Raw genomic sequence first — 72,089 nt, 5'->3', positions numbered from 1 at the left:
GCAAGTTGAACTTAACAATGTAAGAAGATGAAAATAGTAAATAGTAATTAGATGCTCAGGAAGGCTAATAAGACCTGCTGGTACTCGGTGCTTTTCGCCTCGGCGACACTACGGACAGCAACACGAACCCAAGTCAGAGGCGAAACGTGAGACTTCACAATGGTGGAAGTTTCTACGCGAATTGCAGTGTACTTAAACACGCAGGATCCGGTTTCGACGAGGCCGTGCACCCTCTTGACCAGTGCCCTTCGATCCAGCAGTCCATACATGTCGCCAGCGGTCCCAACGCGTTGCCGCTCTGTGCGGACCTCGCTGCTGCTGCGTCCCCAACCGAACCCCACACTCACACCGACGGAAGAAGAACGAGGTCGCCCCAAAGTTAGGGCAGCAGAACTACATATCGATAGGCGCCGCTGCTGCCACTAGCGGACAGGCAACACTTACGAAACCGAGTGGCGCCAGTGAACATGATAAGAAGACAAGCAACGCAACCATGCAAACTAAACAATAGGGTGTGGCAGAAAGCTACTCGCGGCACCAACACGACCCACAGCAAGGCTCATTAACACCACAAGGCTTAGCTGGGGCTCATTAACATCGCTAGGCTTAGCTAGGGCTTCACCTCCAGTTTAAAATAGTTTCATTTAATTCAAGGATTAAAAGTTAACCCATTTCTTAACGAGATAAAGTTAATGAACTTCTTTGCAATTATTTCAGAAAATACGCAGGTGTTTGTACCATTCTTTCTTTCTGAGCAATTTGCTGGGACAAGAAATCATTCCATTCTGTACATTATCGCTGGGTTAGCTGCAGGTTACGTTACTTTGTCATTCATTGAAAGAGAGCTTGTTGTTGTTGTGGTCTTCAGCCCTGAGACTCGTTTGATGCAGCTCTCCATGCTACTCTATCCTGTGCAAGCTTCTTCATCTCCCAGTACCTACTGCAACCTACATCCTTTCCAATCTGCTTGGTGTATTCATCTCTTGGTCTCCCTCTACGATTTTTACCCTCCACACATTCCTCCAATACTAAATTGGTGATCCCTTGATGCCTCAGAACATGTCCTACCAACCGATCCCTTCTTCTAGTCAAGTTGTGCCACACACTTCTCTTCTCCCCAATCCTATTCAATACCTCCTCATTAGTTATGTGATCTACCCATCTAATCGTCAGCATTCTTCTGTAGCACCTCATTTCGAAAGCTTCTATTCTCTTCTTGCCTAAACTATTTATCGTCTATGTTTCACTTCCATACATGGCTACACTCCATACAAATACTTTCAGAAACGACTTCCTGACACTTAAATCTATATTCGATGTTAACAAGTTTCTCCTCTTCAGAAACGCTTTCCTTGCCATTGCCAGCCTACATTTTATATCCTCTCTACTTCGACCATCATCAGTTATTTTGCTCCCCAAATAGCAAAACTCCTTTACTACTTAAAGTGTCTCATTTCCTAATCTAATTCCCTCAGCATTACCCGACTTAATTCGACTACATTCCATTATCCTCGTTTTGCTTCTGTTGATGTTCATCTTATATCCTCCTTTTAAGACACTATCCATTCCATTCAACTGCTCTTCCAAGTCCTTTGCTGTCTCTGACAGAATTACAATGTTTTCGGCGAACCTCAAAGTTTTTTATTTCTTCTCCATGGATTTTAATACCTACTCCGAATTTTTCTTTTGATTCCTTCACTGCTTGCTAACAGTTCCATTAATAATGAATAACTTTTTGACTGCGTATTGAGACTAAGCTACGCTACGTATATTTAAGACGCATTTACTCGCGCTCAAAATATACGCGGTGTTCCCAAAAACAGTATTCAAAATTTAAACTGCTACGTTACATTATCATCGCTGTAGGTTGCGACTCATGCCTGCGCGCGTTCTTCAAACCGCACGTAGCAGTCTGCACTGAATTATACGAAATAACTAAATTAATTCAGCACAACAACAGTTACGCAGGAAGGAGGTAATGGTAAAGCACGAACCAGCGCCTGCTGCGGTGGTCCATACGCAGCAATGTTCGGTGATTGGTCGTTTGGGAGACAGTGTTAGTAGTCCCATGGGTCACACGTCTATTCGCCCATACATATCTCCACCGCCATCGATCACACCTGTCATCTATGGCCCGTGGTTCATCACGGTTGCTTCTGTGTCGGTTTTAAACAGCGCCATTTTGCCATGTGCAGTATACTTCAACCACGGCTGCACGCGGACAGTTTCATACTTAGCAGTTTCGGAAATTCTTCCAGCCCTTGCCCAAAAGTCTATAGTCTTGCCCGTCTGGACGTCAGATAAATCGATTCTTTTCCGCATTACGACAACGGCTGCTCTGTTTTCCGCCTCCCCACGACACGCCTTTACACCCTTCACGGCTAGTGGATCAAACGGCTCGGAGCACTATGCGACTTAACTTTTGAGGTAATCAGTCGCCTAGAACTTAGAACTAAGTAAACCTAACTAACCTAAGGACATCACACACATCCATGCCCGAGGCAGAATTCGAACCTGCGACCGTAGCGGGCGCGCGGTTCCAGACTGTAGCGCCTAGAGCCGCACGGCCACTCCGGCCGGCTCACGGCTAATGCCTGCGCCTGCCGTGTGCGAGTGGTTTTGATGTCGACGTCGAATATAGGGGATGGTCGGATTAATGTGACTGCAACCGTGTAGAAACAAGACTTTAAAAAAAAATCAAAACAATTACATAAATATTTTCGGTCTGAAAAAAGTGTTCAACAATGTAAGAGGTGCAAAATGACCCAAATTCTGAGAAAATAGGATTAATTTAGGGGAAATTTTGATACGTACAAGAAACAAAAGGGAGGTAAAAGAATGAGAGACCATCAAAGAAGAGCACTGATTAAATAGGGTGTAACACAGGCCTTCCGTCTTTCTCCCCTGCTGTTCAAACTGTTCCTCGAAAAACGAATGAAAAAAAGGCGTGTTCCGGACTAGGAGTAAAATTCAGGCAGGAAGGATATAAATAATAACGTTTGCTGACGAGAATACTATTCACAGTCTAAGCGAGGTAGAACGGTAGGAAGTGCTGAATGGAACAGACAGTACAATGAGCGGCGACAATTGACGGAGAGTAAACACAAGAATGACGAAGTTAAATTAAAAGGAAGGTCAGCGTTGGCCGTAATATTGATGGTTTATTGATAGCAAAATCGATTTTCAATCACATAGTGATCATCTTCAGTGCTGTCGTGTACAAATTAAACTCGTAGGCACTGGTATCAAGTTATTATCAGTAACCAAAACTGAGAAACGGTCACAAAAACTCAATTGAAAATCGATTGTGTTATCAATAAACCATCAATATTACGGCCAACGCTGACGTTCCTTTTAATTTTACATATATGGTCGTTGTGCACACAGCACTCAATGGAGTCACCAGTCAATAGAACGACGAAGGATATGAGGAGCAGCAGAAATGAGGTTAGCGATAAACCTAACATAGAAACTGACGATGCAAAGTAGACAAAGTTACCAAGTTTTGCTAGCTTTGAAGCAAACTAAATCATGATCCGAAGGAAAGAGGACGTGAATGCGGACTAGCTAAGGCGAAGGATGTATTCCTGACCAAAAGAGGTCTACTAGCAACAGACATCGGTCAATTTCATGAAGAAATTAATGAGAATGTATATTTGCAGCATAGAATTGTATGATAGCTAGTCACAAACTGTGCAAAACCATAAAAAAAGAGCCTAAGCGTTTGAGATGGTGTGCTGTAGGAAGTGTAATGTGTGATGCACTAAAAATAATTTTGTCGTAGGTGGCGTGTTTAAGAGCAGACTAAATGATATAATATTTTCTTGCTCTATCTCACAACTTACAGCAGCGAGGCACGTCGCTTTAGCTGTAAAACACGAACTGATAAAGCGCGAAGTTTCAGGTTTGAGAAAGCGCCGAAAGAGAAAGAGCCGTAAACCGGTCGATTGACTACATCACCAGACAGACGTGAAACTACATCGTTATATTCCATCTCGCAATTAATGACTAAGTTGTTCGAAATAAACACCAAGTAACAAAGAACTGAATTAAAATAATTATTATCGTAAGGTATCTTTACCATCTACGTATCTAATGAATAACGACAGAGACAGCGATGTAAAGTGACCGACCCTGGTTGTACAGGGTGATTTCTTGACGATCTTATGAACTTGCAGGAATGATTTAGAACGGTAAGTGTATCAGTCTGAGGTAAGAGACCCTGGTCTGGAAACAGGGTCTGGTAACGACTGAGTCGACAGTTCTAAGCAAAAATCATTCTGTTCTCTCTGACTGTGGTGCTCTTAACTCCAAAACATTGGTTTCCATATTCTTGTAGGAGGTATCGATAGCACCGCAAGGCCGTCGCGAGGTTAGTAACCGAGTGACAGGTTTCCGTTTGATATCGACAGCGGTCGCGTGGGGGTCTGGTGGACCCAATGGTGCGCTTCCGCTGAGGTACAGCTCCGGTAGCAATATAGGGCGGCCAGCGGCAGCCACTCAGCCCCACTTTCACCTACGGTACGGCACCTTCGTCGTGCTTCATCCTTTTCGACATTGAGATGGCAGGACTCGGTTTCTTGCTTTGTTATTTGTAATGTCTTCGTACGCTTGGCGATATACAAGTAAACCATCTGTTTGTCGTGTTAACTTGTTCTCTAATCATTTCTGCTGCTGTTCTCCTACGAGGACAGTTGCCGCACCATTATGTAGCGCATTTCTCCTTGCCATTCAGTACGAGGTCGTACACAACAACTCCAGGCGACGAATACATCTTACCTACATGTGGCTGTCTTCTTCCCTTTGCTTTCTTCTTCTTCTGTCATCTTTTTCCTCTTCTGCTCATTATGTTCTACATTCCACAGTTGCAACTTTTGGATCCTCCTTTATTTGTTTTCTCTGTGCTATTTTTGCTTTTCACTGATTGCATTTTTGTGCATTGCTTATTAGTTAATGGCTACTCCGCATAATTACCAACTGCGCTGCCTGTAGTTGATCAAACTCATTTTATTCAGTTTCATAGTCAACAAATGGCGCAACTACTTGAAGTGACGAATCGTTTGATCATGGCGCAGATGGCTTCATACAATACACCAGACGCAACGACAGCGCTACCTCCTGCACAGCCTGCGTATGTGCCACAATTTCTAGAGTTTGCAAGGATAAGGAAGTCTTGACAGGGGACCTTGCACAGTTCAACGTGTACATCTTACCGCATCACATACAAGATACAAATATTGTTATTTCTTTGGCACAGCAGAGATGATTATTATCAGGCTTTGCACCAAACATTTGCCTAGATCCCGCCCTGATCTAGTACCATAGTAGGACCTTACATATGCAAGCTTACTACTTTCTTTTGTAATCTGGACTTTAATAAAAATGGCAAGGTAATGTCAATGAGAACAGAGGGAGAAGCTGTGATATAAATGACAAGAGATTTATTCATCCTTAACATCACAAGACAACAAAAATGACTAATGAAATGTCAAACAAACATTTTTATTTGACAAACGCTTTCACTAATATGGGGTCTATGGTGGACAAATTGATCAGCTGGGGATCGACACACGACACTAACCGGCACACTAATCGCTTTATCTGACTTCATACAGGTGAATCCGGGTTATGGCACAAAAAATAGGCTATCATCAAGCATCTATACTCTACTATTAAAAAAAAAGGAATAAAAATATGGTTCGAAGGGTGCTGAGAAACATATATTGGACCGAGCGAGGTGGCGCAGTGGTTAGACACTGGACTCGCATTCGGGAGGACGACGGTTCAATACCGCGTCCGGCCATCCTGATTTAGGTTTTCCGTGATTTCCATAAATCACTCCAGGCACATGCCGGGATGGTTCCTCTGAAAGGGCACGGCCGACTTCCTTCCCCATCCTTCCCTAATCCGATGAGACCGATGACCAGGCTGTCTGGTCTCCTTCCCCAAGCAACCAACCAACCAAACATATATTGGATCCCTAAGCTGTAGCAGCAAATACTTTACCCTCCTGCAGGTCAAGGCAGCACTCCACAATACGTTCGACGACTGAGGTCATGGACGTCCACCATCTATACTAATGGGTCGCGCCCGAATAATGTAAGTACGCGGTCTCGTGTTCGGTTAATTCGGAACACAGGTACTTCCCTATGAGCCTCTGAAACCCCGGTGGATTCCAGTGTGCAGGTGGATCCGTTTGCTGGTCTGCCAAACCAATTCGACTGCGTGCCATGACTACGCGTGACGGAATATGTCAAATGTTTAGGCGGCTGACTCAAGACAAATAAGTACACCCACGCATCACTCATTGCGTGCATGATGCTAGATGCAGTACCTCTGATGGTTCAGAAGTTGAGTGGCACACTGTGCGGCTTGTCCCGGCATAGTTTCGAGTCCTCCCTCGGGCATGGGTGTGTGTGTTTGTCCTTAGGATAATTTAGGTTAAGTAGTGTGTAAGCTTAGGGACTGATGACATTAGCAGTTAAGTCCCATAACATTTTCACACATATTTGAACATTTTTTTGAGTGGCACAGAATCTATGTGGCACACTAGTAGAGGGCACAAGTCTCACTGTTTAGGTAGAGACCCGCCGTTCTTTACTAGCGAAGCGCCAGTACAATAGAGAGTTCTTCTCTTTCTCGCAGCTTTCCTCGCCAGCTCGGTAGCATTGCCCATTTACATGCTTACAAGGGAACCTCCCCATCGCACCCCCCTCAGATTTAGTTATAAGTTGGCACAGTGGATAGGCCTTGATAAACTGAACACAGATCAATTGAGAAAACAGGAAGAAGTTGTGTGGAACTGTGAAAAAAGAAGCAAAATATACAAACTGAGTAGTCCACGGGACGCATAGGCAACATCATGGACAAAATGAGCTCAGGAGCGTCGTGGTCCCGTGGTAGCGTGAGCAGCTGCTGAACGAGAGGTCCTTGGTTCAAGTCTTCCCTCGAGTGAGAATTTTATTTTCTTTATTTTTGCATAGTTATTATCTGTCCGTTCGTTCATTGACGTCTTTGTTCACTGTAATAAGTTTAGTGTCTGTGTTTTGCGACCGTATCGCAAAACCGTGCGATTAGTAGACGAAAGGACGTGCCTCTCCAATGGGAACCGAAAACATTTGATCGCAAGGTCATAGGTCAACCGATTCCTCCACAGGAAAACACATCTGATATATTCTATACGACACTGGTGACGGCATGTGCGTCACATGACAGGAATATGTTGTCGACCCACCTAACTTGTACACTTGGCGAAGGGGTAAAAAGATTCTTCTACCTTGCCCGATTTAGGTTTTCTTGTGGATGCGATAATCACTCCCAAAAAAGTGATGAAAACATAAGAGTTTGTCACATAAACTGAAAATAAAAAATTAAAATTTTCACTCGACGGTAGACTTGAACGTAGGACCTTTCGTTCCGCAGCTGCTCACGTTACCACGAGACCACGGCGCTCCCGCGTTCTTAATCTCCTTGACTTTGCATATGTTCCCGTGAACTACTGAGTTTGTATATTTTGTTTATTTTTTCACAGTTCCACACAACCTCTTCCTGTTTTCTCAATTGATCTGTTTTCAGTTTTTCAAGGTCTATCCACTGTGCCAACTTATAACTAAATCTGAGGGGGGGGGGGTGCGATGGGGAGGTTCCCTTGTTAGACTACTCCCACTTTAGCACAAGTCAATCATGAACTGGAGTGCGACATTCAAAGCTGGGAGACCGCCCCCTGCTCTGCATACCAAGATCTGTCTTTGCTAAGCGCATGACCTGGATGGAACCACAGTCCTCCATAAGAGGATCGTCATCTCCCCTGTTGCGTCCATTTCGAACTTCCCAAATAACAGCCATAAACTCGCTAAAAGCCTCATGCCTTTACAAATATATTTTGTAGCACAGTCTGGACGTCTGGGCGCCAGTGACCTGTCCCACGGAAATTCGCAGAACACTCACAGTTGTCTTGTCGGCTTCCTACCTAACAAGTGCCCATCCTCTGCTTTACTGCCGGTCTACAATGCGTTGGCCATTGCAGCGGTGACTTCTCGGTGCTAGTCAGTCTACCTGGACGCGGCTTCCTACCGACCGGCGCCAACCAACGTGTCTGTACAATGAGACCGCGGAACTCGGCCGTCCAGAAATGTTTCCACCCAGGTTCTGCAGAAGAAACGCGCTACCCCCGGCCCACTATCGCCGTGCTTCTACTGCAGTCGTTTAAATCAGCTCCCTATTTCTTTGAACGCAGGTAAGGCTTACTGTTATTCCTTCCCTGGAGCACACAAGCAAGATCATTAACTGCTGACCAAATTGCAATAAACATCATATTCCCTAAGAACATGAAGTGGCATAACACCGAATCAGAAGTGAGAGTGTCCTGCAATCTCTCACATAATACAAAGTATTATGAGGACAGGGTACATGTGGCGGTCGCCCGTTACCAGTTTCTGTGGTTGCCTAAACAAATGAGAGTGAGTGACCGAATTGCAGGGCCTTACTAGACAGTTTAGATTCAGATGCGACTGTGCCAAATATTACAGTCACACAGTGATTCGTGGTGCCATCACACACATTGTAGCTGGCTCTCGAATTCGGGAAGAGATTCTTAAGTGTTTGGACCTTTTCTTGTAACAGGTCCTACGGATTCTAAACTGTCGAGATTCCAGCGAAAGTGCAGAAGACAGTTTTTTGGTAGCGCCTGTTTGTTCTGTAGATAGCACCAACAAACAGGCCTTGCAACCGGCTCGCAGACAGCGGCCCATCCGACCACATCTCCAGCGCTCACGCCAACACACGAGATGGCCAGTAGAACGTGTGAAGTCTTGCCATCGGTGTAATACGGCACACGCTCGCCGATCTTGCCCCTCGCGTGAAACGACTTTTTCTTTGCGGTAAACGGAGCCTTGTACAGTCTGTGTGCTTACCGAAACATAAAGCACCCCTTCTGCTACAAATCACCCCTACTGCTACTCCTTCGCGCAAGTCTAAGTCACAAACATGGCGTAGTGTGTTTTGGGGCCACTCAGTGACGTTAGTGCAAAACAACAGTGCAACAGCCGTTCAGGCTCCCAACTCATCTGCAGTGCTACGGGAGGAAACAAAGTTTTTGTGTCTCCTGCTATTGCTGGACAATCAATCTCTTCGCAACTTGACACTGCAAATTCAGTTACTTTGTTCAGCTGTAACACATACGAAATGCTTGTGCAAATCACGGTATATGCTGATGGCGTATAACGGGCAAGATATTCCATTCATAGATACCTGTAGCCTTTCTGCAACTTTGCAAAATTCCACGGAGACACTGACATTTACAGTGCTTTCCTCCCGAGGTAGTGATAATACACAGACCATAAAAGTTTTGTATTATCCCGGTTCCCAGACCTCCTGAAAATAGATGTTCACTGTTGACATTGTATCACAGACACACTCGCTTCGACTGTTCAGAGATGTCACTAAAACCGCCCAAAGATGTAAACAACCATGCATGAGCAGCGCCTATTAGACGGAGGGGTCCGACAGCCGATCAGTTCTAGTTCAAATGGTTCAAATGGCTCTGAGCACTATGGGACTCAACTGCTGTGGTTATCAGTCCCCTAGAACTTAGAACTACTTAAACCTAACTAACCTAAGAACATCACACACATCCATGCCCGAGGCAGGATTCGAACCTGCGACCGTAGCAGTCCCACGGTTCCGGACTGCGCGCCTAGAACCGCGAGACCACCGCGGCCGGCAGTTCTAGTCATTCCACCAGCAAGGAAGTACACGGCTCATGTTGGCTGTAGTTCAGTCATGCCTAGATGGTCAATACCGAGGTTTGATCGCGCCCGCATTGTTATTTTGTGTCAGGAATGGCTCTCAACAAGGGAAGTGTGCAGCCATCTCGGAGAACCAAAGTGATTTTGTTCGGACATGGAGGAGATACAGACAGACAGTAACTGTCAATGACATGCCTCGCTCAGGCCACCCAAGGCTACTACTGCAGTGGATGACTGCTACCTAGGGATTATGGCTCGGATGGACCCTGACAGCAACGCCACCGTGTTGAATAATCCTTTTTGTGCAGCCACAGGACGTCGTGCTGTGTCTCAAACTGTACGCAATAGGCTGCATGATGCGTAACTTCACTCCGGACGTCCATGGCGACGTCCATCTTTGGAACCACGACACCATGCAGCGCGGTACAGATGGGCCCAGTAACATGCCGAATGGTCCGCACAGGATTGGCATCACGTTCTCTTCACTTATGAGTGTTGCATATGCCTTCAACCAGACAATCATCGGAGACGTGTTTGGAGGCCACACGTTCAAGCTGAACGCCTTAGACACACTGTCCAGCGAGTACAGCACGGTGAAGGTTCCCTGCTGTTTTCGGGTGGCATTATATGAGGCCGCGTATGGCGCTGCAGGTCGCGGAAGGCAGTAACGGCTGTACGATACGTGAATGCCATCCTCCGATCGATAGTGTAGCCATATTGGCAGCATATTGGCGAGGCATTCGTCTTCATGGACGAAAATTCGCGCCCCCATCGTGCACGTCTTGTGAACGACTTCCTTCAGGATAATGACATCGCTCGACTAGAGTGGTCAGCATGTTCTCCAGACATGAACCCTATCGAACATGCCTTGGATAGATTGAAAAGGGCTGTTTATAGACGACGTGACCCGCCAACCACTCTGAGGTTCAAATGGCTCTGAGCACTATGGGACTTAACATCTATGGTCATCAGTCCCCTAGAACTTAGAACTACTTAAACCTAACTAACCTAAGGACACCACACACATCCATGCCCGAGGCAGGATTCGAACCTGCGACCGTAGCAGTCGCGCGGTTCCGGACTGAGCGCCTAGAACCGCGAGACCACCGAGGCCGGCCACTCTGAGGGATCTACTCCGAATCGCCGTTGAGGAGTGGGACAATCTGGACCAACAGCGCCTTGATGAACTTGAGGATAGTACGCCAGAACGAATACAGGGATGCAGCAGTACAAGAGGACGTGCTACTGGGTGTTAGAGGTACCGGTGTGTACAGCACTCTGGACCACCACCCCGAACAGTTGTTCATAATATCTGTAAACGTATACGTGGGCGTAATGTATACGTGGGCGTGTGTAAAGATGAATCTCGCACACGGCTCTAGAGAGGGTTCAAGATGAGAGCAGCTACGCAGTTCACTCTTTGTTGTAAGAGCTTAAGTATTCGATGATTAGTACCCACCGAGCAGGCGCAGAGGGTATCACAATGACTCACATTACGAAGAAACGGGATACCGACCACCACCTGGCCACACAGATTTAAGTTTTCTGTTTAACTTTCCTATACAGCTGAAGGCAAGTTCCACGACGGTTTCTTTCAAAAGTGAGCGGCTGATTTCCTTCCACAAACGAGCTTGAACTCCCCTCTAATGACCTCCTCCTCAACGGGACGTTAAAGCCTAATCTTCATTCCTTCTTTAGAAGACCAGTAATACTAGACGCTCGCTGTATGCTGGTACAACATGCCATGTGTGCTTTCATGAGCAATGAAAAGAGCGGAAATTATGTTTATCTTGATCTCTATTCAGTTTTTCTGTACAGGTTCTGGAACTTTCGGAACCGACGTGTTGCAAAACTTTTTTTGATGTATTTATTTTTGGTCTACATTCTTTTGAATTGTTTGGGTAAAGCATTCAGGACCATTTACTTTCTGTTTCTTCCTTTGATCGTTGGGACAGTGGTCCTAAGATATGTGCAAAATTTCAGGATTTGTTTTCTGACGTTTTTAGGCAAAGACAATAATTTTGTTGCGATATCAAAATGAAGACCAATGCATAGCTACTTTGTTAGAGAACGTACTGTTCTTCGCGCTTTTTGAGAACAGGTGTCTTAGAAACTTACTGCTTTGGAAGACAGTGGGGTCGTAGCACCCATTACTGTCAGTTAGTAGGTATCCCGTCTTGCTGTTCTAAAGAAGCCATTTGGAAGACACTGGTTCAGCGGTGATTCTTTTTTTTAAAAAAAGCTTAATCCTCAAACAGACATTGACAGTTATCCTTCGTCGCACCCGGTAAAACTGGTAGATAACTAGGATACCGGTCGTTATTTTCGAGAATGGATTTGTGCGATTGTACTGGCAAATCCCTCTGGATGAACAGTCGCAGGCTATCTTAGTTGTTAACACTCATCTGGCTCTCTTCAAGCTTTTGAGATTGCTATTTGGCAATGCTTCCGCATCCGCCACATTTCAGCGCTTTCTGGAGCATCTGACTGAAATAGTTCCGTTTTGCTCGAATTATTTATATGACATTATTCTCTCAGTCCCCACTCCTGTATAACACATTAGCAACCTTCCCATTCTGTTTCAAGTGTTGTCAGAAGCTGGTGTGAAACTTATGGTGAGAAATGTGTGTTGTTTGAAACTGTTAGGAGAGAATCACATGATGCGGCTCTCCATTCCCAACAACCATTGCGTGCACCATTTGGTACACCATAATACCATGGATTCCGTTGCAGATCGTCTTCTCATGTAAAATGTGTGTTGTTTCCGGAAAGAACTCGGATCTGTTTGTTCCTTGGTAGTCTTAGATAACGGGTTTGGAGGCAACCCGGTAACGTGGGACGTCTCCAACACTGTGCCCGACATATGTAACATGGTGGTGGTGGAGTGGTGCTCCGGGGTGGCTTTGCATGGGACCACCGTAGACCTCTTATGGTTGCTGAGGGGAATCTCGCTTTCTACAGTAGACGGTCGAGATTTTGTAAGCAAATATGGGACCGTATGACCAATATTTTTTAGACAATTTCGTCTCGATGGATGGTAACTCGCGTACTCATTGTGCTGATCACATGAAGATGTTCCTTCTGCATGCTGGGGTCACGAGAATGGAGTATCCTGCCTGTTCCCCGGACTTCAAACCAACTGAACACGTGTGTGATTCGTTGAAAGGAGCTGTTTTCGGATGCCGACAACGACGATGAACTCTGCATGACTTACACAAAAACAGCCGTTGAAGAGTGGCACAGTGTGGACCTTGGCTGCTTCATGATCTCAACTATGGTATGCCAGGAATTATTCAAGCCCGCATCCGAACAACGGGACGTCCCACCACGTATTGACGTTGCTCAGATGTACTGTGAGAAAAGAACGGTAAAGACAAAATTGCACTGCAAACCTCACACATAATACCTAAAGAACTTGCCATGAATTAGAAGAGTTGGAAATTTGCATACACACTGTAATAAAAGTGGTTATGGTCAGATAAATGTACTAACCGAAATTCGATGATATGAAATGACCAGTTCCCAAGATGAAGACGCAAAACTCAGAAATCCACTACCACACAGCTATAAACGTACAAACGTTAACATATATAAATATTTAACGCAATTACGATGATGATTTAGGACTTCTTAAAAAGATAACCAATGATAAACAATTATTTCTACAAAATTTTTGAAACATATTTAAAAGATGATTTCGCATAAATAGATCGATATATGATAGTATTTTGTTTGCTACATGTTGTTAGAGGTAAATCTTTGTCTTTGAGCAGTTCGTAGTACGAGTTTGAAGCGCAAGGATGGAGTACAAGTTATATGTTGTGGGGCGGCGGGTTAAATTTTACGATTGTTTGTTGTATATAGTTCGCCATCTTTCTCACGTTAGACTGGCAACTAATTTTGTGGTCAGCCAGAAAGCGAAGGAAAACATACTCACCTTAGTTTTCAGTCTGCACGTCCAGCCCACTGAAAGAAATGTTTCTATTCTCCTTCTACTTAGCGGGATCAGAACTATGATTTTAAATGAAAGTGTAAAGTTCTAGTTCATATATACACTCCTGGAAATGGAAAAAAGAACACATTGACACCGGTGTGTCAGACCCACCATACTTGCTCCGGACACTGCGAGAGGGCTGTACAAGCAATGATCACACGCACGGCACAGCGGACACACCAGGAACCGCGGTGTTGGCCGTCGAATGGCGCTAGCTGCGCAGCATTTGTGCACCGCCGCCGTCAGTGTCAGCCAGTTTGCCGTGGCATACGGAGCTCCATCGCAGTCTTTAACACTGGTAGCATGCCGCGACAGCGTGGACGTGAACCGTATGTGCAGTTAACGGACTTTGAGCGAGGGCGTATAGTGGGAATGCGGGAGGCCGGGTGGACGTACCGCCGAATTGCTCAACACGTGGGGCGTGAGGTCTCCACAGTACATCGATGTTGTCGCCAGTGGTCGGCGGAAGGTGCACGTGCCCGTCGACCTGGGACCGGACCGCAGCGACGCACGGATGCACGCCAAGACCGTAGGATCCTACGGAGTGCCGTAGGGGACCGCACCGCCACTTCCCAGCAAATTAGGGACACTGTTGCTCCTGGGGTATCGGCGAGGACCATTCGCAACCGTCTCCATGAAGCTGGGCTACGTTCCCGCACACCGTTAGGCCGTCTTCCGCTCACGCCCCAACATCGTGCAGCCCGCCTCCAGTGGTGTCGCGACAGGCGTGAATGGAGGGACGAATGGAGACGTGTCGTCTTCAGCGATGAGAGTCGCTTCTGCCTTGGTGCCAATGATGGTCGTATGCGTGTTTGGCGCCGTGCAGGTGAGCGCCACAATCAGGACTGCATACGACCGAGGCACACAGGGCCAACACCCGGCATCATGGTGTGGGGAGCGATCTCCTACACTGGCCGTACACCACTGGTGATCGTCGAGGGGACACTGAATAGTGCACGGTACATCCAAACCGTCATCGAACCCATCGTTCTACCATTCCTAGACCGGCAAGGGAACTTCCAACAGGACAATGCACGTCCGCATGTATCCCGTGCCACCCAACGTGCTCTGGAAGGTGTAAGTCAACTACCCTGGCCAGCAAGATCTCCGGATCTGTCCCCCATTGAGCATGTTTGGGACTGGATGAAGCGTCGTCTCACGCGGTCTGCACGTCCAGCACGAACGCTGGTCCAACTGAGGCGCCAGGTGGAAATGGCATGGCAAGCCGTTCCACAGGACTACATCCAGCATCTCTACGATCGTCTCCATGGGAGAATAGCAGCCTGCATTGCTGCGAAAGGTGGATATACACTGTACTAGTGCCGACATTGTGCATGCTCTGTTGCCTGTGTCTATGTGCCTGTGGTTCTGTCAGTGTGATCATGTGATGTATCTGACCCCAGGAATGTGTCAATAAAGTTTCCCCTTCCTGGGACAATGAATTCACGGTGTTCTTATTTCAATTTCCAGGAGTGTATATTGAGTAAAGTCTCTCACATGCAACACTTTGAAATTAACTATAATAACTTTCTATAATAAATGGCACAACTAGCAGTTCAGAGGCGACCTCTGCAATACGTTCCTACCAGATTGTCTTACGCCCTGACTAATAATACTCAAAAGAATGTTTGCAATATATGCTCTCCACAAAATTGGAAATAATAGTCATCACTTGTCGGGCGGATTTCAAATTGTCACGGACGGCACACTAACAGTTACTTTAGCAAATTCTAAGCGCTCCAGGACGTTGTACAGTCCTCGCGAGTTCACTATTCGTTTTTACCACAAATACGCGATTTGTCACAGTCATCCGAGACAGAGCGCGATCCGACGTTTAACAGACGTGGATCTTACAGTGGCTGAGTTCGAAGTGAACCTGCCTCTAGGGCTGTATTTATATAGGTGCCGCAGCAGACGACCGAGGGAACGTCTACTGCCTTAATACACGGCAACAGCCTCAGAAAACAGCTTTCTCGGACAGATAATCTTTAATAACATAGTCATGAATTAATTCAGAATCTTCTTAATTTATACGTGTATTTAGGTAAGTTGTTTGAAAGCACAGAAAAAGTTTCAGCTTGCTTGAATAAAAACTTTGGCTTCTAGAATTTTTATAGTGGAGCTAACGGTAGATTTTTACCTCTGAACCATACCTTTGCTAAAACTTGTATTGGCTGTTATTAATACTACAACTCTAAAATTTTATATAGCTCTATTATTTAGTAGGTTTTATCACCTGGTTTAACCCAAATTTTCTGTCAATAAAATTAAAGGTACTTAATCAGTTGGGTTTATTTTAGTTACAAATTTGGTTTTCACTTCATTACTCAAAAACTATAAGAGGTATTTTAACGTGGTCTCTCATTTAGGCCGAACTGAAGCATAAAACAAATTTCTACGTTTCTGAGTCCAATTTTTAGCGCCTTCCATTTTTCCTAAAAACGTGGATTCCGGTCGTAACCATCGCTCTTTTTGCTTTGAAACTTGCGCCACTTATTTATGAGCTTCATAGGCACCTTCTGACCAAATTCTGGCTTTCTACTTTTATTATTTAGCGCCACTTATTTTTTTCTAAAAACAGCATTTTCACGGAAACTATCTAGGTACATAAAGACTTGATATTTGAGGCGTTATTACAGTAAAATATATGATAACAAAGATTTAAACGTAGATTTTGACTTTTAATTTTATACTTAATTGTGGTGCAATACTTGTACGCTACGAGCAGACGCGTTGAGGTGACGTGGCGCTACTATCACTGAACTTGGGTAAGTCCCGGCATACTCCCTCGCTTCTGTATCTCACACACGATACAACGCTTGTTTTGCTTCATCGTGTTGTGTTAGCATCGTGGTTAATGTTGATTCGTATAGTGAAGAGAAATCACTGAAAATATATCTATTGAACAACAGAAAGTCCACCAGTGTTCATATTATTTTCCCGCATTTAACATTTGACGATGCCACTAAGGCTGCAGTACATTAGGACTTTGTTTCTTATGAAACAGATCTGATGATGGTCATTAATGACCGAAACCGGTAATTTGTTAATAAAAAAAGTTTGTGACCATAGACGTAAATTAAAGGAGACTTAGTTCATATTATTATTTCAAAAAAGGAAACCGAGACTCTTCTCGACTACTGAAGAAAGGTTGCATTTCAGAATGGACTATGAGCCAACAACTAACAACAAAGAAGAATAATAAAAGAAGAATATTACGAAAACTGTTTATTCTAGTTCTACAGTTGCTACTACCTCTCCCTGCAGTGTGTCACGACCTCAACGTGCCAAGTGCTGTAAAAATATTACTAGCCGCTCATATTACTAACTTATTTCAAAATTAGTTGCTCGACTCCGGGTTACAAGAGGATGGTGACGGTCAGCACATAAAAAATTATCCGCCCAACATCTTAAACGATGAGACAGATTTCCTACCTAAATATTTGATTGACATTATGGAACATAACAAAGGATAAAAAATAAACAACGAAAGATTACACAAACAACTAAATTATCTGTAGCTCAAACAATACCGCTGACTAGCTACAACCACTTTGTAAACATACAACCTTACTGAGAGCTGTCGAAAAGCTGTAAAATTACTAAGTGCCTTTCCTTTACATCAAAACAGCGAAAATAGACACTGATGCAATATGTACGTCTCTCCCAGCTGGACGGTAGTATGCATGTAGAACTGACTCCATATGCAAATACCGCGAAAGCTAATGAAATTTACCAATGTAACATTCGAAGGTGTACTTGTCAATGGCAACACGGCCGAAATAAGCCTATTGTACGGATTATAACAAGTCTATTAACTGCTAAGATGGAAGATTCCATTTTTTCTTTTTGACTGGGTGATCTGTAAACGCAGCAAATGTATATGTACGAATGCCTCAGAGTCAGCTTTTGTTTTCTGTGCCGTGAATTCCCAAATAAAAGGGGTACAAGACTTTTGTTGATGTTTGTATTGAAGTACATAATAAACCTCTATTTGGCATATTCTTCAGCGTTGGTAAGAACATTCTTCATCGCCCCTAAGTCCAGGAGCTTTTCTTCTACCTCAACTCCATTGTTAACGTCTCTGAAAGAACGGCTAGCTGCACCGTAACTGAATCTTTACTAAGATTTAGAAGGTGGCTCTGAAAGTAGTCTGTCATACCTTGTATACAAGGCATTATTGTCATTTTCGACTAAGACACCATTCCCTATCTCAAGGTTCCTGCCATTATCAGTGTTAACACGAGGACGACTGACCATTGTTGCTGTTAGATGGCATCGCTGTCAGAAATGACCCCCCATATTCCACAGCCGGCGCTCCTCCCGTGCTGTCGCGGTTACAATGATGCTGTGCATTTCCCCTACCCCCCTGCCCCTCACTATCAGACAGCTGCGGGTCTCCTTGCGACTTGGAGCCTGACCAGGTACGATTTCTCAGGCTCCAAACCAGCGACTCCTTAAGTCCTGCCTTAGATGACAACTTTTACGATACTGAAATGGGAAGAAGAAATTTTTCCACCCAATTTCTGAACCCTGCGACGCAAGGAGGATTATTGTCCACGTATGAAGTGAGGCATCTATACCCTATGGCGAGAAAGTGATTCTAGTGAACATAGCTGCTTGCCCGCTGTTGTTGCTAGGGAAACGGGGAGTACGTATTTGTACTGTGACGAACCCTCCCACGTCATCAACGTGTTACTGACTGCGGCAGTTGACTCTGCGAGTTTATTCTGATATGCTAAAAATGGTTCTTAACATCTGTGCCTACTAATCATCGTTAATTTAGTGTCCCACACACCAGGCACATTGGATTTGTTGGCGATAAATTGCATTAACATCGAGTGTCGAAGAAAGATTGAAATGTGTCACTGTTAGGCCTTCAACGACTCCACAGATGTCATTGATTACAGCCCCATGTGACTGCTCGCATCAAGTTCTAAGATTTTTGAGCATGTAATGTACGCTAGAATTGACCACACCTGCTTAGTAATACATTGCTGGAAAAAATGCAAGACCGTCAAGGACAAGGCTATTTAATCGAGAATCGAGGTGACAGATAGTTCATCATTATAGTGGTGTATGATAAATTCAGGCTATGAAACACACATGCCAAAATAAAGGGTGCACAAACAGTCGCGTTAATGCAAGTTGTATACCCCTCTCGCGGCAACGCAGATGTGTAGTCTCGTATGCAAACGATAATAAAGACGCCGAATGACATCCTCCGATACATAGTCCCGCTTCATCAAGACCCCCCCCCCCACCTTAGAACGCCCGTCCAAAAATGGGTCAAATGGCTCTAAGCATTATGGGACTTAACATCTGTGGTCATAAGTCCCCTAGAACTTAGAACTACTTAAACCTAACTAGCCTAAGGACATCGCACACATCCATGCCCGAGGCAGGATTCAACTTGGAACCGTAGCAGCAGCGCAGTTCCGGACTGAGGCCCCTAGAACCGCTCGGCCACAGCGGCCGGCGGTACGCCCATCCAGCTTCCCGCCCGCGCACGGTGCTACAAAATTCAAACGGCTGATGCTGTTCAACAGAACTACGCACCCGTCGCTGGGCCTTTGTTACACCGTAAAATTAATGTTGGCAACACTGTTCACCTCCCAGCTATCACCGTTACTTTCTGCAGAGTCTACACAGAGAGCGCACGGACACGCCCCCTGACAGCCGATTTCCGTGACAAATGCACCACTATCAGTGCAACATCTTAGTATGCGTACATAATATTCTGATGCCTCTGAACGCACTCCTTGGCCAGTCATAGATTGGATTTCGAAGGGCGATTCAACTGAGACAGTTATTTATAAATTTTTACGTGATAAAATAACACCATTTGAGATCTTTTGCGATTTACGGAGGGCATTTGATAGTATCAGTCAGAGAAATTAAGTTTTCTTAGAATACCTAGTTCAGCATCTGCTTGTGTAGCACTTCGTTTCTGAAGCGAATGCGAGAGAGCAGCTGTCGTCCTTTTTTTTTTAATTATTGCTTTAATATCGAAATTAATTAGCAAATTTAATATATTAGTGGTACGTTGCCAGAGCATGCAGTCACTTCACCAAACTCACCCCTACTATCGTCGCATGAAGTCCGACCAAGACAGCACTTTTTAATATAGTTAACTACGTTATTGGCCTGGTGCTTCCTGTCAGAAGATTCAAGTGGCATCCTGGAGACATTTTCGCTGGTGGCTCCGAAGTCCGATGCGAGAGCCGACCTGGCGCCCACAATCGAGGCAAATATGAGTCGCTCCAGAGGCTGGGTTAAACTTAAGCCCATGTCCGCGTGAATCGTTTTGCAGCTAAGTTGTTAGACCATACTTGGTCGTGCATCTTGATTCCATCTGCACTCAGTTTCCTCCATTTACTGCGATCGTCAGCGAGTGGCACTCACTTGTCACTGTCAAAGTTAAATGCGCGCATATCACGCTTGATGCAATCCCTAAAGCGTAGTGAAGGTCTTCCACGAGGTCGCTTTGCTCCTACTATTTCACTGAGTAACGTTCGCCGTGGCACACGGGAGTGGTCCATCCGACGCAGATGTCCTAACCACCGCATGCGACGCTGCTTGAGCGTGGCATTCCCAAGATGCTCCGTAAGCACCGCAGGTGAAAGTCGTTGAGGTTTCTTCGTTCCTGTCTGGCACACGACGTCCAAGTCTCGGCTCCATACGGGAGAGTACTCAGCACACATGATTGATACACAAGTCTTTTTGTCGACAATGTAAGATCTTTGTCGTCCCATGCTCGTGTGCGGATCTTTCCGAAAGTGCCGGCAGCCTTTCCTATTCGTGCATTTATCTCGTCATCCCGGGAGAGATTTTCTGTCATTATTGAACCAAGATAGCAGAATTTATCGACTACCTTCAACAAGGAGGGGTCCAGTTTGATGATAGGCGGATCTTTGTATCCGTGTGCCATGACAGCCGTCTTCTTTACGTTTTTAGACATGGAGAAGAGCTTGTATGCAGTAGAGAATTTATCCATAAGCTCTTGTAGATCGTCTTGACTATGCGCTACAAATGCAGCAGTGTCAGCAAATAAAAACTATTTACAAGCAAGTCTTCTCGGAAGCGCCACGATCTGAGTAGTTAACTATAATATTTCAAATAAGGGCTGGAAATAAAGAACAGGAATACAGCAATAAGTCGCAATCCCATTGGTTTTTTATTACTCTTGCATATCCGGCTTTCAGCTATAAATAGGCATCTTTAGTGCTAAAACACAAGGAAATTACAGAGTCAGAATTGATTTACATAACGCAATAAGTAAAGCACCACGTTATCCAACAGAAGTGATCCATCTGAACTATAGTCCAACAACCTCCCAGCAGTATACATCACGATACGACTTTACTGGTGTACAGTCAGGAGTAAACAGAGGTTGTAGTTTACAAGAAGTACAGCAGCCTCGATTTGCGTCATGCCGTGTAAGTAACGCCTTCTATATTCCAACAACTAGCTAACCCAGTTCCTTTCAGATATAGTTGTTTCAAACGCCTTTTTATTAAATAAAATCAGCAAGTATATTTGCGAATTATCTTTAAAATAAATCAAGAAACGCCGATTTACAGTGTACTTATTCATATGTTAGCGGTGAAGCGATAGACCAAATGTTATGCAAAAGATCACAACCGTTCCCTACAGATTTGGTATATCACATTCGAAATAAAAATTAATAAAAAAATGAATATCCCGTTGATAAACTGTAGTTACACACCAGTTGTATTTCGTTAAAAGCTGATCTAGCCTAGTCGCTAGTATCGTATTGCTTAAAAGATCCACTAAAAATTAATTTAAAAGAAATACAGAAATTAATAATCCAATTACATACATTTTATTAATTATTTAGTGGATTGTTTAACCTCCACGATACTAGCGACTACGCTAGATTTTAGCTTTTGATCAACTGCACTTTATGTAACAACAACTTATCAAAACGACCTTCAAAAATTTTGAAATTTTTATTTCAAATGTGATGAACCAATTCTGTCGGGAACAGCTGTATGAACCAATTAATGATCTTTTGCATAAGATTTGGTGGATCACATCACCACTAAGATACGAATAATCAAATTGTAAATCATCGTTTCCTGATGTATTTAAAAGGCGATATGCAAATATTCTTGCTGATTTTATTCAATAAGAAATGGGTTTTGTGGTGTGCATACTGTAAGACCTTCGGTACACACACCATCAGATTATTTGACTTGTCGCTCTAACGAAACAGGCGAGTGTCAGCAATATGTCTTGTGGTCTTATCGTGGCGTGTTTATCGTCTGCCGTTAGGTCAGACGATAGAAATGCCACTTGCACGCTTAGAGTAGCAGATTGACGGTGACCAACTTTAAACAGAACTTGATTAATTTTCACACACATTTATTAAAATAAAAAAAAGGCATAGACATTACGTAACTTGATTCTGGATGATGTTTACGATTGACAATCTGAAGTTCCTTTGGTCTTGGTACGTTAATCTTATTCTCACATATCTCTGATATTTGACAAAGTGTCTATACATTTATCTTCATGGCTATGTACAGGAATATGATAATCTTATTAGGTGCAGACAGAAACTTGGCTACAGACTAATGCAGACTGGTACAGACTGGTGCAGAAAAACTGCAGACTGACTAATCGGAGGTCTGTACACTCGTTATAATACCTCACGCGTTCAAGTATCACTGTGCGAGTGTGATCCGCAAGGAGAAAAGGTTCTATGTTAGCAGCAATCTCATTGGCTGCGTTACACATTAATATGCGGATCGGCGGAAGCAGAATTTGGTCCGTCTCTAAGGCAGCATCATCATAGTGCAGAGACGGGGCGCGCTCTAGTGGGAAAGTTGTGTACGCGCTGACTACGCAGAACTATGTGCACAACATCCCTCCCTTCCGGAAAAAAAAAAAAACTTTTTAAGTTTGCTTGAAAATCCTTTTTTTTTTCCGTTGTGCGTATGTCTGTGGGTGCACACATGTTGCTCTCCGTCGCATTCGCCCGCGGTCCGCTAGGAAAACCCACTCAAAACCTATGGAACAGGGAACCGGAGAAGGAAAAATTTTGTTACATAATTGCATTTCAACATCGGTACATTGGTCATAGCTTAAATCTAATTCTTCTTCGACGTCCATCTTCTCTGGGGATGTCGGCTGTGGGCGGCTGGGGTAGTCGGCTGTCCCTGAAGGTGCTGCGTCGGCGTCGGCGGCGGTGTCTGCGTCGGCGAATAACTATGCTGCTTTGCGTTCTTATTCTATACATGACATTTCCAATGCATTCTACAATGATTCCTTGTGTCCAAGTACACTTTCCCCGACTGTAGACAGTTGCGAGGACTTTCTCGTTTACATTAAATCGTCGTCCTTTAGACGTTCGTTGATCATTTTCTGGATGCATTGTGGGTTTCAGGATAGACATCAAAGTCCTGTGTTGTCGCCCATGCAGTTTTTCTGCTGGTGACTGTGCCTCGTGCGGAGTAGCTCTGTATTGTGACAGAAAAATTAATAAGGAAGTCTCTTTGTTGTACTGTTGCACCAACGTGGTCATGTGTGCCTTGAACATTCGTACCCGTGGTCTAGGGGTAGCGTCTTTGATTCATAATCAAAACGTTTTCGGTCCCGGGTTCGATCCCAGGTGACCGACAAATATAAGGTGCTAGGTGTTCAGCTGCAGGCGTGCCCACTCAACATGGCCGCAGAAAACTGGCGGAACAACTTGAACACCACCAGAGGGCTCGTCAGGACACCCGCCAACAGAAACCTAACGTTGGATCAGAAAACGCAGCTGATCAACGAAACGATCCTGGCGAAGGCTTGGTACATGGCACAAGTCATAAACGTACCAATAGAAATAGGGAAGTCTATAAGAAGCGCTGTGTCCTACCTGCTGTGGAGGCGGGAAATTTTCAAAGTGTCGCAAGCCACCAGCACTCTCCCTAGAGAAGAAGGGGGGCTGTGCCTGATAGATGTCACGACAAAATGCGCGGCACTGTTGCTCCATCGAGCTCTACAAATGGAGGACAGAAGTGTAGACTGTACCACGTCGTCTCTACTGAAGGAACACAGACCCGATTCCGAGGAAGCACCGGTAGACGTCAGTAGAATACCCTTCAAGATGCGCTACTTGAAGCAGATAATAATGGACAGTAGCTACATCACATCCACCCTAGCAGTGAAGGAGGTGAGAACTGCAGCGAAAATCTATCGCGCACTGAGAGGGAAACAAGGCAGAAGCAGAACAGAGACGAATCTTCCAGGCCACGACTGACCACATGTCTGGAAGAATCTCTCCGAAAAAGCCATCCCTCCAGAAGCTAGAGACACGTGGTACAAAGTCGTACACAACAAGATACCCACGAACGAGCGTCTAGCGCGCATCGGCATGCGCGAGTCGCCGCACTGCGGAGCGTGCAACGAGACCGACACCGTTGAACACCGATTCACATGTCCGACAATTCAGGAGATATGGCAGACATGCAGAAAAATGGTGGCACTCATGAACAGGGCGGACCACCGAACTATAGAAGCTACAGCCCTCACGATCCCGGCTGCAAAATGTTTCCCACGACCCAAACGCGTCGCGACCATGTGGACGTTCGCGATGACAGCGCACTCCATAATCGCGAAAAAACAAACGGACGCAGTGCAATTCCTCACCGATCTGTGGGAGGAACACAAGCAAGCCAGGCAGAAAAACAACTACCGGCAGACGTTCCACACCTACCTACAGATAGCGCTGGACGCCGCCTTCAAGGACGCCCTCCGTCCCCACACGCCGCGACCGCCTTCGGCGTCTCCGCTGCCGCCGCCGCCGACGTCGACGACGACGACGCCGCCGCTGCCGCTGCCGCCACCACCACCACCACCACCACCACCACACCACGCCCCCGTTAGCCCTCCACACCCCCGTCGTCGCTCATGCGGAGACCCTCCAACGCCCCAAAAGTGTTTTGTGTCTTAAAAGTGAGTGCGGTGTGAAAATTTGTGCAGTGCAACCTGTAACGTTCCCTGGAATTTTCACGTTATTAAACAACAAGAGTGTATTTGTACCATATACGCCGCTCTGGGCAAGTTGTATATATCGTAATTATTGAACAAAAATATTACTGAATGTGGTATAAAATACATTAGTTATTCTCATTATATTTTTTGTTGTAATATTTCTCTGTATTTAGGATAGGAATTTTTCTGTATTTATTATGTGATTGTAAAATGTGTCAATATTTGCGGTATCAGAGATATGAAAATTTGCCAGAAGAGAATAATATCGTTGATTTACAAAGAAATGTTAATAATCAGTACTGCTATTTAAGCACAATGCATTATGTATTCTTTGCTCTTCTCTGTTCAGACGTTATCGAGGTAGGTCAGTGTGAAGAAGCTTTTAACGAATGTGTAGACTTCTTTTGTCTCTGTCTGGACTTAGCCGCCATTAGACGATGCGTTACGAATTAATGTGAGTTGAATTGTTGTTTGAGCTAAATATATCAGTATTTATCAGAAGTGTGAATTATTTATGTAAATTAGCTTGCCCACGTCATCTATAAAATTTCTTTAAGAATTTTTCAGCATTTTTTAGCGGTGTTGCTGGGCTGTGCCGCGACCAACAATCGCAGATCTGAAGAGGCGGCACATTTAAAAAATTATCAAACCCGTAAATCGGGAACAGATGCATAAAAATCAATAGTGAATTAAGAAATTGTTTTCCTTTTCAGTGATCCTGTGGCTGATAAAATTTGAATTAATTATACGTTTGTGCATTCGTAGGCGGATAGTTAATGTTAGTTAACATTGAAATTTAAACAGTTCGGTTCTTTAAAATAACTCAAATGCATAGTAAAGTAGGTTTGATCAGTGATAAAGATCGGCTTGGCAATAATTACAACATTTTCTGCTGATAGAGATAATCTTGTGTTCTATGGCTAGTGCCGGGATAAAATTCAGTAAAAATATTTAACAGAAAAACCCACTGCATCTGGAAAGTGTATGCCAAGGCCGAATGATTTAAAGGACTCAATTCTCAACTAAATATTCTTAACCAGTTCATATGAGTTCACGTAAATATTTTTTCTTTAAATGTACGTAATTCTTAAGAAAGTAAAATTTTTATTACCACACGAAAATAAGAGAGTTGTTCTACAACAAAGTTCGCACGAAAGAAAATTAACTTAAAAGCAAAAGATAAAATTTATTATTATTCTTTAACGAAAAATCAATCAATTCCATTCATATTCCGACGATTTCGTTAAATTGGCGCCCAACGTGGGGCCCGAATATGCAGTGGCCACTAAATACCCGTGAGATAACTAGGGAATTAATATAGTCGAACTTTGTTGCAGAACATTTAATAATTTTTCTATGTATTGTATGTATTTCATAACCAATATTGTGTGGTAATACCTGTGTATGATTTTTTGCATGAGAACACTATGTACCCAGAGGCAAGCTGAAGAAGAGAGCTCAATATTTCGAAAAATTAATTACCTACCACAATATCAGGGGGCAGCTGCACCCAAGATAGATCACCAAAAGGTAAAGCTACAGTGTAGTTGTCCTGTGGGTAGTAAAGTAGCCTCAGTGCAGTGTTCTCGGATCATTAGTGGTGTGCTTGTTGTTAGTACTTTGTTTTAAAATAACAGGACATTTAGGTAGTTAGTCATTGTAGTATATAGTAAGTGTGTATTAGTTAATGTCCATTTCTTGTGTGATTATGTCAGTGAAACCTGAGTGTTAGGATATTTAGTTCAGATTTTATTTCTTTTGTTTACTATGGTTAGATTGCGTAGTCAGAAAGATATCAACATGGATAATGAGCAACAGTCAGTAAGTAGTGATACCGAGTTGGAAAGTGGGACACAAAGTAATGTTAGTGACGTAGTTCAGGAAGTACAATGTGAGAATCTGGGGGTAGAAGGGCAAGAAATGTTGCCACTGCCACCCAGTGATTCAGTTGATAGCGGAAATTCTGTGCCACCCGCAAGCACTGGACACGGACCAGAGAGTGGTGAGGTGTCAGAAGTGCAATCATTAAGAGTTATGGTCGAGCGCATGCTCAATTTCCAGGTTGAATTCGTACGTATGCAAGCAGAGCGTGATAAAGAACGTGATGCCAAACAAGCAGAGCGCGATAGAGAACGTGATGCTAAACAAGCAGAGCGTGACCGACGCCTGCATGAGAGGGACTTACAGTTGATGCAAACTTTAGAAGTTATGCAAAGTGAGATTGTCAGTTTCAAACAAAAATATGAAACCATACCCAAAACGGTGCAAGAATTAAGCGAAAGGGTAGATAGTATTCAAGTGGCTAACGCCAATATCGTAGAGGAAATCAGTGTCCTGACTAATAGGGTCGAACAACTAGAACTGGACACAACTCAAGTAATTGAGGACAAAGTGATCGAACAAGTGCACAAAGTAGAATGTAAATTCACAAAGGAAATAAATCAGAAAGTGCACGCCGCAATTGAGGCCAGAGATGTAGACTCAAAAGCGGAAGTACAGAATCTTAAAAAGAATGTGCAAAGAGACATTCCGCTGTGGCAGCGGAGTGTGGACCGTCGTCTTGCCGAGATGGAGCTTAGCCTGCGGCAGGACGAGACACAGGCGTACGTCACGCCAGCCAGGTCCAACAATGATAGGCATATAAATACAGTAGTAAAAAATTGCGACTGCGAGACAGAACAGGCAACCACTGTAAGCGAAACAAATAAATGTCATTCCAAAGTAGTGATTGAAGAAAGCCTGATTAGGAACCGACAGTTTCAGATCTTTACAACGGAGAAGAAATCTGTTCACCCAGTAGTGTTTATCAAGGGATTTAGAAACATTTTGCCTAGCGTTTGGAGTCATACCCAGAAAATACAGTTCGTTATGTCTTACATACAAGGAGATGCTGCATTATGGGCAACCGAAGCAGCTGACAGTTGTGATACATATGAGCAATTCGAAAAGGCATTCTTGGCCAAATATTGGTCAACATGTATTCAAGAGAGATTACGGAAGGAGGTATATAATCCAGAGCCGTATTCTCCACGACTAGGCAATTTGCGAAAATATTTTGAGAAGTACATTAATAAGACCCGTTATTGGGACGAACAGATTTCATCTCGGGATTTGATCAGACTTTTGAAATCACACTTGCCGATACATGTAAAGGAAAAGCTTATACACGTGCCTGAAAATGATATGGAACATTTCTTGTCTGTTCTGGACTCAATTGACCTGATTCAGGAGGACGTTAAGGCAGCCTCTGAACAGGCTAGAAGTAACGGAAATGGTTATAGAAATGGTAGAAATAACACGCCTCCACCAAGTAATGGAAACGGCGGAGGTAATAATAGGAGACAAGAGTATGCACAAAACGGAAATAGAGGTAGAGACCGGAACGGCAATAGTCCGCCGGTGAATAATGACCGGAAGAGGAGGTTTGATGACCGGTATGAAACAGGCCCACCAAGCAATCATAGATGGAAAAATGCCAGGGGGCCGTACAACACTAATACTTATAATGATGCAAACCGAACTTGGCCACAGAACCAGAGGCCCAGTCCGGACCGGCAAAACAGTGAAAGATACGACAATAACCGACCGCCACCACAAAAGGCGCCAATTGCGCAACCGTGGCGGCCGACGCAACACAACGTGCACATAGTGGAGGTCAGTGACACAGAGCAGCCACACCCATCCACTAGCACTAATTCAACAAACTAGATGCAGCCGAGATACGCTCTCCATCGTCGGCTGAGGTTTGGAGTGAGAGCAGCCCGACACAGAACAAGACACCAAACAAAATCTGTATCCTTAGGTATAATGACGGGGTACAGATGGGAGATGAATTAATAACTGAACCATCCACGTGCATAAAGGAGCACAAAGACAAGGTACAAGCGATAATAGAGATCAAAATTAACAATATTGATGTGCAAGCGGTCATAGATACAGGTGCTACTGTCAGTGTTATGAGTATGGACTTATTCAAAGTACTGGGGAAGGAAAGGCGTATGCTGACTTTTCCCGTGAATAATTGTAGAGTCACTGGAGCCATAAGTGCACAGCGACAAATAATTAAACTCCAAGTGCGGGTAGAGATGTATATAGGGGAAGAAGCCATAGCGAGCTCATTCCTGGTAGTAAAGGGTTTAAAGGTAGCCTGCATTTTGGGGGTAGACTTTTTGAGAGAAAGGGACGCAATAATCGACCTTTCTCGGGGAAAATTAAGTTTGATGAATGCTGGTAGGAGAATAGAATTGTCCATGCTCAGATCTGAAGAGGTACCTGTACCTAATTGTAACGCTATTAACATAAAATGTAGGAATCAGTCGATACTACATTTAGACAATCATTGTCTAGGACAGAATCTCTATTATCCTGACGTACAATGTGATCAATCAAAAGCAAATATGGACGCATTAGTAAACAAAGTATCACAGTCCGAAAATTTAAATTCAATGCAACAGCAGGATTTGGTACAGTTATTATCTAATTATGCAGAGGTATTTTCAGAACGACCAGGAATTGTTAAGGGATATCAGTACAAGATCGAGGTAAAGCCTCACAAAACTTACTGTCGAGCCTCATACTCCATTCCTTGGTCCAAGAAGGAAATAGTAGCAAAAGAAATCAGAAAACTGATTGAGTGGGGAATAATAGAACCGTCTTTGTCCCCTTATAGTAGTCCTTTGGTGGCGGTAGCAAAAGCAGACGGACAGGTACGGTTAGTATTAGATGCAAGAGACATAAATGAAATTATTGTACCTGTCAGGACTCATCCGGAAAACCTTGATGAGCAAATTCAAAAATTCCATGGAGTGCAATATTTGACATCTATTGATATGAGAAGTTCATTCTGGCAAATCCTGCTTACACCCGAGTCGAGGAAATATACTGCATTTATATTTGGGGGAAGGAGCTACCAATTTAGGGTACTACCTTTCGGCCTAAATGTAAGTGCAGGAGTTTTCATAACAGCCCTCGACGCGGTTTTGGGTCCGGATTTGCTGCAAAGGGTAACAGTGTATGTAGACGATCTGGTGATTGCCACTGCCACCTGGGAGGAGCACGTAGAACTACTGAGTAAAGTCTTAGAAAGATTTAAGCAAGCGGGAGTAACAGCGAATCTTGATAAATCCAAATTTGGACGTAATCAGATTAAATTTCTAGGTCACATAATAACACCACAAGGCATCAAACCTGACAGCAAAAAACTTGATGCAATTCGTGGGTTTCCTAGTCCGAGAACTAAGAAACAACTCAAAGCATTTATAGGTCTAGCATCTTTTTTTAGACGGTTTGTTCCAAACCAATTAATGAATAACGAATCTTTATTGAGCCTGTTGCGTAAAAATACGCACTGGGTGTGGACAGAAGAATGTCAGCGCGCATTTGACGCTATCAAAAATGCCTTGGTGAACGCAAACATACTGCGACACCCAGACATGACAAAAGATTTTTGTATAGCGACAGATTCGTGTTCATACGGTCTGGGCGCGTGTTTATTTCAGTGGGACAGGAGCAACGACCCCACAACAATCAATGTAATCGGGTTTGCCAGCCGCACACTAAACAGCTGCGAGAGAGCATATTCTGCTACCGAATTAGAGGCTCTTGCAGTGGTTTGGGCGGTAAAGAAATTTAACTATTACATCTATGGTAAAGAAGTCAAAGTATTCAGTGACCACCAGGCTTTGAGCTATCTAATGACTTGCAAATTATACCATACCCGCTTGCTAAGATGGAGGTTAGCATTACAGGAATATAAAATTAAAATCATGTACCTAAAAGGACAAGATAATGTTGTAGCAGACGCTTTGTCGAGGCTTCCACTAGGGCAATCCTCAATGTCAAATATTTTGGAACAATCGGAGGAATATCGAATACTCTTAGTACAAGATAAGGTACATAGGAGGGACTTTTTACATATGTGTAAGAATATGTCTATATTGCAGGAAACTGATCCGACTTGGCGAGATATCATTAACAAAATTAAAGAAGGAACCAATCTTAAAAGTGTTCAGAATTTCAAAATAGTAGATAATATCCTATATTATAAAACAGGTGTGTCAAATGACCATGGAGTCGTGTGTATACCACAACAGGCTATCCCAGCTGTAGTGTGGCACACGCATTTGGCATGGGGTCACCCTGGGATAGGCAAAACAATAAGGATTTTATCCAGATTCTGTTATTTTAAGGGGATAAGCCAGCAGACTCGCACCATTATCAGGACTTGTCCTCTGTGCCAAAAAGCTAAGTCTCAAAATAAGTCCACAAGGTTTGAACTGCATCCTATAGTGCCTCATCGACCACTTCAGTTAGTATCTATAGACATAGCAGGACCCTACCCACGAGCCAGGGGTGGATTGAAGTACATTTTAGCGGTGTATGACCTTTTCTCAAAATATTTAAAAATATACTGCCTTAAATCAGCCACTGCTCGTGGAATAGTTAAATGGTTAGGGAAAGAATATTTTACACAAGTAGGTAAGCCTGAAGCGATAATATCGGATAATGCTTCCTATTTTACAGGCCATACCTGGCAAAACTATTTACATGAACAAGATATAAAGCACATACTAATTTCCCGCTTTCACCCACAAGCAAGTTTAGTAGAGAGAACATTTGGAGAGTTAAATAAATTTTTCAGGTTATACATTGCATATAAACACACAAGATGGCCAGATCTGTTACCTAAGTTTGTAGAAATTCACAACGCAACTCCGCATGCTTCTACGGGGTATCCACCAAACGAGATATTAATGAATAATAATAGAGTTTTGAATGAGTGGCTGGCACCTTTGCCTAAGGTCCCAGTCATTCCTGAGCCTAAGGAAGAGAAGATAAGAAAAGCAGGGTGCAAACTTACCAGGTGCGCTCAGAAAAGGAAAGAAAAATATAATCGACATGTGACGAATAATCAAAAATTTAGTGTTGGGGACTTGGTACTCTTACGCAATCACCCTAAGTTCAAAATGGTTCAAATGGCTCTGAGCACTATGGGACTTAACTACTGAGGTCATCAGTCCCCTAGAACTTAGAACTACTTAAACCTAACTAACCTAAGGACATCACACACATCCATGCCCGAGGCAGGATTCGAACCTGCGACCGTAGCGGTCACGCGGTTCCAAACTGACGCGCTTAGAACCGCACGGCCACACCGGCCGGCCTCATCCTAAGTCCTCGGCATCCTTGAAACAGAATAGCAAGTGGCAATTGGTGTACAATGGACCTTTTAGAGTAGTAAGTGTGCCACATGAGTGTAGCTATCTCTTAGCAGATCCCCACTCAGGGAGAGTACGGGGACTGTATCCGCGTAAGGATGTAAAAGCATTCCTACAGTAAAAGACTAATAGTCCTATGTGGACACCACTCTTTTGTAAATAATGAACATTAATAGTGTGTGTACTATTGTAGAAGTGTTTAGTTATAAGTATATGATTGATTTTCTCATGTGTATGGATATTTATGTTATGTACTCTTTTAATTTGTGTTATCTAAACCATGCTCTAAATGTTTGCACAGATAATCTGATTAGTGCAATTATTTGTAGTGTTAAGCTGTGACAAAGTTCAGTCGAGAAGAACATTTTAGTAAGGATTAGTTAGTGTACTACATAATTTTCAATATGTGTGTCAAATTTGAAATATTTCTTGGCACAATCTTTTCTATTATGTGTATGTATGTATATATGTGTAGCTGTCAGATTGACAGACTCGAACCCAGAATAATATCAGTAATATGAGGCCCTGAGAACTTTATTATCTCACCAATATTATCAGAGAAAATAATGCACCCAATAGTGACCCGAGGGCACCACGGGAGGCAAACTTGTTGCAAATTTATGTAACGCAAAGTTACGCACAAAGAAGCTTCAATTGAAGCATGTGCATATTCAATCAGTTAAAAGGAGCTAGCCAGATACAGTCCAAGTCAATTTTTGCCTACAGAGACTACACTGTAGTTACGTAGGACGTTGATAGTAAAGTGTGACATGAGTACAAAGGAGTTATTGAACAATATGCCTGAATCCGGCTGGAATGCACAAATAAAATCTAATCGAACACGAATATAGATGACTTTGGGCAAACTAATACCGAATTTTGAATATTTGTTACCATGTACGCAAATCTCACACCTTGGTAAAGAGTTACAAATGTGCTGTTACAAACAAAATTGAGCAGCGGACATTGTAAATAAAAATAAAGGAACTTTAACAAAAGTGCAGTATTGTGCGGCAGAGACAGACAGTGACTGTTAAATCTGCAGCAATACGTCACGGAGTAGTTGTGTATAAGTAATAAAAAACTGTATCATCGCCGTGTGTGCAAGTGGACAAGGAACTAGCACGACACGAACAGTGAGCCGAAAACGGACGGTGCATCAACTTAGTGTCAAACTTTAACTCTTTGTGTGTCAAGGGACGCTAGGAAAGCGCATTGACTACAGAAATACATTTTGATTTTGTCCTAAGGTGAAAACTTGCGTGTAACTAATGACAAGTCATGACATGGTGAAGAATATTGTGTGCCCATAAAACGTGTTACTGTGACAACGATACATTGTGCAAACCAGACTAGTGAAGGCCTACTGAGTAATAACTGCCACTAACTGTGTACGTTCTTTCCCACAGCAGGAAAAATGCCTATAAGGATAGTACACTGTTTGTGAACTTGTTGCATGTTTCCTGGAGCACTGCAAGAAGACGTCGCACGGGCGAGCTGATATCCAACGCGCATCCGGCTACATCAGCTATGCAGCGACCGCAGCAGCCCGTAGCAGACCAGCAGCCACGCCCCTCCGCGCAGTAGCTGTCAACGCCGGGGGCGGTGACCTACACGGAGTCAGCGCGCCGCGCCGAGCGCCGCCCAACAATCACTCCGCACCGCTCACCAAATACAACATTATTGACTTTTTTGAAATGTTCACATAAACTGAATAACATGTCAATGACTTCATTTCGATAAACATTGAACATTTACTATGTATGTCCGTGAGTGATATATCCTAGGACAAGTGACCTTGTAGTGTATCACAAGAATAATAGTATCACACACAAAAAACCTTCCGTTGAACTGTATGTGACTGTGATATTGTGTAATTGTATAACCCCGTTTGTGACAAACTGCTAATTTAATTCAAATGAATAACTGTTAAAAAGACAATAGTGACTATAAACCAACTGGGATGGCTGGGCTCCGGCACAGTTTTGCCCAGGTTTCCTGTTTGCCTACGCCCAAATGGGGGAGCCATGAACTTATATAACCCTGGGACTAAATAGAAGAGCCATTCCGTAAAACATACAGAAGTGTAAAGAACGTTACTGGCACCATTGTGTCAAAGTGTAAAAACTCTTTGCCAAATGCTGCCAGGGGGCAATGTAACGTTCCCTGGCATTTTCACGTTATTAAACAACAAGAGTGTATTTGTACCATATACGCCGCTCTGGGCGAGTTGTATATATCGTAATTATTGAACAAAAATATTACTGAATGTGGTATAAAATACATTAGTTATTCTCATTATATTTTTTGTTGTAATATTTCTCTGTATTTAGGATAGGAATTTTTCTGTATTTATTATGTGATTGTAAAATGTGTCAATATTTGCGGTATCAGAGATATGAAAATTTGCCAGAAGAGAATAATATCGTTGATTTACAAAGAAATGTTAATAATCAGTACTGCTATTTAAGCACAATGCATTATGTATTCTTTGCTCTTCTCTGTTCAGACGTTATCGAGGTAGGTCAGTGTGAAGAAGCTTTTAACGAATGTGTAGACTTCTTTTGTCTCTGTCTGGACTTAGCCGCCATTAGACGATGCGTTACGAATTAATGTGAGTTGAATTGTTGTTTGAGCTAAATATATCAGTATTTATCAGAAGTGTGAATTATTTATGTAAATTAGCTTGCCCACGTCATCTATAAAATTTCTTTAAGAATTTTTCAGCATTTTTTAGCGGTGTTGCTGGGCTGTGCCGCGACCAACAATCGCAGATCTGAAGAGGCGGCACATTTAAAAAATTATCAAACCCGTAAATCGGGAACAGATGCATAAAAATCAATAGTGAATTAAGAAATTGTTTTCCTTTTCAGTGATCCTGTGGCTGATAAAATTTGAATTAATTATACGTTTGTGCATTCGTAGGCGGATAGTTAATGTTAGTTAACATTGAAATTTAAACAGTTCGGTTCTTTAAAATAACTCAAATGCATAGTAAAGTAGGTTTGATCAGTGATAAAGATCGGCTTGGCAATAATTACAACATTTTCTGCTGATAGAGATAATCTTGTGTTCTATGGCTAGTGCCGGGATAAAATTCAGTAAAAATATTTAACAGAAAAACCCACTGCATCTGGAAAGTGTATGCCAAGGCCGAATGATTTAAAGGACTCAATTCTCAACTAAATATTCTTAACCAGTTCATATGAGTTCACGTAAATATTTTTTCTTTAAATGTACGTAATTCTTAAGAAAGTAAAATTTTTATTACCACACGAAAATAAGAGAGTTGTTCTACAACAAAGTTCGCACGAAAGAAAATTAACTTAAAAGCAAAAGATAAAATTTATTATTATTCTTTAACGAAAAATCAATCAATTCCATTCATATTCCGACGATTTCGTTAAAAACCACAGTGTCCGCAACGCAAAACAGTGCGACACGACGAAAGTATCGTCGTCTCAAATGGAATATATATATATATATATATATATATATATATATATATATATATATATATATATAGTAAATATGATTAGATGTGTGCTACAACTTCAGCTATAGCGCATACCCAGGCAGCGTTCATACAAATGTGTGAAACATCTCTCGCTACGCCAAAGATGACTATGTGAGTACATAAACAAAAGATTACATCGCTCTGCAATTCCTATCAAACCGTGTTAAGCCTACGTAGAATGTTTTGCCCACTTATAGCGCTTTTTATTATGTTTTTTATTATGTCTCAAATGTGTTCCTTATCAGCCTCTCTCTCTTTCCCTCTATCTTCCACTCAATCACCATCTCGTGAACACCTCGCTATATATATATATATATATATATATATATATATATATATATATATATATATATATATATATATATAATTCATTCATACATATTTGTCATTGTCCATTGTTTCCTAGATGTAAGCCTTAGCCAATAAGACAACTCTACAAATAGTTACATGCCACATAATGGCACCAGACCAGTAACACTACCTAAAGTCAAGAACAACAAAAAAATTAACTGAAAAGAATGAAATCTTATTGTTTCTCTGACCTACAGATCAGTGCAACATTGTAAATCAACCATGCAAACGGACAACATATAACGAAACAGACAAATGCAACAAATTTACGTATCAGAAAGAAAAGAAAAAGACTCGATATCTAACAGAAATAGAAATTGAAAGTACCTTCGAAACTCATCACTGTATTTGTTATTTTGTAAATAAAAGTTTATTACGTTAAAAAAAAAAGAAACCCCGCCACTGCCTAAATTTTGATAAATAATCAGAACTGGCGGCCGAAGACTTCCCACATAAGAAGTCAGCCTCATTCTGCCAATGGCCTTGTCAGAGAGGGCGGAGGAGCGGATAGAGGGTTCAGGGCACTCTCTTGTCCTATGGGTGGGAAATTGCCCCTAAAGGCGGAAGAATCAGCAATGATCAACGACATGAGGATGCAGAAGGCAATGGAAACCACTGCATTAAAGACACGTAACGTGTCTCCGCAGGACATGTGTCCTGTAATTGAAGAAGTGTCACGATGATCTCTCCATTGGCAAAAGATTCCGGAATAGTCAAATGGTTCAAATGGCTCTGAGCACTATGGGACTTAACATCTATGGTCATCAGTCCCCTAGAACTTAGAGCTACTTAAACCTAACTAACCTAAAGACATCACACAACACCCAGTCATCACGAGGCAGAGAAAATCCCTGACCCCTCCGGGAATCGAACCCGGGAACCCTGGCGCGGGAAGCGAGAACTCTACCGCACGTCCACGAGCTGCGGACCCGGAATAGTCCCCCATTCGGATCTCCGGGAGGGGACTGCCAAGGGGGAGGTTACCATGAGAAAAAGATTGAATAATCAACGAAAGGATAACGTTCTACGAGTCGGGGCGTGGAATGTCAGAAGCTTGAACATGATAGGGAAACTAGCAAATCTGAAAAGGTAAACGCAGAGGCTCAATACAGGTATATCATGGGTCAGTGAAGTGGACAGAAGACAAGGATTTCTGGTCAGATGAGTATCGGGTAATATCAACAGTAGCAGAAAATGGTATAACAGGTGTAGGATTCGTTATGAATAGGAAGGTAGGGCAGAGGGTGTGTTACTGTGAACAGTTCAAAAAATGGTTCAAATGGCTCTGAGCACTATGGGACTCAACATCTCAGGTCATAAGTCCCCTAGAACTTAGAACTACTTAAACCTAACTAACCTAAGGACACCACACACACCCATGCCCGAGGCAGGATTCGAACCTGCGACCGTAGCAGTCCCGCGGTTCCGGACTGCAGCGCCAGAACCGCTAGACCACCGCGGCCGGCTGAACAGTTCAGTGACCGGGTTGTTCTAATCAGAATCGACAGCAGACCAACACCGACAACGATAGTTTAGGTATACACGCCGACGTCGCAAGCTGAAGATGAACAGATAGAGAATGTGTATGAGGATATTGAAAGGGTAATGCAGTATGTGAAGGGGGACGAAATTCTAATAGTCATGGGCGACTGGAATGCAGTTGTAGGGGAAGGAGTAGAAGAAATATTACAGAAGAATATGGGCTTGGGACAAGGAATGAAAGAGGAGAAAGACTAATTGAGTTATGTAACAAGTTTCAGCTAGTAATAGCGAATACCCTGTTCAAGAATCACAAGAGGAGGAGGTATACTTGGAAAAGGCCGGGAGATACGGGAAGATTTCAATTAGATTACATCATGGTCAGACAGAGATTCCGAAATCAGATACTGGATTGTAAGACGTACCCAGGAGCAGATATAGACTCAGATCACAATATAATAGTGATGAAGAGTAGGCTGAAGTTCAAGACATTAGTCAGGAAGAATCAATACGCAAAGAAGTGGGATACGGAAGTACTAAGGAATCACGAGATACCTTTGAAGTTCTCTAACGCTATAGATACAGCAATAAGGAATAGCGCAGTAGGCAGTACAGTTGAAGAGGAATGGACATCTCTAAAAAGGGCCATCACAGAAGTTGGGAAGGAAAACATAGGTACAAAGAAGGTAGCTGCGAAGAAACCATGGGTAACAGAAGAAATACTTCAGTTGATTGACGAAAGGAGGAAGTACAAACATGTTCCGGGAAAATTAGCAATACAGAATTACAAGTCGCTGCGGAATGAAATAAATAGGAAGTGCAGGGAAGCTAAGACGAAATGGCTGCAGGAAAAATGTGAAGACATCGAAAAAGATATGATTGTCGGAAGGTCAGACTCAGCATAGAGGAAAGTTAAAACAACCTTTGGTGACATTAAAAGCAACGGTGGTAACATTAAGAGGGCAACGGGAATTCCACTGTTAAATGCAGAGGAGAGAGCAGATAAGTGGAAAGAATACATTGAAAGCCTCTATGAGGGTGAAGATTTGTCTGATGTGATATTAGAATCGGAATTTAAAATAGCTTTGGAGGATTTACGGTCAAATAAGGCAGAAGGGATAGATAATATTCCAACAGAATTTCTAAAATCACTGGGGGAAGTGGCAACAAAACGACTATTCACGTTGGTGTGTAGAATATATGAGTCTGGCGACATACCATCTGACTCTCGGAAAAGCATCATCCACACAATTCCGAAGACGGCAAGAGCTGACAAGTGCGAGAATTATCGCACAATCAGCTTAACAGCTCATGCATCGAAGCTGCTTACAAGAATAATGTACAGAAGAATGGAAAAGAAAATTGAGAATGCGGTAGGCGACGATCAGTTTGAGAGAGGCAATTCTGACGTTACGGCTAATAATGGAAGCAAGGCTAAAGAAAAATCAAGACACTTTCATAGGATTTGTCGACCTGGAAAAAGCGTTCGACAATATAAAATGGTGCAAGCTGTTCGAGATTCTGAAAAAGTATGGGTAAGCTATAGGGAGAGACGGGTCATATACAATATGTACAACAACCAAGAGGAAGTAATAAGAGTGGACGATCAAGAACGAAGCGCTTGTATTAAGAAGGTGTGAGACAGGGCTGTAGCCTTTCGCCCCTACTCTTCAATCTGTACATCGAGGAAGCAATGATGGAAATAAAAGAAAGGTTCAGGAGTGGAATTAAAATACAAGGTGATAGGATATCAATGATACGATTCGCTGATGACATTGCTATCCTGAGTGAAAGTGAAGAAGAATTAAATGATCTGCTGAACGGAATGAACAGACTAATGAGCACACAATATGGTTTGAGAGTAAATCGGAGAAAGACGAAGGTAATGAGAAGTAGTAGAAATGAGAACAGCGAGAAACTTAACATCAGGATTGATGGTCACGAAGTCAATGAAGTTAAGGAATTCTGCTACCTAGGCAGTAAAATAACCAATAACGGACGGAGCAAGGAGGACATCAAAAGCAGACTCGCTATGGCAAAAAAGGCATTTCTGGCCAAGAGAAGGCTACTAATATCAAATACCGGCCTTAATTTGAGGAAGAAATTTCTGAGGATGTACGTCTGGAGTACAGAATTGTATGGTAGTGAAACATGGACTATGGGAAAACCGGAACAGAAGAGAATCGAAGCATTTGAGATGTGGTGCTATAGACGAATTTTGAAAATTAGGTGGACTGATAAGGTAAGGAATGAGGAGGTTCTGTGCAGAGTCGGAGAGGAAAGGAATATGTGGAAAACACTGATAAGGAGAAGGGACAGGATGATAGGACATCTGCTAAGGCACGAGGGAATGACTTCCATGGTACTAAAGGGAGCTGTAGAGGGGCAAAAACTGTAGAGGAAGACAGAGATTGGAATACGTAAAGCAAATAATTGAGGACGTAGGTTGCAAGTGCTACTTTGGGATGAAGAGGTTAGCACAGGAAAGGAATTCATGGCGGGCCGCATGAAACTAGTCAGTAGACTGATGGGAAAAAAAAACAAAAAAACAAAAAACGATTCGTTCGGCGAGTCCATTAGCCTCAGGGTGAAATGGTGCCGTCCTGTAATGTGAAATTCCGTTCATCTGACAGAATGACTGGAATTCTTGCGACGTAAATTGAGTGCCGTTATCGGTCGCTATGGTTTCAGGCAGTCCTTCAATAGAAAAGATCTTTGACAACGCTTGAAATTTTGTCGCTGAAGAAGTTGTTCGCATTTGTAGTATAAAAGGGAATATTTAAAATGCATCAATGACAGTTAAGCAAGAAGTTCCAAGAAAAGGACCTGCATAGTCAATATGCAATCTTGACCAAGGTTCTGTTGCCTGTGGCCACGGAAAATATTGTCTTGGCGGAGCTGATTGATGCGTCTGACATAACTTACAGTTAGAAAGCATTGTTTCAATATCTATATCAATGTTCTTCCAGTAGCAATGTTCTCTGGCCATGCGGTTCGTGCGTACTATGCCCCAATGACATTGGTGTAACATTGTTAGCACTTTAGTCCTGAGAGCTTTGGGTATAACTCTTGTTTTTCACGTTTCACTGTGAACTAATATGTCGCCTTTGTGCACTGTGAGAGAATGTCTCATGTTCCAATAAGATTTCACTTCTGGCTGAGCTAACATGTTCTTATCGGCTGGCCATTCCGTAAGAATACACTGCTTTATCTTTGATAACACGGGATCTTTGGGCACTAACGTAGCTATTAAGGTGGCATTGACGGGGAAATTTTCCACGACGTCCTCACTGATTACGTCTATCTGAAAACATACGTCCTCTGATTTGTCAAAATGTTTATCTTGACCCGCCGGTAGACGTGAAAGTACATCGGCGTTGGCATGTTTTGCCGTCGATCTATATAAGATCTCGTAGTTGTAATTAGACAGTAGCAATGCCCAACGTCGTAAACGCTGTGCTGTCTTAGGGGATACACTATTATGTGGTGCGAATATTGTCACCAATGGCTTATGGTCTGTGAGCAGAATAAATTTTCGTCCGTATATGCAGTCATGAAACTTCTTCACGGCAAAGATAGTTGCTAGTGCCTCTTTTTTTACTTGGCTATAGTTTCGTTGACTTGAGTTTAAAGTTTTCCACGCGTATGCAATCGGTCGTTCAATTCCTTGATGTTTATGGGACATGACTGCACCGATCCCGTAATCTGACGAGTCCGCCGCAATAGTGGTCAACGTTCGCGGGTCATATGTCGTAAGACATCTTGCGTCTACTAAACTTCGTTTCAGTTTGTAGAATGCGTGCTGGCATTCTTTGGACCAATTCCACACGACTCCTTTGCGAAGCAATCTGTGCAACCGTTCGGAACCTTCAGCTGCTTTCGGTATGAATTTCCGGTAATAATTAATTTGGCCTAATACAGCTCTTACTTGCTTGAAGTCTTTCGGAGCTGGCAATTTCTATATTGCTTCTATATGCTGTTGTGTCGGACTGATTCCGTTATTTGACAATATATGTCCTAAATACTGAATTTTCTTGACAAAAATATACATTTGTCCTTGTTGCACCTGAGATTGGCCTTTCTGAGAACCTTGAACAGTTGTTCCAGGTTATCCAGTAAATCTTGTGGAGATTTTCCGGAGACGATTATGTCATCGAAATAGTTAACTGTGTTAGGACAGTTTCTAATTAATTGTTCCAAGTAACGTTGAAAGATGCTTGGTGCGCTAGCGAGACCAAATGGTAAGCGCTTGTATCAATACGTTCCATATGGAGTATTTATGACCATAAACTTTTGTGTATCTTTGTCTAAAGGGATTTGCAGAGATGCTTCCTTTAAATCCAGTTTGCCGAAATACACACCCCCTGCTAATTGATACATCAGTTCTTCCGGTTTCGGAATCGGGTATGTATCTATAATGCACTGTGAATTGACAGTAATCTTGAAATCTACACAGATACGTAATGATCCATTTGGCTTTCCTATGACAACGATTGGTGTTGCCCAGGCGCTACATGTGACTGGTTCGATAATACCATTGCCTTCTAAACGGTCAAGTTCTTGTTTTAAGCGGTCTTTCATTGTGTAAGGGACAGTTCTAGCTTTGCAAAACTTCGGCACTGCATGCGGGGTCAGCGTAATGTGTGCCTGGTAATCTGTTACTCTGCCTGTCACGGAGGAAAAAATATCGTCGTACTTCTGCAACACTGTTTGTAATTTTTCTTTCGGAACTTCATGTGTGACCTGTTTCGCTTCATGGATTGTGAAGCCTTATTCGTTAAAGAGAAACAGACCCAGCAAGTTTGATGCCTTATGGGTGTTAACTACTGCTAAAGTAGCTGTCTTGGTAAACTGTTTGTAAGTTACTTCCGTCGTCAGTGCACCTTTGACAAGGAATTTGTTAATTACTGTAGCTGTACAGTGAGCTGTCAAAATGCTGCAATTTCGGAGAACCTAGCCGTTTATGCGCGTGTAGATTTATGATACAGATCGACGATCCTGTGTCAATCTGGAATTTGATAGGTATTTTGTTCACCAGTAATGTGACATACAAAGATTTGTTCCTGTTTTGTACAATAACATTAACTTTATGTTTAACATTTGAAACCTGAATACAGTCTGGCCTATTCATATCGTCACACGCATTGGAGGTATACTTCTTAAAATTAAGCACTTTCTTATTTGCTAAACTACGGCAGGCTGCGACTCCAAACTTTCCACTCTTGTAAGCAACGCCTGTTGCGTCTGTTGCATTTGTGCTATGAGATTTACGATCTGCGCCGTGAGTTTAATTTGTAGCGGAGGCGCTACGGCAGGCTGCGACTAAAAACTTTCCACTCTTGTAAGCAACGCTTGTTGCGTCTGTTGCGGCGCTACGGCAGGCTGCGACTCCAAACTTTCCACTCTTGTAAGCAACGCTTGTTGCGTGTGACTTTCCACTCTTGTAAGCAACGCTTGTTGCGTCTGTTGCGGCGCTACGGCAGGCTGCGACTCCAAACTTTCCACTCTTGTAAGCAACGCTTGTTGCATCTGTTGTATTTGTGCTATGAGATTTACGATCTGCGCCGTGAGGTCCATAGTTATCTGAAAATTCCAAGTGCGACTATATTACTGCAATAATGATATTTTAGCTGCAAGAGAGCGGGTTACCATTCAACTATATATCTTCCAGAAGTCCACTATAATCTATTTTATTTCAGGCTCACACGTGGTCATCCGTAACTGTGCTGAAATCATCTGCTTCCTTAGTACCTCGTCGCCAATGTGGTGTGCGTACTGTAAGACCTTCGGTACACGCACCATCAGATTATTTGACTTGTCGCTCTAACGAAGTAGGCGACTGTAAGCAATATGTCTCGTGGTCTTATCGTGGCGTGTTTATCTTCTGCCGTTAGATCAGACGATAGAAATGCCACTTGCACGCTTAATGTAGCAGATTGACAGTGACAAACTTTAAACAGAACTTGATTAATTTTCACACACAATTATTAAAATAATAAAGAGCATAGACATTACGTAACTTGATTCTGAATGCTGTTTTCAATTGACAATCTGATGTTCCTTTGGTCTTGGTACGTTAATCTTATTCACACATATGTCTGATACTTTACAAAGTGTCTATACATTTATCTTCATGGCTATGTACAGAAATATGATAATCTTATGTGCAGTCAGAAACTTGACTACAGACTAATGCAGACTGGTACAGACTGACTAATCGGAGGTCTGTACACTCGTTATAATACCTCATGCGTTCAAGTATCACTGTGCGAGTGTGATCCGCAAGTAGAAAAGGTTCTACATTAGCAGCAATCTCATTGGCTGCGTTACATATTAATACGCGGATCGGCGGAAGCAGAATTTGGTCCGTCTCTAAGGCAGCACCATCTCGTAGTGCGGAGACAGACGAGCGCTGCGCCTGCGCTGTTGTGCTTAGTGGGGCGCGCTCTAGTGGGAAAGTTGTGTACGCACTGACTACGCGGAACTATGTACACAACAGGTTTTAAACTGCTAAATCGGAAAGGACCTGGGTTAGGTATTTTTTGAAGTATAGAGCGCTTTAATTACATTGCATGACGCAATCTGAGGCAGCTGTACGTGTTTCCTTCTGCCTGTTCACCAGCAAAGTCGTATCGTGACATCTACTGCTTCGAGGTTGTTGGATTATAAGTCAGATGGTATGTAGACATGTAGACTAAAATGGGTCATTTCTATTGGACAACGTGGTGTTTTACTTGTTGCTCTATGTAAATCAACTCTGATTTTGAAATTTCCTTGTATTTTACCACTAAATATGGCTATTTATAGCTGAAATCTGGATATACAAGAATAATAAAAAGGCAGTGGGATGGCGACTTATTGCTACATTCCTGTTCTTCTTTGTAATAATAATATTCAATAGCTGTGCATAACGGATCCATATGGAGTCAAAGTTGGTGAAGGGTGGGAAAGCCGGCAGAAAACTCTGGCAGTAAAACGTGCCACAGTACTGGCCGTTCAGCGGATTGATATTCTGCAGTCATGACGGTCTCGCGGCAGTTGTGCCGACCACAATACGCCTCCGCTGCCTTCGGCACTACAGGGCCAACTGCAGGGGTTGTTCGCTGTAGGCTTAGGCTAGGGGAAGGTCAAGGACGGTTCTTCCACGTCATCACAGATTGAGTTATGTCAGGAGCAGTTAGTGGGGGCTAGCTCAGCAGGAAAATCCGAACCCTGAACCTGTAAGGTCACCAGCATCCCGTTGTTCACTCTCAGTTTTTCTCAGTCGTCGGCAGAGTTTCCTAGTCGTCGTCGGGCCGTCTCCACCGCTGCCAGAATTGCTACAGAGTTGTTTTAGGAACATCCTTCGGATTTTAAACGCTTCCACTGCTCACCAAACTCCCCAGACATGAACATTATTGAGCATACCTGGGATGCCCTGCAACGTGCTGTTCAGAAGAGATCTCCTTTTCCTCGTACTCTTATGGACAGCTCCGCCTTATCCATGGCGTCAGTTCCCGCCAGCAGTACTTCAGACAGTAGACGAGTCCATGCTACGTTGTGTTGCGGCCCCTCTGCGTGCTAGAGGGCGCCCTACACGATATTAGGCAAGTGTACCAGTTTCTTTGGCCCTTCAGTGTAGAATGCAAAAAGCTAACATAAACTGCGCGAGATACAGCAGAGCAGTACGCCACGTATTCAGCATGGGGAGAAATTACAATGGGAGTCCCACAGGATTCGATCATTGGTCTGTTCCTCCTATCTCTTTATGTTAATGACCTGACATTTAGTATGAATCAGAGGGAGAATGACTTCTGTTTTCCTATGATACAACCATAGTTGTGAAGCCGAGCAAATAGACATCAACAACGAAAATACTAAATCACGTTTTGTGAAAGTTACTGCTGTGAATGTAGATGTAGATATTCTGAACAAATGGACTGCCTAACCGCTTCCCGAGACAAAATAAATTTGATTTTCATTATTTCATATAATTATATTCAAGTATAATGAAATACAATAATTTAAAAATACAAAATGCTATCATAAATTTACTTGTTAAGAGGAATAATCTTACGTTATAGGTTTCACAAAATAAGTCAGGTGTTAATGTTAGAAACTATGCAAAACACTTTAAAAACTAAGAGCAAATCTTATTAGAAGAGTATACAATAATATTAACATGTTATTATTGAGATATGTGGTATAAGTAAGTTTTGTACAGAAAACTGTAGAAAGTCACACAATTTCAAATGAAACGAAGTTAAAACTAATTAGTTTTTAAAAGATGCTACAACATCGATGGAGCACATCAGTATATGATGTGAAGGATTTGTGTAGCCAATGCTTGCACCCGACAGACTGAATCCATTCGGAATTTTTCTTTGTTTTTAGGTAGTCCTCCCCACAACCAACGCACTCTTGCTCTTCATCATAAAAGCCATCACTCGAGACTTCCTTGTACTGGACTTTCTCTGATGAGTCTGAACTGCCTGAAGTCACTTTAGCCTACTTCATGTTCAAAACATTCTTCCAGATTTTTTCCGCAATAGGCCTAGCTTTTTTTCCTTTTCCTTCAAATTTTAATTTTAACTTTTTAAATATTTTCTTCCGTTGGATAATTTTTATATTTAATTTTCCTACGTTTGTTGCTCTGTGTTTTAAGTCTAAGAGGTTCAGGTGAAATATTATTCAGCAGTTTGGTTGGTGTAATTTGGTTTGTTCCGCTGAAAAGCACAAGCCACATACCATCGACTTCAACGGGAACCAGGCTGAGGTGACAAGGCTCTTCTTTCGTGAATTGTTTCGCCACATTTGTCTGCTGCAATAGCGGTCTGTCTGCTTTGGTAGCGAATCAGACCCGGCTTTTATTTTTCGCTCTAGGGACTTTTTTGGAATATTAAACCATGTGGTTCTGACTGAACAATCATCAAGTTTTTACTTTATTAATAGCAATTTGAAGGTCTTCTTCTCTCCATCTGCCTCTTGTAGAACGAGTCATGGAAACGTACTTAGTTGGCATCTGTAAAAAATGTATTCTCGCCAAAACTACGAAATTCACAAAGTTTTACGGGGTGGCTAACTATTCCACAGGTGGTATGGCCTTCTCTCCCAAACGACAGGGGGAGATGGCCATAGTCTGTCATCAAACATAGAGGACGAGAACGCAACGAGAAGCAACGTGACTGTATGCACCTAGACCTATAAAGCCCTAGAATGTAAGTTTCTGTGATTCCTCACATTCTAACTTAAATGAAAAATGAAAAAGTATTAACATGCTATATAGTACACTGAGCTGAGAAAAGTCGTGGAATACTTCTTAGCCGGCCGGAGTGGCCGAGCGGTTAAAGGCGCTACAGTCTGGAACCGCACGACCGCTACGGTCGCAGGTTCGAATCCTGCCTCGGGCATGGATGTGTGTGATGTCCTTAGGTTAGTTAGGTTTAAGTAGTTCTAAGTTCTAGGGGACTTATTACCACAGCAGTTGAGTCCCATAGAGCTCAGAGCCATTTGAACCAGCCAATACCTCTTAATATCATGTCGGCTCTCCTTTTGCCCGGAGCAGTACAGTATGGACTTAAAAAGTCGTTGCAAGTCACTTGCATAAGTATTGAGCCATGCTGCCTCTATACCCATCCATAATTGCGAAAGTTTTGCCGTTGCAGGAAGATCGTCCGTTCGAACTGTGCTGAATGCTGTCTCTCGATTATACCCCATAAATGTTCGATGGGGTTCATGTCAGGCGATGTGACTGGGCAGATCGTCCGCTCGAATTGTGCAGAACGCTATTCAAACCAATCACGAACAATTGTGACCCGGTGACATGGCTGATTGTCATCCATAAAAGCTACAACATTGTTTAGGGACATGAATGGCTGAAAATGGTCATCAAGTAGCATGACGCAACCCATTTCCAGTTAATGATCGGTTCAGTTGGACAAGAAGCCCAGCTCAATCCACGTTAACACAGCCCACATCATAATGGAATCATCACCAACTTGCACAGTGCCTTGTTGACAACATGGATCCATGGGTTCGTGGGATCTGCACCACACTCGAATCCTACCAGCAGCTCTTACCAACTGAAATCAGGACTCGTGAGACCAGGCCACGGTTTTTTAGTCGTCTAGAGTAGAACCGATACGGTCACGAGCCCAGAAGAGGCGCTGCAGGCGGTGTCGTAGTGTTAGCAGAGACGGTCGCGTCAGCCGTCTACTGCCATAGCCCGGTAACGCCAAATTTCGTCGCACTGTCCCAGCGCTTACGTTCGTCATTCGTCGCACATTGATTTCTGTGATTATTTCACGCGGTGTTGTTTGTCTGTTGGCACTGCACGTATATGCCACTGCTCTTGGTCGTTAGTGAAGGCTGTCGGCAAATACTTTCTCCGTAGTGAGAGGTAATGCGTGGAATGTGATACTCTCGGCATGCTCTTGACCAAATGGCTCTGAGCACTATGGGACTTAACATCTATGGTCATCAATCCCCTAGAACTTAGAACTACTTAAACCTAACTAACCTAAGGACAGCACACAACACCCAGTCATCACGAGGCAGAGAAAATCCCTGACCCCGCCGGGAATCGAACCCGGGAACCCGGGCGTGGGAAGCGAGAACGCTACCGCACGACCACGAGCTGCGGACTGTTCTTGACCCTTTGGATCTCGGAATATTGAATTTCCTGACGATTTCCGAAATGGAATGTCCCATGCGTCTGGCTGCAGTTAACATTCGGCGTTCAAAGTCTGTTAATTCCTCTAGTGGGACCATAATCACGCCGGAAATCTTTTCACATGACTCACCGGAGTACAAATGACGGCTCCACCATTGCACTGCACTTTTATATCTGTTAGTGGGCTGGAACTTAAACAGAGGCAACTATTTATTCACAACGGATACAAGAAAGTTTACACGTTTGCACCTGCTACTGTCCTTCAAAGTAGTCGCCAGCGACGTGTAGAATCCGTTGCCAGCGATGTGGAAGGCGTAGTATACCGTTAGCACAGCCTGTTCTGTTGATGGTGCGAATGGAGCGGTCTACTGCCTGTCGAATCTGTGGAACAGTTCTGAAGCGAATGCCACGAAGTGGTTCCTTCATCTTCGGAATGAAATCAAAGTCACAAGGACTTGAGTCCTGGAAATATGGTGGATGGTACAGTACATCCCAGTCCCATCGACCGAACAGAGCAGCCTCAGCTTGCGCTGTATGCGCCCGCGCATTGTCGTGCAAAATGGTGGGTGGGTTGCGCAGAAAGTGTAGCCGCTTCTTTGGCAAAGCTAGTCGCAGGTGATTCTCCAAAAGCGAACAGTAATACTGTGCATTAACGGTCTGCCGTGGAGGAACGTAATGCGTTAGGATAACACCATTACAGTCGTACAATAGAATCACCATAACTTTAGACCGCTCCATCAACAGAACAGGCGCTGCTAACGGTATACTACGCCTTCCGCATCGCTAGCAACGGGGTCTACACAATGTTGGTGACTACCTTGACGGACAGTAACAGGTGCAAACATGTAACTCTTTTGTATCGGTTGTGAATAAATAGTTCCCAGAACTTAAGTTCCAACCCTCGTAGATACTCCGCAAGCCACCGTACGGTTGTGAATAAACAGTGATGATGATGATGATGAGGTCCCATACTCCGAGGAGCGGAGGGGACGATGCGGGAGACCCGCACCGCAGTACTAGCCAAGGCTCTAGCGGAGGTGGTTTGCCATTGCCTTCCGCTGACCGTAATGGGGATGGATGATGATGATGAAGACGATACAACAACACTCAGTCATTTCGAGGCAGGAAAAATACCTGACCCCGCTGGGAATCGAACCCGGGACCCAAGATGCAAAAACTCTACCGCAAGACCACGAGCGGCGGACAATAAATAGTTGCCACTATTTATGTTTCAGTCCTCGTATATGCGATACTACCTCCATTGTGTATCTTCATATTGCCATCAAAAATGGCTCTGAGCACTATGGGACTTAACTGCTGTGGTCATCAGTTCGTAGAACTTAGAACTACTTAAACCTAACTAACCTAAGGACATAACACACATCCATGCCCGAGGCAGGATTCGAACCTGCGACCGTAGCGGTCACGCGGTTGCAGACTGTAGCGCATAGAACCGTATGGCCACTCCGGCCGGCCATATTGCCATCCCACGACGTTTTTCACCTCAGTGTATTAAGGTGTACTGAGAAACACTTACTTTTATTAAAATAAAGAATCAAGGAAAGTGTCAATTTGTCATTCACAAGAAATACTATCAACTGAGCGGCAGCGCTGTAGATAGGGCACTTGGATAACTACTACCATTGGCTGTCTCACCCGTATGGGTATCTGTACATGTTTAATCCTACGTCCCTTACGTCGCATTTTTAGCACTTTAACTCATCTGTAAGACCCTTATGTTTGAACTTACTTTGTGCGTGGGGGCTCGATTTTTTTAAAGGATCAAGGACCATGGTGGAGTGGGGGCGAAGAGGGGGGAGGGGTTCCAGGAAAAAAATATTTTGGAGTCATTTTCGTCTGGAAAACATCTATAGTTTCTCTAGGCCACACAGAATAAATATTAGAGCTTTTTACTACAGTGTTGCGCTAGCATGGACTGTCGGGTTAAAATATTTGAAAAAGATCATCCATACGCCTATTTTTACTGTCCTTACGTCATCTGTATTTACTCGCAACATAAAGTTCACCCTCTACCCTCGTTCATCACTCATTATGGCCAAACTGCTGACGAGCGAAGAGAAGACAACTGTGACTCCGTGTTCCTTTTAGGTTCTCCGCGAATCGCCAAACTACGGGTGACAAGAGGGAGGGCCGCATTTTCAGCGGCACGTATGCCGCAGTGGTTGATGGGTGTCGCTGCAGTAGCAGTAGCAGTAGCAGCAGCAACAGCAGCGGTCAGCCAGGTCGGAAGAAAAAAGCCAGTGATTTATCACTGGGACAGCACCGCGCTTCTGCTCGGCGCACTTCCGCTGTCGGCGAGACAGCAGCGCCCCGCGACAAACGATGAAGGATGACGGCGGCGGCGCGAACTAACAAGCGGCAAGCGAACGCGGCCTGCAAACCTGCAGCCCGCGCCCCGCTGCGGCCTTTGCCGCCCTGTATCCTACTTTGCTAACTGGCACTCGATAATCCGCAAAGCCGATTAGCTGTGCAGGCACCGGCGGCGGCGGCGGTGGCGCAGCTGTGAGCGCAACCTCTCCCAATTAGCACGGCGACGCACACGCGCGCACACACACACACACACACACACCCACACTCGTAGACCAACATGTGGGTAGCAGCACAAGAGGAGAGTATCACCCCCCCCCCCCCCCCCCCCGCCACCCTCCCAGGGCGCAGTTCACACGTCTCTAAACTCGGCCAAACACCACCTAAATTACTGCCTCCCCCACGGCGCTAAGGATTACAATTTGTGGACCCGCACACCGAAAGAAAGATGGCTCTTACTGACTGTCTGCCACGCCAGGCGAGATATCTTAATGAGGGATCGTAGCTCTCACGCTGTTTCTTTTTTTCTTTTTTTTTTTCGTTCTGTATGTATACGGAAGCTGGAACCGCCGCGAACGCTTTGCTAATCCGGAGGACCTCGTTATGAAAATTTCTTAACAGTCCCCGAATGTTTTACGATCGTTATAGTTGCGCGCGACAGCCATTAAGGCAGTAACAGCAGGTAACAGAGCCACTGTGGCACCGTACAGTTTTCAGCGTAGCAGATTACTCCGAGGTATTATCACCTGCAGCACCTGCAGTGATGTACCTGTCTCAGAGCGTGTCTCCTCCCATAGCTCAGAAATAGCCTTCTTTGCTTCTGCTCTGGACTTGCGAGCAGCCGTCGCCGTGCTCCTGATCACTGGCTAAGCCAACCGTACGATCGACTCGTATAGTCACACTCACTATGAATCTGAAAAGGGATTATTAATTCTTATCCAGTTTAAATTGTAATGAATACTGCAGCGTTACTAGTTATGGCCCTGAGACCATCGTCAGATCGTAGCGACTGGAAAGGATTTGACATTTGACTCACAAATCATAACAAACATTTTCTGGTTATGTAGTTCACAAAAGATTTATATAAGCCCCATAAATTCTACTTAGTTCCTGAAAAGCTCTTGTTTACGTGTTATAAGAAAGAGCTAAACTAATTACAAGATGGAGGATACATCTGTTAGCATAGACTGCTATTTTAATGTGCCAAAGAACATGGTATGAGTACAGATATGGCATACCTCTGGACTCGCTGCAAAAACGATTCTTTGTAGTGCAGATCATTTTAAAGCTGTACATTTAATTATCTAGGTTTGAAAGCAGCTGGTAGTGGCCAATGAAGAATATTCTCATTGTCAATTAATTATTATTTATACCACTTAGAATTAGAAGAGTAGCATGAAATTTTTGGGGTACACTTGGTTTCATAATTCTAGTTGGTCATTCAGAATATAGTCAGGTCTACAGTGAATGCGGTTTTAAATTTTTAACTCTTCTAACAAATTCATTTACACTCCTTTTTCCATAAGTCTTAGTATTTCCAAGTTTTCTTCGATGATTAACTCTATGTTTTCGTGTTGGGCCAAGTGAGCAGCGAAAGCTATTTATTTGGGCTGCTGACCCCAAGAGCATCCACGTATATTTGGTATCGTTCATAGAAACTCCTCCCAGTTGGGACAATGTAATTTTGGGCAGCACAAAACAATTTAGTTTATAAATGTCTGTCTCTAAATTAAAAAAAAAATTAACAATATCTTCTTTCATGAGTTGTTGATTGTGTCATCACCTGTAGAGCATTTCTGTATTAAATTTAGCTTATGACTGTATTTAGTAATTTTTAGATCCAACAAATTTATGCCATAAATGTGTCATCCACATAACTTTTGCTATATACATTTTTGTCCTTTATGGTCATATTGGTTCCTCTGAAAATGTTTCCAAAGTATTTATGTAAATAAATAAGATTATGAAAATAAAGATTTGTGCAGACATTTCAGCAATTCTGTTGTATCCTTCTCATAGTTGAATTTACTTTTAACTTAAAATCTCAAGAATTTAACACTATTACCTTTTTCTCTCGAAATGTCATCATATATTAGGTATGCACTGGTGGGAAACATCTTTCCTGTTCTTAACTGTATTTCTTCGAAGTTTAGTGACAAAGAATTCGATAGAAAACATGTATTAATGTCCATAAAAATATCATCAATCAATCTTTCTAAAGCTGTATTTCATCTGATATTTATTACAATGTTTACATCATCTGCAAACAAAAGAAACTTGGAATATGGTAATGTTGCTGATGAAATAGATGAGACAAAATAAGGGTCCTAAGATGGAACATTGTGGGACACCATATGTAATTAGTTCCGAGTGGATAATGTCTGATAGATTAACACAGGAATCTCTTCTACTGGCATCCTAGATAGCTTGCTAGCCAGGAACTGCCTATTGAAAGACCATCTTCCTGTTTATAAAATTTGTTATTAAATCTGAAATAGTTACGTGATAGCACCAAGGAATTTAAACAAGTTCACAAATTTACTATATTTAAGAATGTTATTTTTAATTACTGAGATTGTTTTATTTGCCAGAGTTTAGTGTACAAGTTAACTGTATCAGATGATAAGAATCTGAGTGTGTTTGATATGAGAATATCTTTGATGCTGTCATAAATCTTATAGCTATTGTTGACACAAAAATTAGCTTCAAATTTATATTACTTGATGAGAATCTCATTAAGTTTTGGCCTGGTTTTGCAGAAAGTACTTTTTTGGAAGTTCACGATCGGATATATAGGACACTTTTCTTTCTGAATCTTTGGTTACTATCGAAGTTTTGGAGCTGATCGTTTATTACTCTACATTCAGATTTTTAAAGATGATATAAACTGATGTATCCACATCCTGTGTTTAGTTTATCACATGGGTCAGCATGGGTCGAAAAAGATAATTTGTAAAGCAGAGCTTTCTATGAAATAATGTATAGAGCTAATACGCCATGTAAAATCTTTTGTGAACTATGTAATCAAATATATAATCACAAAACGTTAGTGATATTTTAGGACACAAATGTGCGACATACCAAGAAATCATTGTTACTGTCAGATGAGAGCCACAATAGGATCATTTCTAAAAAAAAAAAAAAAAATGTGGCTGGTTGTAGTATTTCCTGCAGTGTAATTAACGAAGACAGCTGTGGTGTTCTGTATCCATAATGAATAAAATAATACCTTATCCAATTTATATCGCCCTTCAGATACAGTCTTGTATTGCTAATCAGACTATACTGTTAACATTTCATACAATTATTGATGATATTTTCAGAAATAGAAAGGTTTATTTAAAACCATAATGATTTTTGTTGTACTACGAAACGAGTCTGGGATTGCAATATACCTACTTGTAACTTCATCTGAAGCTGTGGTTAAAACATCAGTTGATAGAAATTGCTTACTTGGGAATTTGTTTTAGTTTTGAATTCATTAACTTGTGATGTAAAATAAATTATTTCCGAATTGTGATTTAATTAGATTTTGTTGTGTGAGTATTTTGGTAAGAGTGAGAGAATATACGGAGAACATACTTGAAGGATCGATGCTTATTTAACTGGAATTAAGTAAAAGCATGCATGGCAAAATTTTGTGCAATCACGAGTTATGTGTTATGTACGTTCTTTGTGAATGGCTCTGCACAAAAGCAGCTAGAATAAGTGTAAGGTGTCAAATAGTGTAATATTTTATTTCTGGGGATAATATGGACTTTTTTGTATTTTTGTTTAGATTCGGCGTTATAAATTTAGATTTTTTCGTCTTTATTTTTTCCTATCCTATTAGTTGGGCTGGAGACGCCATTAGGATTTCAGTGCAGGAGACTTTTTTATTGGCCGTTCAGTTTATTAGCCAATGAGAATTAAGAATTTCCCGTTCGCAGAGTGTGGCTCTGTGCAGAGATTTAAATATTGTGTGTGTTGAGTTACCATGAATGTGGACAAAAGTTTGGTACAATTTCCTGAAATTATGGATTTCTTGTGTTGAGTAATTTGGAAGTTTGCGTGTGGATTTTCTTATCGGTTATCAACTAAGCATGGGATGTTAATGTAAAATTAAGGAACATTATGCCTAACACTTTTTTATGAGAAGACTACTAAACATCTGGTTCTAGTAACGCGAATAGGTATGTGTTAGTAACTGTTTACATCATGGAATATATAATGTGTAATTCTGGCTGTTTTTCACGTGTAAATTGTAGAAAAAAAAGCATGATGTAGACTTGCATTGATACTAATTTTCGTTGATCGCAGAGGACTTGGTATCCATTTATTTTGTTTGAGGAGCAATAAATCGGAATCAACTGAACTTTAAATCTTTTTATTTAAATAGACAGGTAGGCGAGCGACCAATATTTTCTTATGAACTTGCTGAAGCTAGTTGGAGTTACGTGAGACCTGTGTTTGGTAGGTATTAATCGGTATTTCCTAGACGCTACCTTTCATCGACTTAATTAGTATCTGTTCTCTCAGAGTGAAGGAAAAGGAGTTCAAGAAGTCCGACGAGGTAGGTGGACTGATTTTTCTGCACCGAAATTAAAGTGTGGACTTTCCTGGCCGAACTGTTCTATGAAATATGTGCAGCGTATTTGGAGAAATGAATCCTTCCCGCCATAAGCAGATTCCAGATAAACAAAAGTACAACAACTAAAGTCGAGGTCACTTCCTTTATGTTCATCAAATTAAATCCAGACGCTTTCAAAATCGTCTTCAGATGAGTTATGCAGAAGTTTAACAATCAAACGTCGAACCTGAAGGAACCTCCAGTGCCCAGCAAGATCTCGAAGTACGAAGGTGTAATCTTCTGAATACCTCATCTGAAGATGACCCTGAAAATGCTTGAAATTACAACGTCGAGTCACGTTGGTGTTACCAGCTTTCAAGAGCCAGAACAACCATGTCTGCAGTGCGGACTGCTGCAAGACGAGTAAGAGGAAAGTCAAAGTTACCGACAGCAATATGGCGCCACGGTGACTCCAGTGTAGAGGATAACTGCGCTAGGTCTACCCTGTTGAGGATCACGGCGCGGACAGCCCAATAAAGATGGTGCGATAGACTCTTGAGTGGACTTAAATACGGGGGAGTTTGGTGGCCGTGGGAGTACAGCAAACTCATTGTCGTGCTCTTAGAACTAGACACGTACACTGGGAACTGTGTGTCCTGCTGCCAGATGCCATCATGCAGAGGAAGAGCATACTTTATGTAGCGGTGGACATTGTCCCAAAGAACACATACATGTGTTGACACATTATTCCATCCACAATGACGAGTTCAACCAGGGAATGCCACGAAAACGTTCAGCAGACTATAACAGTTGCAGGTGTTTACTTCCAGATGTCACACGCCGTTCACACGAACAGCTTTCTTTCAGAAGGAGTGTTAAACGTGGTTCATCTGAAAAGGCCACCTGTCCCCACCATTTATTGGACGTCCACTTGCGGTACTGGAGCGAAAATTCCAGCTCTCATCGCCGATGAACTGTGAGATACCCTGCTTAACCCGCAGGACAGGACAGATGGGATAAATTGTTGAAAGGGGCCAAAATAAGGGGCTGTCAGTTACATTCGAACATACAACTTTATTATTTGATCAAACATTGCAAGAGCCCAAAAATTTTTTTAAACGCACAGCTTTAATCTTTGGGACTTAATTATCGGCTGAAAGCCACTTTAATTTAAAAACGGCTGAAGGCCAATAACTTAAAACGCAAGCATTATCTGAAATTTAAAAAGCAAACATTATCTTAAAACAGTTCTTTTGTTAGGGTGAAGTAAAGAAGGTAAATTGAAATCGGCTGAAGGCCGAACACTTAAAACTACAAAACATTAATGTTTTTTAACTAACAAAGTCCTTACGTGAAATAGTTCTTTAATTTAGGCTGAGGGCCTTAAGAACAAACAACTGAAAATCAAACCGGCTGAAGGCCGAAAACTTAAAAATTCAATAGGTTGAAATAAACAAGTTAAATTAAAATCGGCTGAAGGCCGAAGACTTAAAAATTCAAAACCTTTTTTAAATGCCAAAGGGCTTACGTGAAACAGTACTTTAAACTACGCTGAAGGCCTTAAGAGTAAAACAACTCTAATTTAAATCACAACACCGGCTAGAAGTCATACAAGTAGCAACAACAACAACAAATTAAAGAAAATAAGAGCTCTGAAATCGTGAGTGAGGCTCACTTACGCTTTCTTCTTCTTCAAGATGCAATGTAATACAACATTAGTTACATAAGACTACCACATACATAGAGTAAAAATCACGACAACAGTTAGTTATAGCCACCACTGCTAATCCTCCACGGTTTTCAAAGGTCAAGCCTGATTTAAAGAGAAAAAAATATGCAGTCAGCATAGACACATAGATCGGCAGTTGGTGAAGGTTAAAAGTAGTTTACTCTGATTCTATCGTTAATGAGCATTAAAACTTTTGCCTGCTTTTTCAAAAATCTGAATGTACTGTCCTCTGTTTTAAAAAGGTTGCACTGAAATTACTACTCTGAACAGAGTGTCTCAGTGCACACACATTTCATAACTATGAAACTAACTGGCGTTCACTGTACAGGAAATTAAATCAAAACCATTACTGAAAAACCACTTCCAAAATCAAAATGTGGACTGCCCAAAACTGTTGAAGGGCGGAAATTAGGTAGCAACATTATGAAACACACATTATTCACTGATCCATTAAAAATCAGAATGACAAAGAAAATGCTTAGAATTTGCGGATTGAAAAGGCGAGATGAGAAACGAAATAACGAACAAAATGTGAAAAGAATCTCACCTAGAGTTTCAGAGTATAATCAGCTAAAAGTTCTGCCACTTAATCCATGTCCAACACTCGACTACTCTCCGCTCCATAACCAAGCCAAAGTTACACAAGTTCAGAGATACTCCTGTCACTGCCGTCAGTCGAATATTCCACAGATGTTACAAGCAACTGTTTCGCTCTCGTAATACGAAATACTGAATTCTGAAAGTGTCCTCAAAGAAATTTCCAGTCCATCTTTGTATGTCCAACTTTATAATCCCAAACTACATTTGATAAAATTTTTTTTTCGTTTTTATGTTGTCTTACACTCTGAAAGTTTCAAAATATGACAAGATACATTAATACATAAAATTTTACAAAACACATAAATTTAAAACATGTCCATAAAGAAATTAAACTTGTGGTTTTTCGTTAAAAGTCTGTGCACAGGATATTACCAAATTCTAATTAGGCACACAAATAAAGACTAAATCGTCTTTTTTGTCACAACTAACAACTTAACAGTCCATGACTTGCCTCAGTCACTATGTATCACTGTATTTCTGTATGAAGCTGACATTTCAGTCTCTTGAAGTCCACCCATAAAGTAACATCACCAATATTGCACTAGGCTGAAGTTCATCCAAACAACCAGCAAAAACTCATCATGAAGTGGACTGTCAAGTAGTGTTTGGAGTCTGGGCAAGTGACCAGTGGAAACTCCCCTTGCAGTGCAACCCTAAGCAAGAGCTGATGTCTGACCAAGCGACCAGCATAGAACAGTGCCTTTTGCCAACCATGACCTACGTTATTAGCAGTGATGAAGTTTCAACGTCAGGAATGTTGCAAGAAGTCCTCCATTGACCAACATAATATCTGACATAAAAAATTATTATCTCATCCATTATAAATTCCTACACTAGTTCAAAATTGTCTCTTGCAATTGCGACTGAGATTTTTTGCTGAAAAGTAAACTATCTTTTACCTGCTGATATCAGACATTGGAGGGAAAACTAAGTGACGCACAGAAAAATACATTGCAGATAACAACACAATTCTTCACCCACTAACCAAATAATAAGTTATACCTGATCTGAGGAAAGTGTGTGCTAATTGTTTTATCCCTGGCACTAGCAAAAATATTACAAGAGTATGAAAATGATGTACAGTCTTCTCAGAAATTACATCGACAGAAAATAATTACATAAACATACATCGGAAATTACATAAAACATGACATATACACTTATATACTATGTAGACAATAATGAAAATTCAAACATTCAGAATAAACTGTTGACAATAAAGCAAAAATATGACTTATTGGACTAATGAAGAAATCACATAAGATACAAATAAGAAATCTACAAAATAAGAAACATAGTTGTGCAATAAGAACAAATTACTGTGTGTTCAGAAGAAAATGTAAACATTTTAGAAATTGGAATCTTTACATTCAAGCCATGAAAGCAAAAGGCATAACCCATCTCTAGAAACATATATTCTTTGCTACCAAAACTACCACTACTTTGAAATTTTAGATATCTAACTTGTCTTCATGATTGTGTGTTTAGTGAAGGGAAAAATGAGCTATCACAGTCATGTTTCAACAAGTCAGACATCCCCATGCATGGATCAAATAAACATTTCCTCACCTGTACTATAAAAATTCCTCAAATTAATTCCACCTTTCAACTTCTTAAATCCCCTTGAACTTGCTTCCAAAATTTCTTATTATTCACTTACTTTTTCCTAAAATTTCATCTTTCAATCATATAACTTCCACAGTACTCAAACTACACTCCAAATACTGCTCTAACTTCATATCTAAACTTAAAAACACAAACGCAAAATCTTTTTTCTCAAATGCACATTTCTCAGATCATCACCTCATTTTTATCAAACCTTATCCTTGTGTCATCACTTCAAATCATTTCATCAACTCACATTTTCTCAGCCATGGTTAACCATCATTTTAATATATACCTCTGGTAACTTATTGCTATCTCATGCGTTTCTACCTTACATCTGTTATTTAAAGTATACAGATCTTGCTAAATTAAGAGTAGCACATCACACTCATTCACACAACATATAAAAAAGGCAAATCATCTAACTACAGGCAAAAGAAGTACCAAGCAAACTATACAACTTGATATCTTAAAGAAATATCATCACAAATGCAACTGCACACAAATAAATGTCGAAAACATAGAATCATAGAAAAGTAAATTGTCATACCATATGCAACAATGTATAACATCCTCGCAAAAATTGGTTTAATCAAAGCAAAATGTATTGTATGTCGATAAAAATCAATCTGCCTTGCAAATGAAGAAATATTACATTGAAACATAAAGCACGAATAAACATATGATTATCTACAGCAGATTACCTAGATCGGTGTACCTTGTGTCGGGTTCAGCTAAACTGGTGGCTGTCCGACCTTTGCTTAACGTGATTCAGAAGAATAAAGACCTTCAGTTCAGCAACAATAACTTTATTGATAGCGCGTAGCTGACGACGCCCGGCATGCATGGACTGTTCGGAGTGACAAAATTTGCTTCCGGCCTCTACAGAAGGATCCTTAATCCTGGGAAAACTTCCGTAGTTATTGGAGAGAAAACAGTACTCGTCCACACAAGCCAGGAGGCACGGAACTACCAATTAACTAAAAAAAACAGGAATAATAATAATAAACAGAACGTATATAAAAGCTAGAAAACACAGCGCCTCTAGAGGCTGGGCGCGGAACTGCACAGACGTTGTGTAGAGTAATTACGACCGCACAGCACTGCACTGACACACGCGCACGCACCACACATACACTGACGAGCTTGAATTAGCGCGCGGCAGCGTCGCTACCCTTGGAACTGCTTATCCTAAATATACGTTATACTAATTATTGTTATTTCACTCTTCTGTCTTTGTAACAGATTTGCTCTCTCGTTTCTCACAGTTTTTGTGTAAGTCTCTTCCATTTATTTTTCAGAATGTAAACATTTTTAAGTAAAATTTCTCGTCATGAACTTTCAAGAAGTCTGCTAAACAGATAAGGTTAAAATTAGTACAAAGTGGTAAAACTATTTTTAAGTTTGCAAAAATATCTAAAGAAAATTTGGAATAGATATTGCTGCCACAGACAGAAAACGTCATCCACATGAAAGACTATACTGATGGTCAGTAAAAACAACTAAGTGGCAAACGGTTTTCCATCTAACAGTTTACTAACTCATACATCGGCTCTCTCAGATGTTCAAGCAAAAATTTTCGTATGGAGCCCCTGTGTAAATCATTCCCTATTATTCAAGCATAGCTAAAAGATAAAATGATATCAACACTTACTCACTTCTTAGCTTGCAACCTGCTAAATGTCCACTGGACTAAACCGTCGAAGAGGCCCAAGCGTGTCTAAGATTGCTGAGCAGCACTCCTCTGTCTACTGAGGTACAGTTTTGGTCCAAAGATGGCCTGAGAGCTTTGTTGATGGATAAGTCAGTGGCATGGTGTATCACTCATGTAACGTGGTCCACCCATTCCTGGATGGTGTGGTGGTGTTCAAGCATAGCCAACTGGCTGAACGGTGTCCACTTAGCTCTGCTGACAATCCATTTTGATGGATTCTGTTGCCGGTCGCTGTGGCAGAGCGGTTCTAGGCTCTTCAGTCTGGAACCCGAGGTTCGAATCCTGCTTCGGGCGTGGGTGCGTGTGATGTCCTTAAGTTAGTTAGGTTTAAGTAGTTGTAAGTTTAGGGGACTGATGACCTCAATTGTGAAGTCCCATAGTGCTTAGAGCCATTTGAACTTTTTTTTAATTCTGTTCAGCTAATGTGCTATCCAGTAGCTGGAGTCACAGTGGGAAGTTGACACTGGAACAGTCATTAGTCGCTTCCCAATGTGCTGAGTTGCAAAGGGAGAGAGTGGAGATTAGTGGCTGAGGGCGTTCTGGTATCAGCTGTAAATTTAGTGAGACTGCCTGTACTGAGGAGGCACAGCTCCAGAGACGTCGTGAGGTTCTCCAAGCTTCAACCCCTAACGTGAGTACAGTTTGAGCCCCATAATGCATCATGGACATTAAAATCACCCAGTAGAAGAAACGGCGGGGGAGTTGTTCAATAAAGCCTGTGAAGCCCTCAAAGTCTATCTAATCCTGTGCAGGTAAGTACAGTGAGCAGATAGTGATCCTCTGATCCACATAAACTGCAGTTGCTATTGCTTGTTGATCAATAATAGAGCAGAGGAGAGGTGTTTGTTACTGACAAACACAGCAATCCCTCCCCGGGCTCTGTTCTCATTCAGGTGTTGCTTTCGGTGAATAGAGCGCTAACACAAGGGAACCTGTGGCTTTAAAATGTGTTTCTTTTAACTACAAGCAGAGGGAGCGTGCCTATGACAGACCTTTCAGTCCCTTCACATGTTTCCTGAACCCATTGGTGTTCCACCGTAGTATGGGAGCCATTTATAAAGAGGGGCCGGCCGTTGTGGCCGAGCGGATCTAGGCGCTTCAGTCCGGAACCGCACTGCTGCTACAGTCGCAGGTTCGAATCCTGCCTCGGGCATGGGTCTGTGTGATGTCCTTAGGTTAGTTAGGTTTAAGTAGTTTTAAGTCTAGGGGACTGATGACCTCAGATGTTAAGTCCCATAGTGCTCAGAGCCATTTTTTTATAAAGGAGGTAGCACTTTCACCCTGTCTTTCGCCGGGGTGGTAGCCTGTAGTGGGTGGTAGCTCGGTCTTGGGGCGAGACAATTGCTGTTGGCCAACATCGGCCGGCCGGTGTGGCCGTGCGGTTCTAGCGCTTCAGTCTGGAACCGCGTGACCGCTACGGTCGCAGATTCGAATCCTGCCTCAGGCATCGATGTGTGTGATGTCCTTAGGTTAGTTAGGTTTAAGTAGTTCTAAGTTCTAGTGGACTGATGACCACAGATGTTAAGTCCCATAGTGCTCAGAGCCATTTCAACCATTGAAGCCAACATCAAGCTCCATCAGCTCTGAAGACGAATCATAAGAAACGTGTGAGAGAATAACGTCGACGTCATCAAACCGCTTACTTCCGATCTTCATCGGCGGTTATCTCCTGGATCTTCCGTCCTTGAACGAAAACACTGCAATTCCTACTCTAGACAGGGTGTTCCCCATAGCAGTTGACACACTTCGGAGGTGATGGATATCCAACTCCTTCGTGAGTGGCCTTACAACCAAGTGTAGTGTGCCCAAAACAGCGCATTCGATTGGGGGAGTTAGTCCGCATGGTAACGTGGAGGCAACCCGCCTTTACATGTTCTGGAAGTTTGGGGCTGTTCAAAGTGGGTGTAAACGAGTGTGATTTTACTATATTGCTATGCACCATTTTCATTACGTTTTGCACATCAACAATGCCTTCTTGAGTCCACTCAGGTTTCAGCTGTTCTCTAGGAATGTCAACTAGATCCCTGCTAGTCAGAACACCTTTGCTGTAGTTCAAGGTCATGTGCAGTTCAGTTCCCATTCCATACTCCCCGATAATCTAGCTTTTTGGACGTTAGTTTCTTACTGCAATTTAGAAGTTTCTGCTTACAGCCTCCCACTGCGCAAGTGGCTAATTATCAAGAGCTACAGACTCCCTCTAAAACCTGTGGCGAAAACTTCTTAAAACTAGAATATTTTCGATTGTCTGTGAAAAACACATTCTGGCCAACAGTATGTGTCAGTTACTGTAAACAGCAGCACTCTGAAAAGGTTCTGAGTCGGGAGGGATAACTACACGAGCCCTCTTGCTTGGATGTTGGTACCTACCAGCAGCCCACTCTTTCTTCTGGAGGAGGAAGAGAAAATTTCCAGGGGCCAGTCACGGTCCTAGGATCAGCTAGACAGAGTCCCGCATGCCTAGGTAAGCCTCATACAACTGAGATGCGGCAGGTCCTCCAGAGGCTGTCCGCTAATGACTGGTCCAGCTCAACAGTCATGCATCTCATCAGAGCGCAGCACGCCTTGAAACAGATTTTTTTAAAAATTTATTATTATTATAGAGATTATTACCATCCTCTCGATCCGGGAGGTCACGCCAAGATTCCGTTCGCTCTGACATACAATATCCCCCCACCCTCTCCCATACATGTTGGTCGCTGAACCAAGAGCACAGCTTACAGGGGACTGGGGGTGCTTGCTTACCTGTCCCCATTTCAGGAACCCCAGGTCAGCAAGCCCGTGCCCAGAAAATGAATTCTGAGCTCCCAGGGCCCCTAGGATTGACAGTATCTGAAAGGAGACGAACTGGAAGACCCCGAACAAGAGGAGAGACCAGGTGCAGGATGATGTGGACCGGAAAGGACTGCAGTGAGAGAAACTTTAGAGTGTGGGAGGAAAGACATGTTTCCAAGAGTCTCTGCGAACGACCTGCGTAAGCAGAAACCTTTCGGGAAGAGGACCGTGAACGAAAGGCTAAGGAAGGGTCGTATGCTGTTTCTTGTTTTGTATACAATTTGTATGCGCGATCTGATGAGAGAATAGATGGTTAAAATTAACGGAGGCATATATATTGCACTACGTTTTACGGTTAAGACGATGCAATTTGCTGATAATCAGATTATTATAAATAAAACTGGGGGCTGGCTGAAAAGAACAGTATATATGTTGCAGATGTTATGTGAGGATTACAATTTTGAGATTTCCGCGAAGAAAACAAAAATAACTGCCTTCCAAGATGGATATGCACTTAGAACGAAAACGGCAAGAAGTAATTCAGTATTAGAACAAGTTATAGTTTTTCATTACTTAGGAACATATGTCAATTATAAATATGTAAACTATTTTAAAAGCAGATTACCCGCGCTCCAGCAATCAGTGCATCTTTCACCACTGACCATACGGTAGCTTTCTGAGTGTACATGTAGATGTAGATGAACAGGCGGTACAATAAAATCATGGAAGCATAGAAACTAAAACCAGAAAAGAAACCGAATGACGTTCTACACAGTAGTGCCTGTGCCAGCTTTACTGTATAGATGTGAAACACGGACGTCGACGAAAGCTGACAAAAACAGATATAAGGTGCCGAAATGAGATTATTAAGAACAATAAACGGGTGTACCCTTTCAGGTAAAACTGCAAATCAGAAATAAGGAAAGAACTAGGAAAAAATTTTTGGAAGGGAAAATTGTAAACCACAGAAATTATTGGATACAACATGTAGATGGAAAGCAGAAAGTGAGGGTACCAATAAGAGGACTGTACTATAGGACTAAGGGAAGGTAATATCTGGGAAGACAAAGGAAACGATGTTCAGATATGTTTTGAAGACAGAACAAGCAATGTTATCGAATTTGTCTGGCTATACTTCAATGCAGAAGAAGAAGATTAGAGAGAAGACGTTGTGGTGGGAGTCACTCCTGCCTTTTCCCTACACAAAATGTGCGACGTGTCGGCGCGAGAGCACCACAGAGATGCTACAGAAACTCTACTGGCAGACGCTGCACGAATGGCGTTGTACATCACGGAGAGGCTTGCTACGGAAATTCCAAGACAGTACTTTCCGGCAAGAGCTGAACAACATATTAGTCCCTCGCACGTACGTCTCGCGTAATTCGAGGAATTAGAACGACCACAGAGATTTACCGACAATCATTCTTCCCACGCGCCATTCCCCAATTGAACAAGGACGGTGGTGCCAGAAGTACTCTCCGCCATACTTCATCAGGTGTTATAATTACGTACGTGAGTGTGTTACAAGTAAATGGCAGAGCAGAGAACAACTGCAGCCTATTTTGTGGTGGGCAGCAGCTTCCGCTAGAGGAATGTCAGTCGCGACGCTGAGTCCGCGAGACGGATGGCGACCCTCCCCCTGACGCGGGACACACAGCAGGCGGGCCGGGGCGCTTTGCGGCTTCTCGCGGCCATTACACCGACCCCCACCCCCTCCCTGCGCCCGCTACCCCCAGCTTGTGTAGCAATTTTACCATGCAAATGAGCCGCGCCGCCCCATTTTCCGTCCCTTGTCTGATTCCCCTTTTGCCCTCTTTCCATTCTTAAAAAGGTGACCCGAAAAGGGGAGAAATAACAGGGAGACGGAATAAAAGAACAAAAGCGGAGGGTGAGATAAAGAGCCGACAACGGTGCCATCATGATGCTGCCGTGGAAGAATTTCCTTCATTTCCACCGCCGCATTGTCCACTGAGCAAATTCTCAGTCCACTCTCGAGTTGCACAACATTGTCTCCAGTCCGACCTAAACGAAGAAGAATGAGGATTTATAAAGCTGGTTGTCGAATTCCGAGCGGAAATAACAGTAGCAGCCTAGTTCTGCCGTCGCTGAAAATGGTTCAAATGGCTCTGAGAACTATGGGACTTAACTTCTAAGGTCATCAGTCCCCTAGAGCTTAGAACTACTTAAACCTAACTAACCTAAGGACATCACACACATCCATGCCCGAGGCAGGATTCGAACCTGCGACCGTAGCGGTCGCGCGGTTCCAGACTGTAGCGCCTTTAACCGCTTGGCCACAACGGCCGGCGCCGTCGCTGAGCGAATAAGGAAGATCTCTCTCTTTCTCTCTCTCTGTGTGTGTGTGTGTGTGTGTGTGTGTCACTCCCTGCATTACTTTACCCAGAGATGAAACGAAATTACTATTAACTTTACTCGTAATCTACCATTTTAATACATTCTGAACACCCTCAAATACCAGAAAAAATTCGAGTTTACCGTTTTGTAATACGTTAATTCTTTATACTATTTCGTTTCGTCATATCACGTCACATGAGCATCAACAAAAGCAAAACGAGAATAATGGAATGTAGTCGAATTAAATCGTGTGATGCTGCGGGAATTAGATTAGGAAATGAGACGCTTAAAGTAGTAAAGGAGTTTTGCTATTTGGGGAGCAAAGTAACTGATGATGCTCGAAGTAGAGAGGATATAAAATGTAGACTGTCAATGGCAAGGAAAGCGTTTCTGAGGAAGAGAAATTTGTTAACATCGAGTATAGATTTAAGTGTCAGGAAGTCATTCCTGAAAGTATTTTTATGGAGTGTAGCCATGTATGGAAGTGAAACGTGGACGATAAATAGTTTGGACAGGAAGAGAATAGAAGCTTTAGAAATGTGGTGCTACAGAAGAATGCTGAAGATTAGATGGGTAGATCACATAACTAACGAGGAGGTATTGACTAGAATTGAGGAGAAGAGAAATCTGTGTCACATCTTGACTAGAAGAAGGGATAGGTTAGTAGGGCATATTCTGAGGCATCAAGGGATCACCAATTTAGTATTGGAGGGCAGCGTGGACGCTAAAAATCGTAGTGGGAGACCAAGGGATGAATACCCTAAACAGATTCAGCAGGATGTAGGTTGTAGTAGGTACTGGGAGATGAAGAAGCTTGCACAGGATAGAGTAACATGGAGAGCTGCATCAAACCAGTCTCTGGATTGAAGACCACAACAACAACATGAACAGTTGTGATTACTGACTGCATTTATTGTAAATTGCCGCTTTTCCCAGTTTATAAATAATCAGAACCTCGAAAAATAATAAAAAGCAACAGTTTGGGATGAAAATTTCAAATAGCTTAAGGAATTCAGTAAATTTTATATCACATTTTTATCTTGTGGTGTTAAGTGCTTTATTTTGTACTACAACAGATCCAGAAATTAAAACGAAATTCGGAAGCTTAAATTAGTATATTTTTTTACCGTTCTGCGCCACCACAATGCAGCAGCACTCTGCATGCTGTCCTCTGGTAACAACGAGTTAGCTGCAGCTCTTCGGCAGTTCTCTTCAGCTATAAAGAAATTAGAACGAATGTTTTGGGATCGGCATGGAAGTACCTTTAACGGAATACCGAATGTATCACAAGTAGTATTCTCTGCTGCATATATAGTTTCCCCTCTACCAGAAGTACACTATCTATAATTATTCGCTCACTTGAATTGTAGCGCCTTGTCAGTGGTAGAATCAGGCGCCCCGTACGGGGAAGACTGCGACCAGCCAGTTCTCACGGTATTACAGCCATCTCTGTAAATAACAAGTTCGAGACGCTCTCTCCAATAAAACTGGAACTGAACGTGTGAGCCGCTTTTCACCTGACAGGAAGGTTGTTGTGTCACACGTAAGGAGCCGCAATCACAAAGTACTAGCCGTCTGTTAACCGATGGTGATAAAAACGTATGAACAATAATAGTTATCCTTTGAGAGACGTTAGCAATGGATGGGTAGGATCACCCCGTGGACTCAGTGTGTAGCTCTGGAGTCTCCATTTACCATTCTGAAGAAGCTGTTCCAGCAGCCAGTGGTGGAATAGGGTGGAACTGCCGATTACGGCGCACAGTGAAATTAACATTATCTGCCGTCCGAGCTCAAACGTCGTATTTGGAACGTACAGTGACTTAAAAGAAGGTTGTAACACCAGAGCTCCAAGGCTCTATTAATTTACTTTGCCTTTTTGTGTTTTATTTAACATTCTGTAGCTAAACTGTTGTAAATATTGTTTGATTATATGGACATCACAAGAGTGTTCGCTTTTTCCTTTGTAAAATCTTTGACGTCCTCGTAAAAACATATGCAATGTATTGTCTTTATTAGTTAAATACTTTGCCCCACTTGGAGGGAGATAAAACTTATCATATATAACTGGAATTTGTGTAAAAATGTCAATATCTGCAAACGTTCCGTTTTATTTAATATGTTTTGTTGCTGTTATGTAATTGCTGATCCTCACTTACGGTTCTTAGTTCTTTGTATGTATAAAAGGTGTTGTGGTTCCCCTCGGGAACGGAATCATGCAGCGCGCGCAAAATATGGTTGGCATGGATAGAAAGGTGGAACCAAGAGTAAGTCGGGGACGAGCTACCAAACTGTCAATAGCTCATGTAAAAGTCGTGTATTGTGCTGGTGCCGAGAGAGGCTTTTCGTGCCGTTTTCCAATGTGCCAAAGCCTCGGATGGATGTATAAATAGCTGGAACTATTCTGGAATTGATATCTATCATCTCCACCAAGAAATAACATGGTCCGGAATTTCTACCTGCAAATCCACCTACCAACATGCACTCGCCACCACATTGCGCTATCACTGTAACGAAATGGAGGAATTGTAGATATGTAAAGTGAAGGATCATCTCATTGGATGTTTTAGGGTACTCAAATATAAGGTAACTTATACCTGGATCTATGTATCTCCCTTGATTTTTTCCTTATCACAAAACCTTTTAGGATCCTCTCTGTTTGAACTATAACTTTCTAGTGTCCTGATTTTGAAAAATAATATTCAAAAGGAATGACACCTAAATAAATTTGTTCAAAATTGAGTGAAGTGAATTATCTAATATTATTGCGGATTTTGATGAAGTCGAGGGAGGAAGTAAGTGTAGCTTTTCTGAGCTTTCTCATAATTTTTGTTTTGTGACCTTTCAAAATTTCTCGCTCCTGCTTTAAAAAGGTAAAGAATTATGAAACAGATTTCATAAGTTGGCATTCTTTAAATTGTTTGTGAAAGTGTGTTTAGTTTGCTTTACCACAGTGGTCAAAATTAAGCCCCCCCCCCCCCCCCCCCATTGAAAGATGCCGAAATGCACAAAGTTACTTGCTTATAAAAAGTTCTAACTACTCTTGATATTTATGTTGAGCTGTGTGCCCATTGGGTTCTAATAATTGTAATATCAGTTAATGAGCACCCACTTACTGTTTTATCCTCCTTGAAGGTAAAATTGCTACGAACGTCATTATCCAGGAGAACAATTCCTTCTTTGACTTTAAAGAATAGTGTGAAGCTTAATGCATGTGAATATTATTTAAATTTGTACTGTGCAGAAAATATCTGATGAAGGAAGACTATGCCCATGCCCAACTTACATTTTAACAGTGGCTTGCATGTGTAGTGTTGATGGAGTTATTCACTTTGGCAAAGCATTTAATATTGATGAATGTAACAGTGTCTTTTGTGATTGTGAGAACGTGAACATCTTGCTGCTACTACTTTTACCCACTATAACGTTTGTTGTGGCTTGTAACTGGGTTCATTGCACTTTCGTAACAGAAAAGTATAGGCTGAGTCTTTCCATTAAAGTTGCGTATATCTTAACCTTTGGAAACAGAAGTTACTCATTCTCATGCCTAATTAGGCTGACGACCGTTTTCTTTATCATTTGGACAGTGTGGATAGGAAAAATGTTGTTTGTTACTGTTTAAATATTTACGTAATTCTGACTTTCACTTCCCATAAGCCACATCCATTATGTATATCACGGTGAGAAAACAAAATTTCTTTCAGAAGGTAACACTGCACTGTTCCTTTATAGCATAATTGCTTTAACAAGATAGTTTCATTATACGATCTGATTCCAACTTTAAGGTTGTGGTATAGTAGTAGCAGGAGGGCGGTCGTGTTATAAGGTTAAGAAGACCATTCTTGTATACGGAATTCTAATGAAGCTCACAGACTGCAGCATTGTCTCCAGAACTGATCGTGATTCCCTGGTTTTGAGAGGAACTTTTCAACCGGAGACATTAAGATTAAATTAGCATCCACCTACATGACTCAGGAGCGCTTTGCATATCAGAAGGCACTTGACCGTGTGTGGGGGTACACACAAGTCGGTCTTAGATTAGGACATTGTCCAGTCAACACAGATAAAGATAACTGCAGGAGTCTCTGAAATGGTAGTGTAAGATTTAAAGAAATTTTGTCCACAGACGAAATTATAGAAATGGTAGTGATCAGCAACGAAGTATCAAAGTTTGAAAATGTTTTAAGCGGGCCGCTGTGGCCGAGCGGTTCTAGGCGCTCCAGTCCGGAACCACGCTGCTGCTGCTGCGGTAGCAGGTTCGAATCCTGCCTCGAGCATGGATGTGTGTGATGTCCTTAGGTTAATTAGGTTTAAGTAGTTCTAAGTCTAGGGGACGGAAGACCTCAGATGTTAAGTCCCATGGTGCTTAGAGCCATTTGAACCATTTGAAATCCTCTAAAAAGCAGTTTAGCTTAATTAATAATACGTACAAGAAGCCCGTTAGATCACGAAATCGGCAGCGGTGAGTTTTGGTGTCGATATCAGTAGAGATAGGTTAATGGGAAATGAAATTCTTCGTTGCAATACACGTCAATTTCAGATTCATCGAAATAGAAAATGTAATTTCTTATGACATTATTTTGGCATTGCTAAGTATCAAAATTGGGCATATGCTTCTAATTGGATCTTTAAATCGACGGTCCCATTTACTACAGAGGAAACCTTAGCCCAGTGGTGTGTATGTTTACCAGTCATATTGTCATCGTTGGAAGAAGCTTTAATCATCCAACAATCGATTTGGAATATTATAGTTGTTGGCACGCGTGAGAAATTCTGTTGAACAATATGAAAAGCGTTCTCTGAAAACTACATAGAACTGTTAGTTCAGAATGGCAGTCATGACAGAAATATATCAGATCTAATGGCAACAAATAAAACCGATCTCTTTGGAGGTGTCCACGTTGAAAGTAATGTCAATGACCATGAGGTCACTGTAGCAACAATGATTACCAAAATACACATGGCAGTTAAAACTAAGATAGGTAGATGTACATGTTCAGTGGGAATAACTCTCTCGAGAAAACTGTGTGTCCACTAGCTGGACGGAAGCAGAGGCCACACCCGTGTACAAGATGTGTAGCAGAAGTGCTCAACAAAACTACCGTCTATTGTATTTGTCACCCATCTCATCTATAGAATGTATTCATAGGTCAAATGTAATGAGGTATTGCGATGCAGCATATAGAAATCGTATCACTTGACTCCCACAAAGCTTTGATTCGGTGTCGTATAACGCTTATTAAAGCTGTACTGTCATAAGGGATTCTTATTGTGGTCTTCAGCAATAAGACTACTTTGAAGCAACTCTCCACGCAAGTATATCATGTGCAAGCTTCATCTCAGAATAGTGCAGCAGCCTGCTTACTGCGTTCAAGCCATGTTTTCGCGCTAGCATTTATACATTCCCATACCTGCACGACATAGGAGATATTGAATGTATCTGACAAAAGGAGAAAATACAGCGCGAATCGCCTGAAACTTGATCCGCGAATACTACGGAAATGGAAGAAGCTATTGATGCACGATTTTCACAGAGTGGGCTGGTAGTCAAGGGCTCATGTTCTTACCCTGTTAACGGATTGTACACTGAAGGGCCAAAGAAACTGGTACACCTGCCTAATATCGTGTAGGGTCCCCACGAGCACGCAGAAGTGCCGCAACATGACGCGATGTGGACTCGACTAATGTCTGAAGTAGTGCAGGAGGGAATTGACACCATGAATCCTGCAGGCCTGTCCATAAATCCTTAAGAGTATAAGGGGATGGAGATCTCTTCTGAATAGCATGTTGCAAGGCATCCCAAATATGCACAATTATGTTCATTTCTAGAGAGTTTGGTGGCCTGCGGAAGTGTTTAAACTCAGAAGAGTGTTCCTCGTGCCACACTGTAGCAATTCACCAATGTAGGGTGTCACATTGTCCTACTGGAATTGCCAGATTCCGTCGTAGTGGACAGTGGAAATGAATGGATGCAGGTGATCAGAAAGGATGCTTACACACGTGTCACCTGTCAGAGTCGTATCTAGACGTATTAGGGGTCCAATATCACTTCATCTGCTCACACCCCACACCATTACAGAAACTGCACCTGCTTGACCAGCCCCCTGCTGACCTGTAGGGTCCATGGACTCGTGAGGTTGTCTGCATACCCGCACATGTCCATCCGCTGGATGAAATCTGAGACTTGTCCGATCAGGTGACATGTTTCCAGTCATCAACAGTCCAGTGTCGGTGTGGGTACACCAGTGGGCCTTCGGCTCCGAAAGCCCATATCGATTATATTCCGTGGAATGGTTCGCACGCTGACACTTGTTAATGGCCCAGCAATGAAATCTGCAGCAATTTGCGGAAGGGTTGCACTTCTGTCACTTTGAACGATTCTCTTGCCGTCGTGGTCCCGTTATTGCTGGAACTTTTTCTAACCGCAGCTGTGTCGGAGACTTGATGTTTTCTGGATTCCTGATATTCACGGTAAACTTGT

The sequence above is a fragment of the Schistocerca nitens genome, chromosome 5 (assembly GCF_023898315.1).
Source record: "Schistocerca nitens isolate TAMUIC-IGC-003100 chromosome 5, iqSchNite1.1, whole genome shotgun sequence".
NCBI classification, from domain to species: Eukaryota; Metazoa; Arthropoda; class Insecta; order Orthoptera; family Acrididae; genus Schistocerca; species Schistocerca nitens.
This window is presented reverse-complemented; position numbering follows the sequence as displayed.